Source organism: Anopheles marshallii, chromosome 3, assembly GCF_943734725.1.
Source record: "Anopheles marshallii chromosome 3, idAnoMarsDA_429_01, whole genome shotgun sequence".
Taxonomy (NCBI): Eukaryota; Metazoa; Arthropoda; class Insecta; order Diptera; family Culicidae; genus Anopheles; species Anopheles marshallii.
In genome coordinates this window covers 83,994,346-84,064,176 of record NC_071327.1, presented here as the reverse complement: position 1 = coordinate 84,064,176, position 69,831 = coordinate 83,994,346, and the positions used below count along the sequence as shown (strand labels likewise).

The window sequence follows — 69,831 nt, the reverse complement described above, 5'->3', positions numbered from 1 at the left end:
TGCCTAATTTGCACGATATAAGCATTCAATAATACTTGTGACCTTTTTTGCGATTTACGGTACTCTTTTCAGTTCATCTGGATCTTTTGATACAATCTCCACTTTGGGTCCCTCTGTGATTGGGTCATCAATTTTAGGATACACACATTAGGAACTTTATTAAGACGAGTACATGTCCCTAAAACCTTATTAGTTGAATGTTGATAAATGTGCATATATACGTAAAGTGCGCGGATACGTCTACCGTGGAAGAAAGGTCATAACAGGAAAACAATAAACATCTGTGCATGTACGGATCCCGGTAACTCATTGACAGTGAATTATACGGAATAATTATGGTTGCTCGCGGAATCTTGGAATGAGGGCCAGGAGGGCATCATTCAATGCTGCGCACATTCACTCGCGTTCACCGTTCCCAGCAAGGGCAACGCAACCGAACAATATGCCAGGCGGATTTGCGCACTGTATCAGCACAAAGCCGTCCGTGTTCGATTGTGTTGCACACTGGGATATATGCTCGTTTTATGAGACCAAATCGAGAGCTCATGAAGGAAATTTACAGTACATGCAAATTTTCACAGCTCTTGGATTTCGAATCACGAGCCCACACACGACCGAGCAACCCTTTCACCTTGAGACTAGCGGATGTTCGCGATCCTCGATATTTCCTAGGACTGTGTTCGAGAGAGGAATAAAGAAACAAGAATTCCACCATTACCACCCGGTTTACACCACCACCGAAAAGAGCTGACTGGTCCCTTACCTACTGTGCGCACTTCCGGGCGGGGTGTCGACGAAACCGCCCCCGCTAGCCGGTGGTCCTGAAACTGGTGTGCTGGGATTCGTGTTGCCACCGATGCCGGCCAAACAGATGGCACCACCCAGTGGCGAACAGGCTCGACGTTTCGATTTCCGAATCGATCGTTTCCGGAAAAGGTCCCTGCAAAATGAAACCAAAAAAAGGGCGGTTATCAAATTAAGCTTTCCATAACGGTACTCCTGACAAACAGTTCCAGGTTTTGGTATGTACCTTGATTTTTCCGGATTTTCCAATTTTAATCTTATCTGGGAGAGCAGTCCCACCAGCAACTCGTCCACATTGTGATTGATTCCGACGGATGTTTCGATGAATTTACAATCATACTGTGTTGCCATTGCTTTACCCTCTGTCGTTTGGAAGCGAAAGAAGAGTGAATTGAGCTATTCTCCCTAATGCAAGACCCGCGATCTTACCATCAGACGTCACCACACGGCACCGGGCCAGGTCTGCCTTGTTGGCCACCAGTATCACTGCCTTTTGGGCGATGTTTTCTGTCGTCCAAAGGATTTGCAGAACTCGCTCCGCTATAAGGAAAGTTTCCTTATCCGTCGACGAATATATCACACAATAACCGTGCGGGTCGTATGTAGACATGCAATTTTCGGGCTGTAAGATAGGATGGATTGCGGAAAGGAAACGGATGAACAAGAAGATCAATGACACTCAGGAGGTTCTTAGCTACTTACCGCCATTTCGTTATAACTATGGTCGATGAATGTCAGTTCGGATTCTTCTCCACTGAGAAGCACGGAAACCGTTTTTTCTCCCGAGTCATCATCTTGCGTAGGAATAGATCAAAAAGAAAGCAAAACTAGTTTCAGAATTTTGTGTGCAATCTTTCCAATGAGAAATCTCTGAATGTAACGAATTGGGCGCTAAAATGCAATAATCCTGTTTACAATATATTAAATTCCCGTTTGTCACGCCACAGCGCACTCTGCTACACTCAAACCTAAAGTGACAATGATGGAGCGAGTGGTTAGCTTTCATAAATAATTGCATTCACTAGCTGCAACAAAGTCGTCCATTGTGAAATGTTGAACAATTCTAGTGTTGCAGCTCTACCAGCAAGCATTAAATACAATAGTCTGACCTCGATGCTACGTACTATGATTCAGAATCGATGGAACGTGTTTCATTGTGGTTCAAGGTGATGAGGATAATAAAAACGGCTCAACAAAAAGGGTAGAGAGTACAGGTGTCGGCAATGGGCCTTTGAAGAAAGGACGATCCATTGCAGCTGACGCGCGTCCGTCATGAATGCACGGATGGATGGGTAGAAATTGTCACTGAGGCAATCAAGAGACAAGCGAAAATGCGAAAAGCACACCGCTAGGTCACCAGAAGTAGTGACCAATATTAAATCAGCACTCGCACCAAGGTACGCGTCACCGGTAATATCGGGCGGGCTGGTTACAGAATAAAGAAGGAAATTTAATTAAGTCCTTTGCCCCGGTGGAAGGTCGATTCGACGTCACTTCCATCTATGGCGGATGGTCGTCCTCCCGTATTGCGTTACGTGTAGTGGGTGGTCTTTCCTGCCAGGCTAAAGAGTGTGTCAGGCAGAGAGGAAATTGATTTTCTTCAACGGAAATTACGGGCTTTTGAGAAGCATATTGATACAAAGTAATTACTTTCATCTTGACAAACTACATTCATACTAGTGTATGTTATTTACGATCATACATCATGCATATTTGACAGGAAAGTATTGCAAACTTGTTAGCCCGAAAACAACTTCCACAATAGTGCTATTCTGTTCACATCAATCCAGAACAAGTGAATTGATGGCGTTGCCCTTTTCGAAAAGAACAAGCAAAATCAATTGCAACGTGTAATTCCATGATCGTGTTACTCTCTTTCTCCTTTGTTGGGGTCGACGTGGTCGTTACGATGGTTTTGGGCGGTTCCGGAAAATAACGTAACACGAGTGTGGGACCCATTATCCTCCGGAATATTGACGATTTGCAAGGTGCTGTTGACAGTTTCATTACGCCAAAAACCATTACGTACACATGTGCGACACGTCCTACCGCATCGCATGGTGTGAGAGGAACGTGGAACAGAGGAGTTGTCCGAAACATTTATGCAAACAAGTTGTTCCATTTGGAGGGAATCGTGTCACGGCAAGTAAGGTGCAGTGCATGCTATAATGGATAATCAATTATTTTAACTTCCCTCCTTTACAAAACTCGCACAGCGTGGTGTTTGGATACAATGTGCCACAGCATTGTACAGATTCAGATTAATTTATGTTTAAACATGCATTTTTGACAATAAATTCCTTTAATTAGACGCCGGTATCATAGACTATCTTTAGGCTATAAAATGATATCCCTTACCTATGCTAGTATCATATGCATGCAGGTATTCCGATGTCATGAACTGTGAAACTAATGAGCTTTTACCCACGGCCGGTCCACCCAGCATCAGCACCCTAGGAAACAAATCGATGAGCGTGAACGAAAATGTTATACACATATGCCTTAATGTTGTCCCCATCGACTTAAATGGTTCAATGCGCCTTACTTGTACGGTCCAGATGCCGGATTAGATGTACTGCTCTCTCGACTAGATGCCAAACTACACGTTGCTGACGTCCGAGCAGAACCAGCAACGGCTCCGGCGGCAGGAGTTAGATGTTCAGTACTGTAACAGTAATCAAATGAAAATAGGTCAAACTCAAGCGAAACTATCGTGCAGCATCGTTGTAGTTTAATTTTCGGTACTGGTGTGGTTAAGCGTAATAAGTTCATTAAAACTTCAACTACAGCAGCTTTTCTATGTGAAATGCGCTTTTCCAGATGTACGATTTAGGTCGTCACGGAAATGTAAGAAAATATGCTGCAAGCACGTGGTTGAGAGCTGGGAAAATGCAACGAATTACCTGGAATTGGAGCTGGCCACACTATTATTTGATTTGCTTCGTCTGCTTTTCAACGAATCACCCCGATTGACGACACCCTTGCCAGTAATGGAAAAATGCCTAAGTCTGTAGTATTCCTCTTCGACTCCTGTATTCGGCATGGAAGCCACTCTGGGAGAATATTTAAAATATGATTAATTTTTAAATTCAAGTTGTTGAAGCAATGACCGTGCGATTACCTCGAACGCTGCTGTGGTAGGCATAGTTGATTTGGACGGCCTGATGCTCTACTGCCGGGAGTTTTGACCGATTGAGATCGACTGTGATGGGGACTACCATATCTAGAAACAAAACCACAATAAAAACACACAACATTATTAGCAATAAACTAATTTTAAAATTATCACCCTCCCCAAAAAATAGGGTGGTCTGCGACTTAAGGGTTGATTTCTTCGAGCAACAGCATTGTTTATACGCATTGCTCTACTCCTTTGCTGGTATATCTCTTGGACCGTAAGCACTGAAGCAGCGGGTACAAACGCGCACTCGAATGTCGTGCACGGCTGGTGCGACTGCGCTGAAAATCGCAAATACCCAACGAGAGGAAAGAAATTATCTGCCTTTGCGTACATCAAATTAGTTCCTTGTTTGTGCGGCTGATTTGAGTATGTTTGAGCGATGTCGGGGTTTGTTATTCGTTAGTAAAATAGTTTAATTCCATCACTCTATCGAAAGTGATTCTAGTTTAGGTTGGTGAAGTTTGTTAGCGGCTCTTGTGATATACATCCTGGTGAAGGTGAAAGTGGTATCATACAGCTTTGTTCTGTGTGTAGCGATCCATTCACCCTTTCGGGCCAACTATAGTCGCGATTATTCAATTTCCTATGTGCAAATCGTTCTTCGCATTGCATTGCAAGCAAGTCCACATAATCTTTCGATTACACATCGTACAACTTGGTTTGCTAAAGCCCATTTGGTTCACATCCAGCTTTCACAATAACTACCCCCCACAGGCAAGACGAAAGCATCTATGACAGGTATGTGGAAAAAAATCGCACCATGCCGAAAGCATTCTTTTGTTCGTCCGTTACACCACCACCTTGCCATTTCCACAAAAACCACGAATCACAGCTGTAACTCAATGCCAGCCAAGTTAATGGCCCTTTTCCACTGCTGTGTGCGCGAGAGTATTTTGTGTGCATGGTGGTATGTTTGTGTCAGTGTGCGGAGTTGAACAGCAGTAGAGTTGGAGAAACATACGTAAATTGTTTGTTTGTTTATGTTTTGGTTCGTATTAAATGTCAAAACGATTGTGCGGTAGCGGCAAGGTGTACGGTGCGCAGTTCGCCGCAAGTCGCGCGTGACGAATGCAAAGACTGTAATCAGCTCAACTGACTGCGGACCACTATCCGAACGGGTGTTTATCAGCACGGTTTAATGAGATTTAATTATTTCTTCCGGCACAGGCACATCAGATTAGTGAGAGATCGGGTTCCCTCTAGGCAGTGCCCTTTCATCGGGAATGCTCACTTCGATCATCCGTTACAACTTGTCGTAGCAGCAGTCTTTTGCAACTGATACGGATCATCAATCGAGAACCGAAACAGATCGACGGACAGCTGAGAAAAAGCAGCAGTTATAATGACTTCACCGAAAAACAATACTTCCGGGCAGCAACCGACATCAACGGGAACCGCAACTGCGTCCGGTTCAACGGTAGCGATAGGAATCGATTTCGGCACCAGTTACTCCAGTGTGGGTATCTACCGAAATGGCAAGTTCGAAATCATCGCCAACGAGTGCGGTAATCATCGCATTCCGTCGGTGGTTGCGTTCACTGAGAAGGGTCGACTCGTGGGAGAAGAAGCGCTTGCACAGGCCGACATTGATCCGGCCAATTGTGTGATAGAGGTGAAGCGGATTCTGGGACGTCACAAAAAGAAAGGTGGTCTTCAAGTGCAGTTCAAAGGCGAGACAAAGTGCTACCATCCAGAGGAGATCTGTGGCATTATACTGGCCCATTTGCGTTCGATGGCCGAAAAGCAGCTTGGGGTACCGGTGACATGTGCTGTCATCGCCGTACCGGCCCAGTTTTCCGATGGACAACGTCAAGCCGTGCTGGATGCGGCCACTATCGCAGGATTGAGTGTGCTGCGATTAATTAACGAACCTACGGCCGCAGCCATTTCCATCGGAATAAACAAAAAACTTATCGGCGAACAGTACGTGCTGGTATGCTCGTTTGGCGGTGGATTTCTGGACGTTTCGATCGTGACCATTTACAACGGGGTGTTTCAAGTGAAAGCTAGCTCCGGCGATACGAGACTCGGAGGATCGGATATTGACAACCGGTTGGTGGAATATTTCGTGAAGGAACTGCAGGACAAACAATCGCTTGACATCACACGGGATGGTGTCGCAATGCGGAAGCTTCGGAAGGCTTGTGAACAGGCCAAACGCACACTTTCGTACACCAGCCAGGTGACGGTGGAGATCGATGATCTTCTCGACGGTCATAAACTTTGCTCGACGCTGACGAAAGACAACGTGGACGAGCAGTGCAAAGACCTGTTCGAACGTGTCATTCTGCATGTGGAAACTGCCTTGCGACGTGCCCGAAAGGACCGTTTTGCGGTACACGAAATTATGCTGGTGGGCGAGTCTTCGCGTATCCCACGGGTGCAGATAATGCTGAGCGAATTCTTCGATCGTCGATCGCTCAGTAGCTCGGTCAATTCTGATGAAGCGGTAGTTGTCGGCACGGCTATTGCCGCCGGCATACTTAGCGGGGACAGGTCGTGTGAAATTCAGGATCTACTCTGGTGGGATTTGGTGCCACGCTCCATCGGCATGATAGGCGAAGAGATTGATGGTGTCGAAGGAACCGAATCACCCCGTATACTGATCAGCCGCAATTCAACGCTTCCGCTGAAAGTACGCCATCGGGTGAAGAATTTTCGTGAAACGCATCGGCTATACGAGGGGGAAAGTGCCATTGTTAGTGATAACATTACGCTGGGTCAATTGCAGCTCGAGGGTAGCTTTGGCGAAGGGCTGCAAGACGTCGGTCTTTCATTTAATGTGGATCTTAACGGTGTGCTGCACGTGATGGTAGAAGGAAACATTGAACTGAAGGCCACCTTGGACAAGGGTCGGCTCGAGCGATACGAAATCGATCGTATCGTGTACGAACATAAACGCTTAAAACTCGAAATGGAACACGACCAGGAGGAAAAGGAACAACGCGAACGGAAGGAAATGAGTACGGGAGTGATTGACCGACAGGAAGAACTTGAAGTGGACGGCATAGCATTGGGCACCTGGGACCGGTTTAGCGAATGGCTACACTGCATTTGTGTTGTTACGTTCGATCTCGAGTTGGGGCAAGCGATGGAGCTTATCTACCCAAAGCACGTGACGTTGACGGAGCAGGAAAAGATGAACATATGCTATCTGGCCTTCCCCGATTCTAACTCGGGCTGTATGGGTGACTCTCAGTTTCACATCCGATTGCGTGTGTCTTCGGGCTCGGAGAACTCAACACTTCCCAAAGGACTGCAGGACTTTAATTGCCATTGCATGCCGGTACACCGTGCTGATCCGGGACATTTCTGGGGCTTCGTATACTTCCGCCAGATCAAGGATGCCACACTCAAGCGAGGCTATTTCCAGAAGAGTTTGGTTCTGCTGACACGCCTTCCGTTCGTCAATCTGTTCTACGAACTGTGCGGAGTGATTGCCCCTTCCTATTTCAGCACTGGTGAACCTACGCTGGAGGCCGTCTGTGACAGTGTTTGCAAGTGGCCGTCCCTGCTCGCCGACGAGCCCTTGCAACTACACCTGCTAGGCCATGTGTATGAAGTTGCCGTACCAAAGCAAAATGGTAAATACAGCACACTGGTACTGCCGGTCGATAGCCTTTATCCGGCCAACAAATCCAACGTCAATGGGCGCCACAATCAAACCCGCATCATATCATCCGTGCACGAGATCGATATCTTCCGCAGTTTGCAACTGTTTCTGCCTCACATTCATCTGCTCTGGGAGCTGGTGCTCACTGGAGAGCCGATCATCGTAACGGGCACCTCGCCGACCGACTGCGCACACATGGTGCAGTCACTCACTAGCCTTATCAGTCCGTTGGCGTACTGTGCTGAAAGCCGTCCCTACTTCACCATCCACGATACGGAGTTCAAAGAGTTCACACAGAACAAGAACGGCCATCCGTCGATCATACTCGGTGTGACCAATCCATTCTTCGCAAAAACGCTTCAACACTGGCCACATACGATACGTCTTCAGGATAGTGCTGAAGCGCAACTGCAACGGCAACGAACGGTGACACCTTCGACCGTTACCTCGACCAGCACTCAAAGCGGCACAGTTGGTCTGCCTGCCGATGGTTCCGCGACACTCTCCAGACTGTCGAAAATCAAACAAATAACTCACAAGTTGCTAGATTCCTCGCCCGGGCTCTACACCCAGTACAAACCGTTCGTGCAAAAGGACAAAGCGTTCATCAAGAAGATATTACTCGGCCTCAAGACAGACCGTCCGCTCTCCGTGCAATCGGCTCTTTTGAGGCGACATCTGCTCGAACTGACGCAAAGCTTCATGATTCCATTAGAAAGGTACATGGCCTCGCTAATGCCACTGCAAAAGGATATTTCGCCCTTCCGATCGGCGCCCCAACCGAATCCCTTCAAGCAGGAGGATTTCCTGGCCACGCTTGACGACTGTGGACCGCAGCTGACCTCCAGCTGCAAAGGTGATTGGGAGGGTTTGTATCGACGGTTTTTCAGCTCGCCCAACTTCAAGGGCTGGTACGATACGCGCTATTTCGAGCTCGAGCAAACGCTCCAGGTGCTGCACATGCAGACGCTCTCCGAGTCTAATCTGGCCGAGTGGGCGAAGGGTAAGCTGGAGGTAGAAATTGTTGACATGATCCTGCGATTGCGCCACAAGCTGACCCTCCTGCAGGGTAACAACAGTAGCGCTATGTCCGCACTGCCCGTGCAGCTGAATGTGCGGGACACGCGGGAACAGCTGTTGCGGCACATGGAAAACATGAAGAAAAGTCTTCCGGATGATTTGAAGCAAATTCTCGGCGACGCGTGATCGTGCTACACACACATAAAGTGCGTAAAAATAAAGCTAGGCAATATGCATAATCGAATGTTGCTTTTTTAACCCGTACGAAACGATTCCTTTTCTTATCGATGACGGATTTGAGGGATGTTCATGGAGATGTGTAACGCAGCCACGTAAGTTATAAATGTATTTAATTAACGTAACATGAGCATGCATCTCCATTCGGAAGTTGTAGCTTTTCTGCAGCCGATTACAAATTCAATTTAAATTTCAACCACTGCACCACATGGACACAGTTAGTTAAAGAGTTATTTTGCTTTCCGTCGCCACAAAGCAGCACAATAGCGATTGGGAACTACTCTCGTGCGACACAAAACGACAGGATGATGACACAAATGAGACTGTAGAGCTCGTTGTTTCCTCCGTCCGTCCTACTCGTACAGCGAATGGGTTTTTTTCCACCTTACCGATCAACTAAACGATACCCATAAAAAGGATGTACAGGGAACATAGGGAACAACGGGAGATGGTCAATAGACGTACAACACCGGACCGGTAGCGTAGTTTTTTGCCCTCCTCCGCACACCATGATACTGCCATTGTCCCGAAGGAGGCAACACCACTTTGGAGCGGCCGCATTCTTGGCAGTGGGCCAAATGGAAATATTTCAAATATTCCATAAAAGCAGAACGCTGAGTACGGGGAAGAGCTTATATTTAGTGGATGGTGCTACGACTTTAATAGCCCCTTTTTTTTGTTGCTCCCCACTGCTCCCGGCGTCGTCGCCGTGTGTTTGTTGGGTTTTCCCCCGTTCAATCCAGCACAAACACCGTGATGCGAAATAGGAATTTTTGAGTGAAAAATCAATATCCCGAAGCGGTCGATGCGAGGAAGCGGCCAACACTCCCGGTACAACACTGGGAAGACTGCGTCCAACAAGAAGTTTTTGTTTCTGGACGTTTTTAATAAATATTGCAATCGTAAATTTACTACCGCACACACCCGGCGTGACGTTTAAATGGCTTCACGGGAGTTTTTTTTTACTTTATTCGTGCTTTGCTCATTAACATAAACAGGAGCGCGCGCTTGGATAGGTAAATAGTTGCGCAAATTCCACGACGATCCGCTTTTGCCGCGTCCGGTGCTATCACGCACGAATTTTGCGGCTATCATCACGTTGCACATGCACAATCCAACTTTATGTCATTAAAAGTTTGCAATGAGCTAGGGAATGTGCGGATCGGGACACATTTTGTGTGACCTTCCTTCTGTGTGGCTGAGCCTAAGCTACAGACGTGTTCCTTTTTCATCATTTCTGCACGATTCCAAATACCTACGGTTTGTTAGATAAGAGTTATCATCGTAATTGGGCACTGGGAATCCTTTGACAGTTAGACTTAGGGCCTCGGTCCAATCTACAGATTTGGAGACGCACGAGAGTACTGTAATAAAGGGCAACCGGTACGAAACCAATTTTACTTTTCGTCATTGACGGAAGTATCAAAATAAACCCATGTCAACAAACAAAAAAGTCACGCCAAAGAGGAACGAGGGCACGTGGCGGAGGTAAGATTTTCTCCCCCCGTTGTTAGAAGTTGTACTTCCACGAATTCCACGGTTGCTGGTAAGAAAACGGTCTTTGTCAGCGACAAATTGCAAAGGCGGTTTCGTGAATGTGAACGGTACTGCTGGGAGTCCCATCCGTACCGAGCAGCAATGTCATCGATCGGTTGGGTATCTCCATGCGCTGTGAAATGAATAATGGCAACTTTATTCCAGCTCATTTGCTGACATGTGAAGGTGTACGAGCATTGTTGTTCGTGGACTTTGCTGACTGTGGAAAACCGAACCGATGGTATTGAGAAACTGTTGGGAAGCAATCCTGGAACGTTCCAGAAGTTGTCACAAACAAAACTTGTTACCACCCAAAACATGTAACTTATAGCGATGGATTGTATTAAAGACATTGCGAAGCGTTACCCTGTGCTAATAAGGCACGCATGTTCCCAGCCCTGTGCAACTTCTGTTTAGGTGAAGTAAGGTTTCAGTGCGGCTAGAATCGAGACGGCTCAAATGTTTAGATAATCACAAAATAAACGGAGAAGATGGTTTAATTTAGTACATCGTTTTTCACTTTCACTTTCACACGGCCCGGAATAGACATTCTGTACCTGCCCACCTGGCCCAGCGGTAGTTGTAGGTGGGGCGATCGTAATGGTCACGTAATTAATATGAACTCAGTAATGACCCGAAGAGCAAAGGAAGAAAGCACCTTTCCCACTGGCCTTGAACAACGAACGGTCGCGAACCACGTTGCCAATTAGTCCGAAAACGGGAAGAGATGATAAAACAAAAATGGTGGCAAATCGGTAAAAATACTTTGCCTGTGTTGTTGTGCAGCGCGCGGCTGTTTTGCAACTACACAGGACCATACCACCCACCGTCCCGTTGTGTTGATTCCGCGAATTAACAAATTCCCGTTGCTATTACCAGCCCGACACATGGCGATGACCACACGGTTCAAGCGGAAGTCACAAGACAGACTGGGGGGGAAAAAAACGAATCTCATCCGATCGGGGTCTTTGTTGAAACTAGCACGATATAGACACACACACACACACACACGCTTCTTTGTATGCTGTGGGCATGAAGACGGGAATTGAAATTCATGGTAAAATGTTTATTTATCGACATCCAGCATCATCGTGGGTGAGAGAGTCCGCGCCGTCGAAAGTCTTCGCGTGAGCATTGGTGGGAAATTCAATTTCTTTTGATGATCATACTGCACACATCTCCCGCTCCATTCTTGGGCCAATCGATCGAGATACAAATCGATCACGTACATGTCTTTTGTTGCCGATATTCGATGAAGTGTGTAGGAAGCAGCGCTCTTCCGTTTATATCACCGCGACGTGACCATGAAAAGCGATGCCGAAATTCATGTCGCAAGTCGTCAGCCCTTCTTTTCTTTATGGACGCAGTAACTGGATCGGTGGAAATTTAATCAACCATCGTATCACCGACCGTCTCGACATGATGAAATTTTTGACTTTGGTGGAAGCGCGATCGGTGATGTCCGGTCTCTCCCGGTTCCGGTAAACTATTTAATGAATATTACAGCGTCGAATGGTGTAAGTAATGAGGTTCTCTCGTTACGACTCAACAAGGAACGGCTCCTTGGCGGTTCCGAAGGGAAACTGCACGGACCGAGCCTTATGGGCGAAATATGCTTCATCGCCAATATTTTAACCACACATAATGCGGTTTGCGCACCGAACGATGCTTCAAAATATGCGGACCATTTTTGTAGCGCTAAATTAAGTTGCAAATGGTGTTTTGCTTTTGTTGTTACCACCGTAAAACGGCACGGGGACAGTACCAGCAACAAACGACCTACCTCATTTCGAAATCCTTAATTTCCTCCGTGGTGAGCGCATTGGTCACGTCCAGCAACTGTCGCATGTGTTCCTCTCGTTGCTGTTTTTTCCTTTGCGTCGACTGTACCTCACCTTTCGCGCCCTGTTCGCCGACGCTGATAAAGTCTCCTTCATTTTTCAGCAGAATCGTTTCGACGGATGTGTAGTCCAGACTGAGCGAGGGCTATATCAATGGTACATACAGAAAAAAACAGACAGAATTTAATGACAAAAAAAGACATCTCGAGGACACGAGGCTTAAATGGCAGCAATCACAATCAAAAAGCTAGCAAGGAAGAACGCTATTCAAACAATTCATTGGTGTTATTTGGCACACACACAAAAAAAGACGAGTATTAAGAGTTTTATAAAACCGAATACCATTCCGCAGAAATGTTTACCAAAGGTTGTCGATTTGCCGGCAACCTTTGATAATTTGGTGGTTTGAAGTGCGCATCTGAAACTAAATTACAACTGGAAGCAGACATCAATTCCCAAAAATTCCCAAATGGCACTTATTCATTTTTTTTATCAGCAATTAGTTGAAACCTAGCTCGATATCTAGCAAACCGTCTAATCAGCAGCCCGATTGTCAATGGTAACGGCATTAATTACTCGTAACCCTCGCGTACAAGTGCGGCCAAATAGCGGCTGATTTTTCAACACGCTCGTGTTGCTGCGTAAACGCTAATGAAAAGGATAATTTTCTGCACGAATTACGGGCTGTGATTTATTGCACACTTTCGTCGAAACATAGAGCGGACGCATGACTAACAGGACAATACTGGAAGCAACAGCCTAAGTGGACAATTCGTGGGTGTCTCTGCCACGCGAACGTGACTTTATCGAGCCGGGCTCATCTTACAGATCCCGCTCGTTGGCCGCTTTCGTTTGTTTGTGCTTTTCTTCCGACCCGGGTCATTACGTGTATTGTGTGCAGATATGGTGTGTCACACCTCTGCAAGTGGCCTTCTAAGAGAGGGTCGCGCCTGGAAAGCATCATCAAATAAAATTAATCAATGTCCTCAAGCGCCTCCTCCTATAAAACATCGTCACTCCATCGGTGACGCTCATGACGTGCGGGTGGAATAACCAGCGATGCTTCCATTGACCTGAACCAGTCCACGCAGCTTTCCACGAACAGCCGTTGCGTATGGGTGTACGAATGTCCCAAATGTGGCCTGATTAAAACAGGAAACTCTGTCGCCGGCTGATGCGACACGCCGCACATAGAGACGCATCATTCACAGCGAAGGGTGAGTCGTTTGCTCTTCGTGTACATTGATCGTTCGCACATGTTTAATGCTCTCGCAACTCATTCACTGCACGCCCACGTAATGTTGTAGTTGTGGCCCGTCTACTCGTCAACGTACGACGACGCGCGGCACTCTTAATGAAATCATCGCCACTCCAACGACGACACGACACCATTTCGTGAAAGGAAAAGATTCGACGAATTTGGGACCACCTCTAACCTTCACTCTGTACACAGGCGATACGGATCTAATGGAGCATTAGTGGAAGGCAGGCAACCATAGAGATAGAAGGTAAAAAACCAATCATGAAACTGGGTGACTGAAAACCATATGTCTCTTATGAATATGTAGGCAGTTGCTACGAGAGGGTGAAACCCTTTAGTACCCACTTATTACGCTTGCGGATCAGAGCAAAAACCAATTCGCAACGAAAACAGCTCTTCTAGGAAGTGAGCTCACTTCGGCTGTGCTGTTTATCCTCTTCTTTCGGCTTACGCTCTCGGATACTTCTCAGAAGGATGACTAATATTTTTAACCAATTTCCACTGTCACCGTGTGAACGGATGAACCTCAAATGACTCAGGCGTAATTTCGTGCGTGTCGTTTGTTGACAATAAACAAAAAACAAGCAACGAATAATGGGAAGCTGGATTGCGCTAGCTACAAGCCGACAAGCGATTTACTTTTGTTCCCAAACTACTCAACTCCTAAGTTCGCTTCCGAACAAGTGTTTTTAGTAGAAGATAATATCAATTTCGAGGAAACAGCCACGCAATCATGACAAATGTTTTTGGGCTAGAAAATGGTGGGCCAACGATCCACCCCTCAATGTTGTATCCACAACATCCATTCCAGCCTGTTGGATTGACACTAAATGGAGTGTTTGAAGTGGCTTAACTAATTTTAATTAAATTTATAAATTCATGATCCACGTAGAGCTGCTGTCCACATCCATAAAACTCAATTTATCCTGCAAACTTTGCTAGCATGCTGCATTCGTAATTTCTCTATGCACTTCGTCGGACATACTCTGTGGCTGATTTTAGCCATGCAGCTAGAAACCAACCATGGTCAGTGCACATGGTCTTTCCGGAAAGCATTGTGATGATAAAATGTAATCGAAATCCGTTCAACGCGGATTGCACTTTTTTACATTCCACTACACATTTTCAGCACTTTATGAGAGCAGAGCGCACAGCATATCCAAGAAACATGAATCCACCCCCGATTGCGGATCCGTAGATACGGGGATTGGGTCCTCCAAATGTCCTTCCATATCGACACGACTCCGCGCGTGCAATAGTACGCGACGTTACGAGCGACGTTATCAGGACCAGTTCCTTTTTTCCGATACGTGACGACGTTCGTGGGATTGCAGAGACACGACGATTGGACAAACGTCAAATAAAAACAAGTTAGAATCAAATTTCGAGTCCGACTGTGCTTCCACCATCGTTGCCAAAGAAGCGAATTCGATTATTGTCGATGATTGAAATAACACAAAAAGAAAAAAAGCTTTTGAGCCCACCGTTTGGGCCATGTTCGCGAAGGTGTCAGCCTTAGTGTTAAACAACAATCTGCGTACGTGAGATTGAATGTGAAATTTACGACCTGGTACGCTGGACTCGTGATAACCTTCGAGTTGTAAGAACTGCTAGCAGGAATTTGTTTTACCTTTCATTCTCAACTGAAAACATCAAGAACAAAGGGTGGAGGAAGTAGTTTCATGGAATTTTTGGAACAAAACACTACAATGACAAAAAGGAAATCCAAACAACGCGTAAATTACACCACCATTTAGCAGATAGCCATTATTTGTTTTTTTTTCAGATAAAACGTTTGTTTATATAGGTTTCGTTCGCCGGAAAAATGCCAGAAGCCGGTTCAAAGAACATTAAACAATACCCAACACAATGGCGTTGAGCAGTAACGTACTGATGTATCCACCTCATCGGTTTGGCTAACGAAACAACAACAAAACGTTGTCGGAAGGGAAATAATGCAATACGATAAAAATATACTGCTACTGATACAAAAAGGGCAGGCGTAAAATATAAAATTTCACATTAAAAATCTGAAGGCAATAGTACAACGAAGCAATTCTAATCACAGGAGCCATTTCGTTCGTGTTCCGGAAGTGGTGTTTTACATTAAACAACGCACGTACTACTCCGAGCGGTGTAGCTAATGACGCACAGGCCTCGCAAAGTAGCAGCCAACACGTGTCCAACAACCATAAACATTGGTGTGTGAGTGTGTATGTTGTTAGGAAATATCATCAATATCCTAATAATCATTAACGTCTGCGGTGCGAACGATTGTTTCGTTTTGCTAATAGCAACAAAAGATTACTTATAACTATACAAACCACACAACGCTGGTATGGAAAAGATACTTAAAAATTAAATAAAACGATTGGCCGTTAGCACATTACGCTGAAGCATTAGTTAAGAGATGTGCACTGCTGGGAAAAGCATTGGATGCCACCAAACGGTCATACCTTTTGGTCCAAAAATTTGGTCACTTTCTTAATTAAACGATTCATCTTGCGACGATACCGAAGTCGAGTTATACTCTATCACAAGGGCACCACCACCTCCCAGCTTCTTGTTCACCGTTTTCTCTAGTACGATTGGTAACTTTTATAGCGGTATTACAACAATCATTATCATTTCTGTGCACTGCTGTCGCAAAAGCTACAACTCGAACATTTGACGTTGTGGAAGATGTGCGTATTGCCGTCAGCCGATCGCCGGTTATCGTAAACAATTGCCAGAAGGCAAAACAAAATTTGAATCCTAGATGAGATAAACCAGCAGCCAGACACAGTAGTAACGACGGGGAGCGCTTAAAATAGCTCCTACAGAGTAACAACCGTTTCGCTGGAAGGCGTGAAATACTCTCTTCAAAGATCACTTCCAGCAACGATGTTCACGTACGATAAAACACACATGTGTCTAGTTGAACAAGGCAAAACACTCCCGAAAAATGTTTCACGCACGATACACAGAACACAGAAGACTGCAGTTTTCACACGTTACGAAGGATAACAGTTCAACTTTCACAACATACACAAAGACAACACGAATCTGGTAAAACTTGATTCTTCCTTATGCATTAATATCGCAAAAATGACACTCGTGCATGTGACAGAGAAAATGAGGACAGACAAAACTACGTACTTGCTGTACGACTATTGTCGCCCGCGGTTGTGTACAAACTGCTCCTTCCATCGGGTTTGGCGTAACATTTATAGCACCGGTGATCATTGCGCCTGTGCCAACGACTTCCATCGAACGGAGGCCACCACCACCAGAGGTCGCCACCGATGCCGGGGACGACGCACGCGCTTTGCCAGTTTCGCCGGTTGGTTCTACGCTTGATGAGACGGAAATTCCCGCAACGGAACAGCATGACGTTTCCGCGAAGTAGTCGACGCGTAAATCCGGAAGCGTGCCGCAGCCCAGGTGTTGTGTCGCTGCTGTCCCACCCGCAGACTTTGACGGCATCATGTCGAACTTGGTGGCGATCTGATCAAACTTGGACAGCCGTGGATGAGGGTGGCCAACCCCCGGACCGGACGCCGTGTGATCGTTGCGACGCTGTGGTGCAAATGCATCGGACGTGCTCGCCACTCGGTTGCGCTTCGAAGGTGTCGCATTGCGGTCAGTTGGGGTATCGCGGGTTTCTTGCTGCGACAAGTAAGCGTATTGCTGAAAGATCGAATAATGATCGCTGAAGATTTCTGCATCGAATAGTGCTTTGGATGGCGACTCGCCACAACCAACGACAGCACCAACGGTCCGATAGTCCTCGTCACTACGGCGCTCATGCTCGAACAGTAGCTCCTCTTCCACCGCGAAACATTCACGCTGGATGCGATCATAATCGATTGCTTCCCGATCGAATGGAAACATCGTTAAATCCGGATCGTAGTTTGGATTCTTGAACGGTTTACCCGATGCGCCGGCGGATGTGACTGCAGCTGTAGCTGCAGCAACTGCGCTTCCAGCCTGCTGTACGAGACGTTCCTTACGGGTTTTGAAACTGTTCATTAGACGCTTTGGCGTGGATGTGGACGATTGCGTTGGTTCCATCAGTTGCTTCGGAGGCTGTGCTATGTCCGGAACACGATCCTTTGCTGCCGTGGTGTTACTAATGATCTGTTCTTGGGCAGTTGCGGCATCAATCGTGTTTGGAGAATGGTCCGGTGTGTGTTCGACCGAGGCGGGTGGCATTTTTGGTGGCGGACGTCGCACTGGGTTTGGTGATTCATCGAAACTAAACATGGTTTCGTGAGTGCGCGCGAAAGAGGCAACATCGCCACGGCTAACACCTCCGCTATACGTTTTCGGCGAGATGGGTGGATCGAAAGGAAAGCGGGTTGCGTTTGACGAAACCGGCGCTGTGCGTGGTTGTTGCGCACGGTTTGAGGCTCCTGCGACGATTTTTGGCGATTCACGGGGCGAAAACATGGGAGATCTCGGTGACATATCTTCCAGTTCCTACAAAACATAGAAAACATACATTAAAAGTGATCGAATTGTTTGTTGTGCCAATTTATTGCCACAATAAAGTAAAACTAATTCTGCAAATCACTGGGCGTCTCCATTTACAAAAAAAAAATAACAAAACACCGGGCGCCTCCATTGAAATTACTTTCATCACAATTTTTAAACAATAAATACGTAAACCTTCATACGAAAGGTTTATCTGTATGCGATATGAAAAGATTGTTACTTTCTAAACCGGGAATGATTTGCAACTGACGGGTTGAACAAACAATACATTCACCAGCAAAGGTTGAAACAAGCACAAACCGTGTCATAATTTGATTTCATCAAAGCGATGTGCTGCCATCGTTAAACTGGACACAAACAAGCGCCCCCCACCACCCCGTTATATCATTTGAAGACTGGCTCAAGACAATTTCTCTAGCAGCGGCGCTATTGTAGTTCAAAGCGGACAACCTACACTCCAAAAACTCCCACTAATTAGCGCGCAATTTATTGTCCCCTCAAATAAACATCAAGCAGCTGCTGGCAAGTATTCGTGCGTTTTGCTGGAATAGATATAAACTCGGAGGGTTAGTCGGACCATTTTCCAGCCTGGTTGATTGTCCGAACAAGGTGGATGGACAGCGCGACAAGGTGGAGGATTTAAAACTCTGTCAACTACTGGCCAAGATAGACTCTCTACTGCTCGGACTCACAACGCCCTAAGCGAAACAGAGCTATACTCTGTTACACAAAGTCGTGCCGCAACGAATGTTGCTTGTGCGCAACGTGTATGAGAAGAGATTTATGACCGTTTTCACGGTTACAAAGGTAAAAGACCTTCCGCAAGACACCCGAATGAACAGGCCAGTCAGAATAAAACCAAAACCGGTGATGACTACAGATGTGTGGCGGGATCGCACCGAACGAACAAGTCGCAGGAAAAGATTAATTGCAATTGTGCCTTGTATGTCTCTCCTCCTTTCAGCATCATAGGAATTCTTATACCGCTCCGAGTGACATCATAAAAAAATAATTACTATCAAGATTCTCTCAAGATGTGCGGCGTGTGTCTACGGTTCGTCAGCGTACTTCCGGCTCGAGAGCCGTTACTGTTATTGCGACTGTGATGATCGCTAGTTTTACTGACCATTACGCTTATTAATATTAGCACTATTGCCATAATCCCCCCTTCCGCTAGAAACCACTTTTCATTTCGCACCATCACGTAAAACGGCCATTAATGGCAAAATGGTGCGTGAATCAATGTGGTAAACCCTGTTGGACATTGGCCCCAATATGTCTGCCGCGGTCTCAGCGGTTCTACCCCAATGGTGAGAAAGAAGCATCGTATGCAGTGTAGCAAAACGGCACTTTTGTCACGACCACGACGGCATATGGAGCCAAGAGTCAATAAAATCCATCCATCCGCTCGTATCCGCTCTCCCTTTTGCAAAGTCATTGGACTTTTCGCGTCGATGCATACCCCCGCGATAATGGGGGAATCGCGGGAAAAATGATGGAGGCAAAGCAGCGACTGCGTTCGTCGTCACTTTCCCTCCACTATCGAAGCGCACCCAACGCCTAACCATTACGCCAAAACGCACAAGCTAACTAGGGGCAACGGCTGACTTGCGATGACAGAGCAAATTGTTGTCCAAACACACGTCAGTGACAGGCGGACGACATCCAGCAGGGTCCAGGAAGCGTTTCCACGTCAACAGCGTCGCGCGCGAACGACTACAACGCGTGTGTGTGCGATTTGATCAACAATTCTGCGTGAGAGCGTAGCGCGTTTTCCAATAAATGTGTCTGTGCTCGTTGGCCAACGGCATGGGGTGGTTGTTGTTTTTGCGCTTTTCCCCACGCGGTCCGCTGCTGTCTCAGGCGTATGTTTTCTTTATTGTGATTCCGGCGATCGGCAAGCAACGATGGAGATCATTGTACGAAACAACGGCGACACTTTGAAAACCGTAGGCTGTTCGGCTACTTTAGGACTTTAGAATAGCATGCTCCTGTCATGTCCCAGAGAAGAAAAAACACACAAAGATAGATTAGTAAAACAGCATATAGAGCTGCAATTTATACAGCTTCATGCTCCTTCTAGACATTTATTTGCATACAAGGCAATAGACGGCAGGTGGTGAACTCTATGTACTTCCTCGACGATTACGGTGCGAAAAACTACGCTAGGCAAATTTTAGAGCAAGACATCCTTATTTTTCTACGGACAACCCGTACAATACACTATGCAGGCATTCTGCACGGCGTCAAATGCATGACCGGATGAAATCGTAACGGTTTCGCTCAGGTACACCCATCGACGAAATGTATGCAAAATTCCGTCTGCTTTCGCATTCGTGCACTTTCAAACAATGCTATGGTGTTGAAAGGAAAGGACTAAAGACTGAAATGAGAGTATCGTATCATGAAATGAGAAACACAGTATTACACTTTTTCTTTCCCACACAATTTTATTTTTTCCACATGTTCGTGTTGTGCAACTTTTACGCATATAAAATATTGCCTTGCGTGTGTGTTTCTGTTCCCGGGCAGCTTCTTCCGGCAGTGCCGCACGGCATGCGAATACGACGAACCAAACAAAGAGCATTATACAATAACAAAACAACATTTGTCTGCAGTCGTAATGAGACGAAGGGCAACGTTCAGAGGAGAATGGGGGAGAATGGGAACAGAAAAAAAACACACACATACACAAAAACAACACTCATATAGAGCATAAAACAAAGCATCACTCACTAAAATAAGCCCATAATGTCGCTTTTGCCAGCAACGTTACGACAGCAAAGGTAAACGCGTATGAGAAGTTAAACCATTAGCCTCCTTCCAGCGAGCAGATAGAAAAAAAAGGAAAAACACATATACGGGAAGGTAGGCAAGAAAAACAATAGCACAAACGGTAAAAATGCCGGACTCACCCTCCAGCCGGGACACTAAACTGCAAGAATGCAAAAAAGTGTACAAATGTGTGGCATGTCGTCCATTCCGTTCGGGGTCATTAGCGAGAAATGTTAATGGAGTAGCAAAACAACTTTAATGCCTAACGAATTCAAAGGTAAGCATCACACAAATGCTTTCAGGGCAGGCGGCCCCTCATGCTTATAAATGCTTATAGAACCGGTCAATGCGCCTGTTTTCGCTACAAGATTTTCAAAATTCTCATTCATAACTGAAGATCATCTCCCTATAGAAAATGGGCCAATAATAATTCTGGAAAAGATATTATTATCTGGCCTGACAGTGACAGTGCAAAAAGGACAGCAGTGCAAACTCTGACACATCTAATTACATTAATTAACAAAGGCATCGCCGGTCTCCATCCTGCATTAGATGGGAATCAGTCAACAAGGATTGATCCTGCACGCAAACCGGAAACAAAAAATCATAACAAACGACCCCGGCTGCTGGTGCTGTTGTTGTACACCCGGATGATATGCCACTTTGCTCTGAAGAGTAAACCCAAAGCTTCCTCTTGCCGTGCGGGATACAGGGGGGTGTGCGCTTTTATAAGAGTGCTCTGTGCTGCATGTCCTGCGCACTTTGCTGCAGGAGCAATGAAGGGGCGAACGATGGGACCCAGTGTGAGATGAAAATTAAATCAACCCCCTCAGGATCCGTACCGTTTATGGTATGGTCGCCGCAAGTATCTGCGTACTTTTTTTATTTCATTGTCCTTCCCATGGGCAGAATTTGTATGCCACTTGTTCTCTTTGTTTGAACCATTGGTATTGATATTAATGGCGAGAATTCTTCCTTTCTGCTATACAATCATATTTCTTCCTTCACAGCACCTTTTAATTAGGACACACTGTCCCCTTCCTGTCGTGTTCATGCCCAAGAATTCATCGACTCGTCAATTATGTTTTGTATCGGAAGAAATCGCTGAAGCCCGGCGTCTTCAGCAGGTACTATGCCTTAAAAAAGGAAGCACCTTTACTGAAAAATCATAGCGACACAGCGTGACAGATGGTGCACGGCCTCAACTCACGGTAAGTGGATTATTCAAGAGGGCGCATCTTCCTGCACCCCGAAACCCGAACGGTGACCCGGAGCCATCGTCCATCGGCATTGCGGATCCTCGCTCCTCTCACGTGAAGTGTGTTTTTGAGTGGCAGAATTTCGACTCGGCAAACATTTTACCGCTAAAATACGCTTTACTGAATATCGGATAGTGGTCGCGGGTGTCACCATCATCACCATCACCAGAAGATGGTCCATTGTCCTTCGTCAGCGGACGGGTGGGACGGAGGGGACACGGGCAATGGTTCTTAGCGGTAGCTCATTCTGCTTTTGACATTTTGATTCTATTTATTGCGGGGGCAAAGCAAGAAGCTGGATAAACGGGAAATAGTGAAGAAGCGCAGACATCTTGTTGATCATTGATGATGTTAGAAGAAAATGGGCGAATGGCCGGGAAAATGCTATGGAAATGAAGCATTTGCAAATAGCAAATCAAAGCATTTTCTAAGAAAAGCACGCTAAAGTATGTCTACCTTTGAAAGCACGGCTCACTGAAGCGGAGAATCCGGATATGCTTTGATAAACGATGATAAAGCACATCGCAAGTGTTTCGGCAAAGGGGAACACATCTGCCACGCTCTGGGCAAATCGGAAGACTGTTCTCCACCAAACAGCTTCCTCTATCGATTGTGCTCACATACATAAGGTATCTCGGAATTCAAGGGAAAAATAATGTTCCACCAACCAGAGCAACTTCACTGGATTTATATTAAAGGCAATTCCGGTCCTTAATATCATCAAAACAGACTTTCCGCTTTTTTAAATGGAGAGTTCACATCGAAGACCGCCGTGAGGATCGAACATCACGCTCGTACCAAGAACTCGTAACTCTCTAACGCTACGTGTTAAAACTAGTCTAATATGCGATTTTATAGACGACACACTTTCGTAGCTGATTACACCGAAGAAACGTGTCCGAGCCGCGAGTGCGAGAAATTGTTGAAGCAACAAATTCTATTTAATATGTGGCAATGATTCAAAAGCATACAACAAATCAATTCGCGTACCACTGCCGGGTTTTCCCCGTTCTCCTCCGGCCCTTTTCGCGCCTTTCCGGCGTGATTAACACGTGCCACAGTTTGATGCGTGTTGCGCTACTGTAGGTGCAATTTTTCAACTGTACATTACTGCTGTCGCCGTTTCTGATATGTTTACACAATAGTGAGATGAAAAATCGTGCCCCGATCGCCACATATCAATGGTTTTGCTGCTAAAAATAACACACAAACAGGCTAATTATAACATGCCCACAGAGTGACGCTAGCTATTAATAAGATCGCTACAAACATGCAACCAAACGCACACATGCACATACGCAGCGCGACTGGCAACTCGCGCGAGAAACGTGCCACACCTTAGCCAGTGCAGATTTGCATTCGGCCATGCAGTCGGGGCGTCATCGTCCGTCTATGCGTACCATCTTAGAAATCGTACTGTCAACAGCCTTTTCGGTGAAGGGCCCGCTGTACAGCACTCGGCAACAAACCCCCCCCCCCCCATCATCAGAGGGGTTGGGTGTCGATCAGGTCGCAGAATGAATGGGTGGTCGATGAGACCATTTCTCTAAGTTACTCAACAGTGCGCAAATGACGTCATTGACTGCGACTGTCTGGGCAGCCGAGCGCGGTCAGATGCAACGCCGGCTGGGGGGTGGGTGGTGCTGAGTGCTTTCTTTTCGGTACTTTAGAATTTAGGTTGCTGCGTTGCAGATTGCATACGATCGTCATGCGCTCACGTGCGTTGCGTTTGTGCGGAGCGAGAGCGTTTGGTTCGAGAACGGTAGGCGAAACTACGCAACAACAACGGGGGGAAAAAAAGCAAAACGCCACATCGCACACATTGTGAAGCACAAAACACGGATGTGGGATTCCTGAGTGGTTCGAACGCGAAGCGGACGTAACGAAATGCCACTAAAATATTGATCATAATTGCAATTTCAATATTTACCCACCACGGTCTTCCCTGGCGGTAGTTACCTAAGGAAGGGGGCGGCGGGTAGTCTCCCGCTACAAATTGAGATATTACGAGCTCGCGCGAGATTAACAGTCTATTCCCCGCACAATCGCGACCATTGAAAACCTGCCTAATGGGTAAGTGCAGTTCGACAGTTTGGGGTAATTGCCGAGGGTGTGTAGCACTGCATTCCATAGCGAGCGGCGTATGTATAAATGGCCACCGCCAGTAACCGGCTTCCGGGAACCAGCACCCACGCTTGCGAACCAATTGGTTTAAAAACAGCAATTGAACGTAGAAAAATCGGAATAATGTGGGTCGCACGGACAAACATAAGCGACCAGTACACAAGTTGTGCAATGGGTTTGCCGAATTTGTTTGCAATGTTAATAAGCCTTTCATACACAGTTTCAACTGCTGGTAATGAGAAAATATTAAAATGCGTTTCCGAAGGAAAGAGAATTTAGTTTGCTTAAAAAACATCCATTTTGTGACCTCAGAATTAGATCAGAAGCATGGCGGTACATGAACAGCCATACGGAAGGAACATTACAAACACTTACCTGATAACTGATCAGTAATGGGGTGTCCGGTCCATTAATGACGGTGATATTTTCATCCTCCTCATTGCCCGCAGTTTGGTTCAATGCGATAATGCTGGAGCTTTCGTCCTCGAGCGAGCTTAGCAATGGTTCGCTTTGTCCAGAAACATCACCTACGAAAAGAGGAACAAATTCGTTCGTTTATCTCTGCTGGAATAACAGAAATATGGTTGTTTTTGTGGTAATTTCTCTCTCACTAATCTCCACGTCGACATAATAACGGCAAGTTTTGATGGATATTATTATTTGTTGTGGTACTGTTTGCTATTGTTACAAAGGTAAAACAACCACAAATTTTAATCCAAACCAATTGAGACCGGAGAGTAATCGTACAGAGTTGTAAACAAAAGCGAGACAAACGATGTTGCATCCTTCGCAATTGGCGCAAAGAAAAACACAAAACAAAAACGAAAAACGCTACTTTTCTCTTTCGTTTTTTGTATTTTGGCTTCCGATACGATCTTGCATCACCATCCTACATCGCCTTTCGTTCGCAAGCGAAATATTTGTAAACATTACTTCCAACTGGCAACAACAAGATGCTGTGGCCTGTCTGGGGATTGGGTAAACATCTACGAAATTCGCTCATAAATTCTTATGCCAACTGAAGGGGTGAGGGAGAGAATGGAAAAGCTTGTCTTTATAAGGAAAAAATCGTTGTTTTGAAGTATTTGCGACGTAAATTCCGTTGCTAATATTGCATTGTGTGCGTTTTTCTTGTACACCGACTGTTTAATAAACAAATACGGAATGATCTACCTAAGAGTAGAGTTATGTAAATATTCTCAAACAAGCCTTTATTCCTCAACATCATTTTCCGATTATTATAATAGGAATGTTTGCAACACCTATGGCCTTGGTAGGAGGGCAATATCGCACGGTAAAATGGCCACAGGTTAGATGAAATAATGCATGAACCACTTTCGTACCTAGGTCTAGTGAATCGTTAGTCTCCGTGTCCGTAGTTGTCGTCACGTTGGTGATGTGCGTCGAGGCGGAATCGGTAGAGGTGTTAATAGTGGCTTCGGACGTTGTGGACGATCCCATGACGACTACCTTCGGCACGGTTGAAGAGCTGGCGGCTGCTGCAGCAACTGCCGTTGCCGTAGTTGCTGCCGCGGCCGCCGTTTTGGCCACTTTGCTTGCACGAGCCGTCTTGAAGTAGAGCCTCCGCAGGGCCGACGTTGGCGTGGACGTGTGTGAGTGGTTTGCTTGGGAGGGGTCCGGTTCGGGACTAGCGCGTGCCGTACTTGACCGCCCGTGGCCCTGGTGAGGTGTTGGTGACGTAGAGGATGACATCGTAGTCGTGGACAGTGCCATCGAGGAACTGGCGACAGCTTCTACGTTGGGGTTCGATGGCGTTGATGTGATGGAGGAAGCGGCAGAAGGTACGGTGTAGCTCGCCGTCAAGGGACCGCAGTGGACGCTTCCAATCGGCTGCTGCGGCTGGGAAACCGACACTGTCATGGCATCGGGGGGCACTGTAAATCAAATCGAAACGGGGAGAAAAGTTCTATGTAGTACAAGTTTGCCTAGCTGTATTGTATTGTATTGTTGCCTGATGCGGAGAGCAAAAGTAAAACATTTTTTAACTACGGATCGGTGGATGTTTATAACTTTTATCACCAGCTTCTTCTTCTTCTTCGTTGGCCCGCTCTTATTGTTGAGCACGTCGTGCTGACATGGCCTGGTCACTAATATGTTTCCAGGAGAACATATGTTTTATCACCAGCGTTTGACGCATTTCAACTTTACTGTTTTAACTTACTTTATAGTGGAAGTGTGATCGATTGCGGCTCATTCTTATCAGTGGTTCAGCATTCACTGTAGTACACCGAAGGTTGTGGATCAAACCAAATCTGGATTAGATGATTCTTCCCGAGAACTTGTTAGTCAGTTTTTTTGGTAATTCATGTGTTTAAAATTGAAGTTGTACACCAACATTCACCCTATAGAGTAACGGATTTTGACGAATATTTAAGCAGCAGTTTATAAACACCGATTTGCGAACGTTACGTTCGACTTTTCCGATATCGTAGGAAATCTTTATCAAAGTTGTTAGCGTCAAATTGAAGCTTGGACGATATTTGCCCCGAAACTGAACGCCTGAAGTTCATACAATAATGTTCCATTTTTACCCTTCTACTTTCCGAAGCAAAAATGTAGGAGTCCGTACAGTTCTGCAAAGTGTAACACAAGTTTGTACAAGCATGGTCACACTGTGTCCTACAAATGTCTGCCGCATGGGGTTGAACTTTGCCAATTTTTTTATCTGTTTTTGTTGGAGCTTTATTCTTCTTCGCGCGGAGAGGGCGTCTCATGGAACAATCAACCTTAAGTGCGTGTTCTAGGCGGAAGAACCAACTTTAAGAAGTACACCACAGCCAAAGAAAGTTCGTTTCCCTAGAGGGTAAAGGAAGCCGTTTACCTTGAACCAACAATTCCGACAACCGGAACCAAACACTGCGTGGTGTCGCGCGCGTGTTTTACCTTACGCTCCGACGGCGAAAGCTCTCTTACCTTTATTTTTCCGGGGCGTTGAAGGGGGTTGTGCCGGGGTGGGAGGTGGAGATCGGCAGTTATCTCGCTCTCGACGACATCGGAAGGGTGAGGAGGATCGTTCAACACTTTCAATCTGCAACAAAAAATGGAGAAAAGCAAAATTGAATGATAAACAAATCATCAAGGGTCAATGCGCAACAAATCACACTATTTACGTTTGGTTGCTTCTATTGAGATGTACCAGCGCGAATCAATACATTTGCATTAGATTAGAGGGACCCGTGTATACAGCAGGAGATGGATATTTAATATTGATACATTTGGGTGGTCAATAAATGCCGGCTATCACAATTGGGATATCCACAATAATATTACCGTGAACACTTATTTCCCCTAGCACACACAGCTGTGAAGCACAGCAGCTTATCTTGACAAGACTAACAAGAGAGAAGAAATTTAATTTATACTGAGTGCATGCCTTCCACTCGACATATCACCCCGGACAAGGTAAAGGAGAACACAAGTAGTTCGCTGATGCTATCAATGACAAACTGATAACTTTGCCTGTCATATTGCATTTCTACTGAAACGGAAAGGTTTTTTTCCTACTGGTACACAATGTACCATACTATCTTATCACCACTATCTTACTATCTGCATCAACACCAGAGGACAGTTTACAGTGCGCTCTGCCAATGTGTTGTCACTCCGAGTAATAAATCACACATAATTTTACCCTGATCTGAATACATCCTTATGCGCCGTATAAGAGGAATCCTTCTTGGTTACTAAAACTAAATTCGTTTCATTGTTTCTACTACTGCAAATTAATTAAAATAGGTTGATGAACATTATGATAGAAATTTCACCATCATGTATGATGCGGACATTTTACAGCCACAACAAGTTGTTACTCACTGTAGTAAGATATCGTCCACTTTCATGGCGATTGATAGTTTCTTGCATCCATGGATCTTCCAAGTTCGAATTCAGTGCACCGTAGCTTACTGACCCAGTCAAAGGTAGTAGGAACTAAGTCGCTTCCCACCCTTTCATAACGGACCCAACGTAAGCGGAACGAACAGAAGTACGAACGCAAAATCAATAAAAATGTTTAGTCCCAGTGCTGGTGGTGTTGGTTGTCGATCGGGTCGATTTTTACTATTAAATAAATCGTGCTTTTCAATTACCGACAAAGCTGTCCTGCTGATTCCAATTCTATTAATGATGATACAATTTAATACCCCTACGGTCGGAGGTAAGTTTCGACAACAAATGGACCGTATGACGGTTGTAACATTATGCTATGTGTGGGTTATTTCTCCATTGCGAATGTTTTCAAAACTCCGATCGGATAAAAAAACAATTCACCTTCACCAGCGTTACGGTGCTATGCCTGTGGATTAACACAAACTTCCGGCGATGTGAGGTGCGTGTCGGAGCCGCAAAGCGTCGAGGGACAGAGTGTAGTCACCTGCTCGAGAAAGTACTGCACCATCACTAGGCAGGAGCTGGTGGTATGTACTATTTGTTTAACATTAATTTAACATACAAATTGACGACGAATCGAGGGAGCTTTCATGATTTCCGAAGCGTGAAGAAAACAGACCAACTGAAGTACCTCGTCTGATTGTTCCGTCTTACTCAATCACACTTCAGTGCTGTTCACGGTAATCATCTCGTCCTACGACGCAAGTGTACACAGTTCAATGTTTATGGTTGTGTTGTTTTCATTCCTCCAATGTGAATTGTACGATTAGCCGATTGTACGAAGCAAGATACTTTGTCGGAAGTCTGAGTGTGGGCGTACCTATCATGGATCGAAGCCATATTCACTCGACGTCGCTTTTTTCATCTTCACATTCGCAGGATCCACCTGGCAAGCTGGTTACTTTCTTGAGAGGATGTGAGGAGAGCCCACTGGTTGGTATCACTACTTTTCGCGACATCATCGCGCATGATGGCGGTGCATATTCGCAGCCACTAATTGGGTGTCGAATTTCACGCATTTCTCCACACAGTATCTTGACGAAGTCATCGAAGATCCGACTTTCATCACTTACTATCGGTCTTGCACCACCGACCTGTGCAACGAAGGCGATGCCCTAGGTTCCTCCGGTTCCGCCCTGACCGGGCTCAACGAGGGAGCCTCCGATAATCTGCTCGTCCCCGGGTTGCCCAACAGCGGAGTAGTACCGATGGCAACGACATCTCCATTACTGCTGATCATTAAAATCGCATCACTGGTGCTATCGGCAACACGCATCATCGCGTAGAGCAGCGATCGCTCTTCGCCTGCGGAAAAAGGGACAACCGGCATGATATTAAAGAGCGTGGGTGAAGAATTGACGGATAAAAGTTCGATATTCATAATCTATTTTCCGTCGCGCTGGTGGGTGCCGGTGAAAGCGAATGAGCAAAGTTTACTTACTCGATGGAAGTTGTTAAATAAATAATGCTCTTCCTTTATGGTTTAAAAGATTTAGCCCCATACGGTTGTATTGTTTGCCTTAACCACAAAAAAGGAGGGTCTTTTTTGCTAATCGCAAAAGGACCACGGGGATCCTGTGGCAAAGCTAAAGACATTCTCGTCATTCGCAGGATTAAATGTATACCTTTTCTGTTTCCAAGCGTATGATGTTACGGAACTATACCCTGCGGTCATGCACAATGCGATTGGCCCCAATTTTACTAATTCCATTTTTAGCCCAAAAGGGACCCATCGGCTGGTTTGGAGGTATGAGATGTATGGCTGTGGAAAGCATGTCTACCCTGCACGGTGGTTGCCATTCAAGTTTATCGTACATCCACCCATATCCGGGACAAAACAAAAGGATCCTTTGGATAATGAAGGCCGTTCATGGTTGGTTCATGCAAAAACAAAAACAGCCATACAGCCGGCCTTATCCCGGGATAAATGCAATAGATGCAAATAAAGTGAAAGGTTTTTAGCAAGAAATGTAATGCTACCAATAATAGCAGCTGTCCTCCAGACCGTCACTTCAATCCTTCCATCCAAATGCGCATGTAAAATTCCTGCTCAAAATATTATAAAGAGATCGCATTATTCATATTGCTTAAATAGAATGAAAGGTGATCTCTTTCAGTCGCATTTCATCCTAATTTTGACGACTTTACGAATCAAATCTTGCTTTCAGTACAATAAATACTAAGCGTTTCGAACTAAGTATCAGTGAACGATGGATAATACCGGTGAAAGTAAGTGACAAATAGAGATGGAGATAGACGCCATTCGGCCGGTAGCATTGCAAACAAGCCTAAAAGCCACGAGACTCCACATCGCTCCGTTCTCAAAGTGTTTCGCGAGCTTTTCCGCCGGGAGTAGATCTATCTTTTGCATGAACACCATCAATCTACGAAAAAACCGAATTAGCGTCTAAAAGGGGACCCCACAACCACAAAGCGTGCGCCTTGGTATGGAGGAGAGGTGGGATGGAACTCATCGACAATACCGCAACAGCAGACACGATGATGTGTTCGTCGTGCCAGAGTGTTCAACAAACCGTTAAGAAGTCGTTAAGGACGAAGCGACAGTCGAACATTTTGGGGTGGTTGGCGCGGGGGCTAGTTAACTGGCACCCAGGGATCTGGGTTGGTTGGTTAAAACGGAAGACAAATATCGTCGTGGCAGGCACACCGGCCGAGCAGCCGCCATGGCAAGTGGCACAGTAAACGAGCTGTTACCACGCACGCAACTCTATTGCACGCCTCCGAAATGGGCGAAAACGGAAACGGATCGGGTGTCCGATTTCTATGACCGAACGAAAAGTGACACGCCAGAAAAACTGTCGCTTACTGTCACGTATTTAACAGGAGGGTGCGTGTCATGGGTCGTGGCTGATTCCTCCAAACCGCCGCCCCCAAAGACGAGAGGTTAATTATTAGCGGCCAAGCTTTGCGATAAAGTTTCCGAAATGATTTAGCAGGGCAATGTATCGAAAGGTTCGTGAGCAACAATGATATTGCTCAAACCTCGTTCCTTGAGAAATTTCGCCAGCAATTGAAGTTCCTTTCAGTTCATTCAAATGCAGTGTAATAGGAAAAGGATACACCATTCAGTGACTTCGTTTTCGACAACGTTTTGCTTCACAACTGAAAGAGTCCGGGGCTATCTATTGTTGGTTTTTACTACTTTCGGTTTTGTCCATCAATATCGCATTTTCATTGACCGCAATCGAACGTGCCAGCATAAGTGCGGGGTGTTGCTTTCTCCATGCATTCTAACATCCCTGTTACTCGACTGCCCAACGGTAAGTCTCGACCTCCAATTCAAATTCCCATTTCACACCGAAACAGATCAAGACGCTTGACTCCTTCTGAATGTTTTATTTTCCAGAAATCCAATTTCCTATCGTGACTACGAGAATTGTAGCTAACCCCTTTACTGATGCCTTTACTCAATCAAACGAATTTGGCACAGAAACATTCACAACCGTTCCCACCCAAAACCATGACACAAGGCAGGAACACTCTTATGAATACTGCTGTGAAAGCGGAGATATTGTGGAACGAAAAACAATCAACACATTTCGGCTCGATGCTATACGGCATAAGTTAATTCATACGAAACCCGACGCATTCTCGGGTAACTCATTCGCTTGTTAGGAATTCCGATGCAAAGACTACTGCAGACCTGGCGAAAGCGTTTCATCACAATGTAACAAAAGCGTCCAAAACCATATGAAAGAAAGGATAAATAATGAATCAAGGTCCTTTATACCATCAATCCTGCTCAGCTTATTTGAGGATGAAATCATTTGCTTTTGTTCGATCTAATGAGCTTATTTTCCAAGCAAACCCGGTCCGCCCATCCGCTACGGGAGCAGCAGCAGCAGCAGCAGCAGCCAGCAACATCCTTATTTTCCGCTCTATCAAATTATTCTTACACTTCCATGTACCATATCGTGTTCTGGGGATGTGGTTTTTTTTGCTTTTCTTCCTTACTCAAACTCTTGCTTTCCCCCCAACGTAAGACACGTAAGTTGTCGGATCGTTTCAGGAAGTCAGTACGGCAGCGGCACCCTGCTATGTACGCTTGTTCCGGTGGTTAATCCTTAAACGGATGAATTCTCTTATCGACCAATGTGTCATTTATATTCCCACCCGTGGGCGAAATGTTTCGACACGTCCAATATACGCGGCTCGGCGAGATCCACTCCAAACGAACCCGGACCTGCTAACGGTGTTCGTGCATGATTCGATTCGTGACGGACACCAGAACAACGCGATTCTAGGCTGCTGCTCTGGTTTGCTACAAGACGGGTAGGGATTGGCGATACAGATGACTTGCCGGTTTGGCGAGGAAAGGTTCATTTTCTCTCGAAGGGTTGTGGTCGAACGCGCTAACAAGACCCACAGGAAACGGTTTGCGTTTTCTCGTCCGTTCCATTTTTCCACTCAGCAAACGTGACCCCAATCCGGGCCGGTAAACCGATGGCAATGAAGCGGGTCTCGTACGATGCGCCTGTTTTTTTTTGGGGGAGCCATCGGGTAAATTTATGGTGTAATTTACCAGGTGCACCAGAACCAATTCGGGTATATCGGTTCCAGACTGCCCACGTACATAACGTTCCACTGTTCGGCGGTGTGCGGTTTAACTCCCGCCAAGAGGATAATGAAGATGATGATGATGATGATGGGGATCACAATGATGATGCCAAACTAGATAAGGTGTGATTAATTCATATCGGAACTCAACCAACGAAAACGAGCCGAGAAAAGATAGCCGGAAGCCCACGCCTTCTGCACGCCATTTTATGCAGGCTTCACAGCAGAAGGGTGCTGGAGTTTCGCTCCCCGAAGCTCGATCCCAAAACCCTTTGCGAAACACTCAACCGTTTAACCGTGTGTCCAACAAAGTGGCAATTTGTCCTATCAAGTAACACTCATTTTTCGCCACACTGTGTATAATTAGAACGCGCTTGGAGCGGTTACGGGCACTAAACATGCGAAATAGTTTGTTTGTCGACAGCTTTTCTCGCCCCCGGGAAGGAACATGCTCCGCCAGGTGAGAAACTACAACGCAGGGATTACCAAATCCCACACGCCGGTAGAAAACCCACCGGAGGAAAGTAAATCATACACATTCCACTTAATTTATTCCCAAAGGCAAGAAATTGTGGGGTCCTCGGACAACTTTGCACCGCGTGTCCCCAACAACAAGCCCATCCAGGGTAGGAGATGGCAATTATGGTAATTGGGAGTAAACCGTTTTGCTGTTTACTTGAGTGCACGTGCCGCAAGCAGCCCCGAGTCACAATAGGTACGGTCACTCTGTAACGTTCGCTCCAAATCAGTGACCTTAATAATCGCTAATATCATAAGCATGCCGACTTCTTGCAAAATTCATCACCTTATCATACTTTCTCCTGGTGTAGGGCTTTTCCCTTCTTCACTCATAACGGAGCATACACTTGTTGAGTCCGGTCGAAGCTTTTTGTTCAATTACGTGCTCCTAATTGGTCCATTAGTGTACAATAAAGTACATCCAGCATCTGATCTCTTAATGTACAATTCCAATGCACAGCATTCGATTAGTATACCGAAATTCATCAAATCCCTGTCACGGATAGAGATTTAGCTATGATTAATTATTCATACGCGTTTTTTTTTGCTTTCACTTTGGCATGTCTACCTTATCTAGGGGATGACCTCGGCCTTTTGCCGTTTTGCGTTCCCGACTAGCTACAGGTTGAGAGATAAAGAACAAGGGCTAGCACATTTTGTCCCACTTGTAGAATGCGCCGGATTGTGAATGGAATTTGTCTAGAATCACCTTACATTAATGTAATTCATGAAATTGCAAAATCAAGCAGCATCCATCGAATGCCCTTCTTTTATAAAACTTAAAATCAAACACCTTATCAAAAGTACTCTGCTGTAAGGGATCTGTCGCAAGCTTGAAACATGTCAAATGCCCCGTGCCCTCGTACAAAGCCATCCGCTTACGATACCAGTATACCCATTTTTTATTGGTTCTGTTATTTACGGTGACATTTTCCACAGCCAACCCATCTTCTGTGACACATTACATTTTTCGTACCGTCATCTCGACATCGACGAGTAGCAACACTGGTACTGGAATGGAGAGAACTTTCAAAGGGCTAGGCGATGTTTTGTTTTGCTCATCTCCCCACCTCTCAGGCTCTCGCCTAGTTAAAAATACATTAATTTTCATCTGCCATACAGTACGCGGCGGACGGCGACACATTCACCCAAACACGATGTTCACATGTAACGCCTGTTCTCCAAGCACCATTCCAAGGATAAGCCACAGCCACCGTTTGGTTCGTCATAGTAGAATGTCTGCTTTTAGGATCGTTTAGAAAAATCGATACCGACGGTTCGTTACTTAGACTGATGAGCTTATTCGAAGACTGATGTTGACTGAAAAGCGAAGAAACGATTTATGAATTCATATCAATTTCTCATTTAGATTCTGTTCTTTAATTCAATTCGGAGCACCACAGTACCAAAACCGTTTATCCGTAAATGGGCACACAACAGCACAGATTTCGGCACCACAAATAGGGTTTGAGCATGCGGAACATATTTTACGTGCTCTAAGAATTCTATTTCTCCAATTTAGAATTCTGATATAGCTAAGCTGGACAGAGAATAACAAATAATTTAGCAACCTTTAGATGTTACTTCCCCGGGTCACTAGAAGCTGGATGCCACACAGTGATGAACAATAATCTGGGTTGCTCTAATGGTCTTTGTGTGGCAAACGCCACAATCACGTCCTCTCTTCGGTGAACGAACCTTTATCGGATCAATTAGAAACAGTCGATTGATTTCATCAGACGCATTCGAGCATAATTTACTTTCTAGGGGAAAGCGTAAATAATGTGGAACGCGGACTATAACCACATCCTGTAATCTGAAGTACTTTTCATCAAATGGCCAAATGAGAGCAGACTGGGAGACATTGCCATGCAGGTCAGGAATAGACCTTTGAAAAAGTCACATTTGTCGCTCGCATTCTTGATAAAATCTGAAATGAAAGGGTTCGAAACATTACAGTGGTTATCATACCTTCGTTAATCAGCACAGGGAAGTTTTTCCCTGTTCTTGACGTCTCCTCAACAGGCACAAAAAAGCGTCTAAAACGAACAGCACGATTGCCCAACGCACAATGCTTTTCCAAAGTAAATACACCAGCATAGCTAATAGCTTATTGAACGCTCAGCTATTTCCATCAAACAACCAGATGAACGAAATATTGATGATATTTTTCAAACACTTCTTCGTCACTTCAAAAATTATGTACCATTCCTGTATCTTCCTAACCTCACTTTTTCGTTCACTTGTTCAACTCGGAAGGAAACACAGCCACTTTGTCTACAGGCTTTGAATTTGAATTTCGATCGATCCGAGCGTATGCATCTAAATCCTGCTATATTCTATACCAATAGCGCACTAAATTAAAAGTTTTACTTATAAAAACTTTATTTAACAATAAAAAAATAATTCAACTTTGACTGCGCCAGCCGCGCGCGACGCTAGCTGTCAACTGACTGACAGAAAGTGAAAAAGGGGTGGGGGTTATTGAAAAAGGGGTGGGACAGATTTATCTATCGATGTGACATTTCTTTTGCACAGAAAGATCGTTTTCTTTTGAAAGCGAGTTGCAGTAGTCGTGTCGTCTAGGAAACTGCCCTGAAACGACCCAATCGCTTTGGAATGATTTCGAATTGAGAGTATTGTATCATTGGCATTTGGACGGCACGGTGGCTAAGAGGGTTTTTCGACCTTTATTAGCGGAAATTTTCGTAAAGTAAAGATTGTGCAGTGTAAAGTACGGTTAGATTCAAAAAAGTGCTTAAAAACAATCGAGTGCTTTCAAATGTGGCGCATTAAGAAGGAAGATAGCATGGCCAGCTCGAAGGGCAAGGGGCAAATAAGTGGTGACGGTCCCGAGCCTCGCAGCAAGGTGCAGGTAAACGTTTCAGCGCATTGTAGTTACGGCAAATTACACAACAGCTGGTGCTTAATATCGTTTTCCTCCCGTGGTTTTAGCTAAATTTGGCAGCAAAACCTTTTCAGTTACCGTGGCGTCGAGCAAATGCAGCAGCTCCATCCAACTCACAGGGCGACAGCAATGATAACAATAATAGTAACAAAATCCAAGAAATTGCTTACATTGGTCCGACCTATCTTCCCGTTAATACGCGCGTGTGGAACTCGATCTCATCCTACTCGCTGGAAGATATCGCTCGGAAGACTCCTCCGGCTAGACCTGTACAAAGCCAGATCATAAATGTGTTCCCTAGCAAAGGTCCAACCGCAACAGGATCTACAGGATGTTTAAAATCTACGTTTCAGAATCCGGCTACACAGGCTACACAATTTCCTTTTGGACCAATTCTGCTGGACAATGGTGTCATACAGCTGCGTTTGCGAGATTCGATTACGTAAGTTTCCTCCTATATCAAAGTCTTTGTAAGGTAGAATGGTCATGGTATTTATACTCAAAAACAACATTTTACACAGAGTGGACATGACGGCGGATGGCTCAGTGAAGGTTGTCAATGGCAAACATAATATTGCAATAGCTATTTCTAGTGATACGTTGGCTACTGCGATGCATCATCCAAATGGAATCATATTTCAAAACGGCGCACGGGTCGATATAGCCGCGGTGGATGCACGCCGTAAATATCCGTACATGTGAGTATACATCATCATGTATTGACAATACGCGTGGTGTTAAAACCAAAGTGTAACAATTGCTGCTCTCTTTGTATGTTGTACCGAAATGTAGTCGCTTTGCTAAAATGTGGCATAAAGGAATCAGTTTGACAAGCGCAAGATACGCTCTGATTTATCTGGTGGATTCGGCTGGCACACGAACAACGTCCGATATGATTAGCATGGATATGGAAGCGGATTATGTAAACCAGGTTTTCTTCAAGTAAGCAGCTTCTCTCTGTAGTGTTCGTTTGAGATTTGTTGTTTTAACTATCTGATTGCTTCGGGGTTTCCTGCCTCGGATTACCATTGTAGTGGCGTTGTACCTGCTGCCCATAACTACGTAGACCAATGGCAAATCATCCAGAACTCGAGCTACCAGCTCGGCCAAGAGGGTAGCCTGCAGTTTCAGGTAAATGGGTTCCGTATCACCCAGAGTGGTGATGGGTTGGTGAAAATATATCGCCCCAACAGCCGCTGCTCTATCCGTACCAGCCCAACCAACGGTTGTGCGACAGTCACAACTAATTCCATCCACTGCACCGCTTCACTGGGAACATCCTCGCATCTGTTTGTTCGGTAGGACTTTTTATGCTCTTCACCTCATTGCGTTGCTCAAACAATCCGGTACAAACACTAACACTAATCTTTCCCATTATATCCTACACAGACGTGAAGAACGTCGGATGCACTTTGACGGGTCTACGTTCATCGTGCGCAATGCTGGCCATTCCGCTGGTTTTGACGAGCTTGATCGATTACGCGTTTACTGAAGAGGAAATGTAGGCACCTATCGTCAACCTTTATGAAGCTCTCCTCATCAAAGGATGCTGCCGTGCGGATGGGTGGCTGTTTTTAGTATGTATCGTATCCTCGTTACTGCTTCATACTGGCACGTAATCCTAACCGAGTTTGTGGCGAGCAAATTGAATTCCGTTGTTTCGAATTAGTCTAGTTAAATTTCAATTATTCATTATTTCTGCATTACCCTGCCATTAGGAAATGTGTACGGACATTGAGAATGCATGTCATTTGCTAATAAAACTAAATTCTCTTTAACGTGGTCGTGTGTTTTAACGGTGGTAATACTTACATGTTCGGAACTGGAAGGGTTAGGGAGTGGGCCCGACCTACGAAGACGGGCTAGAGCACTCCTGAGACCTTCCGTACTGCTATGTTTGACCCCCCGTTCAAAAATATAACAACCGCACAGGAACAGCTTGAAAGTCTATGTTACGTTGCCACACTGTTACCGCTGATACAGTCGTCGATTGTAGTTTCTGCTTCCTTTTGCCCTGTGGTGATATGGTTAACCAGTGCCAATCTCCGGCTCGCTTCGACTCCACACCGAGCTTCTCAGCACACTCATTGACACTCTTGCACACAATTATGTACCACTTTGGGTTATATTTATAAATATTGCTTTTGATTGCACTTGCTGCGTGAACCATATAGCACATCAGATTTGAGCGAACACAATACACTTGCACTCACGTTACATATGCCTGTTAGCAAACGGTAATTGCGCTTCACCACTGTACACCACCGCATACTGCAAAACAACACACACAACCTAAAACCTAACAATCGTACACTGTAGAGTATATGAGACTAACGATAGCATAAGCATTCCTACACATAACTGGAAAACATGGGGCAGCGGAATACCGTGGAAGAACTCTAGTGTGTCAGATCACAATCAATGGAACACAGGTTTAAATCCTTCACCTAGCGTTGTATTTATCGCTGGATGCTGTTGACATTTGTGGGATTGATTGAACGAGCGGATGATGTGAACTGACTGGCTCAATAGTCTGTCTGACTGATTAATGAAAAAACCGTGAGAATGGATTCTTCTTTGAAGATGAAAGTGAAATGACCAAAACATATGAAATGGTAGTCGAAAAGCACCAGCTTACATTTAGGGTTAGATAAATGTTGGAAATTCATAATTGGCGAGTTCTTCTTGTGATACACATAAAAAGGTCAATTAAAACAACGTAAGGTAACCTACCCACACAAGCTGCTCTGTTTGAGCTAAAGGGAAATCTGCCTCATACGAAAAAATGAAAAAGTAAACGCGAATTGAAGAAACTTTTGAGGAAAAAGCAAACACTGCCCATACACTTCAATGAATGGTAGGGTTGCGATGACGTAGTGACGAGCGCTGAAATAGCGTACTGGTAGATAAACACGGCCATGAGAAAGATAGGTCGGTTTGTTCAGCGAAGGACAGAAAACCAACCCACGGAGTAATGAGCTACCAGAACGTGTGTTGGAATGAAAATAGTGGCAACCGATGTTGTAACTGAAAGAATGACCTACTGAAAGTGTGTTTAGATTCTCATACACCGGTTGCAGTAACAGGGTCCCATTCCTTAGCTCCATAGGACAAGGACACGAAAGTTCGCCACAGGAAGCGAAAAGGTGATTAATGAATGCTCTACCACCTTGCCCTCGATACCGAGAAAAAGCAAAATTATGCTAGGAATTGTGCAAGTTCTGAACCATAGCTCGCCTTTGAAAAAACTTGTATCGTAACGGGCCGGAATTCACCTGGAAGAAATTTTGTATGTTTGTAAAAAAAAAGAGTTTTTGATCGTAATAAGTTCATTCCAAATTTGATGTGTAAAACCAGGCCGTTTTTAGATTCGTTCATTTCTTTTAATGTTATTGCTAAGAATGATCAATTGCAATTTACCAATCGCATTGCAAAATTTGAAAACTAGCTACAAAAACTGCTTTGGTGTTGCCGAACGGCAAGAAACACGAAAAGACACATAGACTTCAACGAAATAGAGGCACATAGACTTCCAGGAAAACTAAAGCTGCATGTACCATATAGCTTAGCATAACTAACTTTGGAGCAGATATGGTCGAAATTTTGCGCTATGAATTACATATTCAATCTACTGTTTTGCAAAGGCGAAGAAGAAGATTCCTATTGCAGGTAGTAAAAATAAAAGACCTATAAAGACATTTCTCATAATTTACATCCAGGAACACATCGATCCTTGTAAAACACCGAAACATTACATTGTCACAGCATTTCCGTTCCGTGGCAGTTTCGTGGGAACTTTGGTAAATTCTACAGTGATATTCTATCCACCCGAAACCGCATCGTCCGCTCTTGCTTCTCAGGTTTCCATTAAATGGCGCGCGCGTCAGTTAAGCTCCAGTCCTGCAAAGTGTTGCGAGCTATAAGACAGACACAGTAATTGCGCCAAGAGCCAATTACAGGAATCTGTAAGCGTTTCCACTGTCTGCTCTCATCTTTTCCGCACTATTGCCGTCGCTATGGTGACGGAGGCGGATCGTGTCGTAAATTTCAATTACACAACTCTTGCCCCCGTGCTCCAACTTAACCACGTACTTTGAACGTTGAAGTTTGGTACTTGCCGCTCCTGGCCGTATCCCGAAGAGGGTACGGTCACTCAGCCTCCTTTTGAACCCTCTTCAAAAGCATGTCGGAAATTTCAGACCTACTTTTACTCGCACACTACCATGCACACGCGGAGAGACTTCCGTCGACGGAGGACATTGTATGCGTTGATTTTACAGTGATTTTAGCAGAAAAACCTTTCAACTTGCGGCATTTGCGTCCTGTACATTTTGTCCTGGTCACCTTTTTAGGGAGTTTCGGTTCGAAAAATATTTAAATCCAAAAAGGTAAAAGGTCATTCGGGGCAGATTTCGTTACGCTTCCGCTTGCCGCCAAAGTAAAACAGGATTTGTGGAGTGTTATTTCACTTTTCTTTACACTTTGATTAAGTTAGAAGAAGTAAAAAAAAACTGACGGTCGCTGCCACGACGCTCTGTGTTTACAAAGCGCTACCTTCCTCAGTACGAGTAACACCAACATGCGAAACGTTTTGACTTTCTCTTTCTTACGATTGCATGTTTGTAATCTACTGAAGTTCGGTACATTATAAAATGATAAAGTTTTTACATGTTCTGCCATTATAGAACGGAAGGCCACGCCAAGTTACCTTTTAGCTTTTTCGGCTTACGATAAAAAAAAACACGATTCCTATTGATGTCAGGGGAATCTCGATGGTCCTTGTCAATAGACAAACAATACCATTCTCCCTCCTAATCCACAACCACCTGTCCGTTCGCTTTAATAGTCCGCTCTATTGACAGATATGTCGCACTCAGACATTTCACTTAACCGAGAAGCGGAGATGCGGAAAGTAAAATGACATGGGCGCGCGCGAGCATCGAAGCGAAACACGGCTAACTTGACCGCTTGTGCTCCCAAACGCTGCAAAACTTCAGTCTCTGCAGATTTTTCCCATCCCACACAGATATAGTTTGCTGTAAGTACACACGGTGAAAGTTGATTCATTCGAATCTCTGCTGCCAGTAGCTTGCTATGAAGCAACTGTGTTAATGGATATATGATGCTGGTTGCATAGCTTGGCATTCAGGGATAAGCAACGGGGGGAACTTTAATTTGTTATGGAGCTAAAATTCTTTAGACTTTGTTAGAACAATAAACTTTCAGGAATGTTCTTTGCAACCTGGATCTTCTCCTGAGTGTGTGTTTCTTTGTTGAAAAAGCGACGAGAATTTTCAAAGACTTAAAGCGTTTGAAACTTTGCGGTATTGTTTTAAGCCGATTTGAGTAGAATGATTATTTGAACCAATCTCGCTAATATTGCATAAAAAGCATTTACACAATTTATATTTCATTCTGTGATTTTGTTTGCGGTGGCTTGGTTTATGGTCTGTGAAGGGAATTCACCCACCCTAGTCTACCGTCTACTTGACGAGGATCCACTTCATATTGTGTTTGCGTTGTTTTAAAGTGGTTTGCTGGGTTTACAACTTCTCAACTCATCATCCGTGCTCATGTTTCACTCATTACGATATCTGCTACGCTTTTTCTTCCATTTGGCACTTACTCCTTGCAATCATCATCGTTCGGTGCTTTCACGGGGAAGTCCGTCAAAATTCACTGCACTCAAAAAGTGTTACCAAGTTCTGGTAGCACATAATTGAAATTTGATGGAGATTGCATTGCAGCTTTTCCTTCATTTTCTGATAATCATTTCCTTCATTCGAAGATATTCGTATTGTACAAACAACAGTTTGAGAAATCCACCGCTCGGCGCACACACACACACACAGGTTTTGTACGGTTCGCCTTTTAGATCCGGAAATTAAAATCCACTCTCTGCGTTCCTTCTGCTGTTGTTGCTTGCTCTGCCGTTGAAATTAGGACATGGACAGCGACGCACCAATGGCCAAGGCATAATAGGAGTAAAAAAAAGACACAAATTCATAACGCGAAATACGCAAGGGTTTTTTTCCCCTTACTTCTGGATAATAATATGTTCTACCACGTGGTTCGGGATGGTTTCACACTACGCTATACCCAATAATCAATAAACACAGGCACAACTCGACAACGACGTTGAATGACGACGTCGTCATCGCCTCCATCGTCCACCGAACGGCTAAGAGTTGCCGGAGGATTCCCGCAGCAAACCTTTACATTATTGAACACTTTATAAACCGATGTCTGTTTGAAGTCAGCGCGATGTGTCAGCCCTCGGTCGAATGGACAAGTGGTGCAACGACCGAAAATCCACGAAAAGCTGAGGAAAACAGTGCGCTTTTCCTATCAGCACGTTGTTATCACAATGCAGTCGAACGTAACATAATCTAGCAGCCAGCTGTTGTGCCGTACGTGTCTGAGTGGATGAGAGAACTCAAGTTTATCGATTGAAACACACTGCTTAAGAAACCTGTCCAGCAATGGGACGCATTGGCTCGCTTAGTCTCGTACAAATCCCATCTCCCAGTCCGAATTCGGTCGTACGAAACACCACGGAAAGTCAGCGTGCCGCGATTCTGGAAACGGGCCATCGAGCAATGGAGGAAAACGTTTCGAATTCCGTTCTGCTTTCACCATTCTTGCTGCACACCTTGACGGTGGTCACTCGTTAGTTTTCATTTTTCAAGAACATGAGACTGTGCGGTTAAACTGTGTCTAATTGTTTTCACAACACACATTTCTTAATCTACGCTGTGCGACAAACGCTCGTTGAGTTCCTTTCATTTTTAGCCTAACGCTTCGAAGGGATGAGAAAATGGGGTTTTCCTCCGAAACGCGGTACACACACAAACAAATCGAAACAACAAAAAAGAACCCACTAAAACTTCCCCAACCTTTATCGTCGAACTCTAACGCACGCTAAATACAGAGCACCCACGGCGACGTTTCGTTTAAAATTGAGCTTTTTCGTCCTCGAGTCGGTACTTTTATTCGTTCGTTTTAATGTTCGGCTCGGCCGGAAATTCCGAGATGCAGCAACTTTCGATGCGGGCTCCAACTTCCTGCCGAGAGAGTGCGCGCGACCATACCCCCCATGCCTGCTGGCTTATAAACAATACATTATCTCCCTGCGAGAAGCTCTCGTACACCGTGGAAAGCATGTGTTTGAGTGAGCACGAGGAAAACTCCCGAACTCGCTGCAGAGAGTGTGAGCACGAAACTGAACCGAGGAAAATGCGCACCACGTGAGGAAAGTTGCTCTCTGTTTACGTGTCGAAGTACAACAGAAAATGAGCACAGACACGAACTATGCTCTTCGCTAGCGAACTCCAATGATCCCGCAGCACAAAACATGACCACTCCACGGAGATTAAAATCATAAACAATTTTTAAGCTGTCACGACGCTCTTGCTCCCCATCCACAACCGTCGATTGGGACTCGTAAATCAGCACCACGCCACCAACAACAATGCCTTCCAATAAAGGCAATTTATCGGATTGCTTCACAATACCCGCAGCCGAAAAGGGTACGATAAAATCCTAACCATGCAGATTTCTAATAACCCTACGCGCTTATGTTTACCAGCCTTTGTCCGTCCCCTGGCGCATAAAAAAAAACTATCTTATCAACCAGATTGCCGAATTGAACAGGGGTACAACTTATGCTATTGCGATAAGCCCGTCACAACAGCCCGGGCATTCGTCACCAGGAACGTCAGGGGACGGTGCTATTTAACTTAAGACTTTTTTTTGTTTCCCACGAATCGAGATAACGGGCGACTGAGCCGGGTGGTTCGAGCGAGTTGTGCATCAGTAACATTCAATCTGTCGTCCGTGCACAGTGCGGAGGCTTATTTATTGTCAGTAAAAGAAGCATGTAAGTGAGCCTTTTTAGTTCCACGCAGCGTTAGCGCCACTCATTTGTCTATTTTAGGAAGATTCTTGCGTCCATATTTACGCTAGAACTGCTGTGGTGCGTCCTGGGTCCCGGCATAGGAATAGGAGTGTACTTTCTCACGTACTGGAACTGGAACAGTCTTCCCAGTGGAGTTACCCAGGCCGATGATGTTAGTATGCGTAACAGTGTAAGATTATTGGAACCGAACTTCAACTGCATTACGCCGCATTTTCAGAACCAATCGGCTGATGAACGCTTCGTCGCGGAACGAGCTCTATTTGATCTGGACTCGTTAACTAGCCGTGGACCACGTGTTGCTGGAAGCGAAACTAATGAACGATTTGTGGTTGATTTGCTGTGCGGTGTTATTGAAGATATCGCTCGCGAGGCGCTTCCCGAATATGAAATTTCGTACGACGTACAACGAGTCGGTGGCAGCTACTTCTTGGACTACGATGACTATCCCATCACCAGTTACTACCGTAACGTGCAGAATATCGTCGTTTCCGTTGCGCGTCGCAGCTCGTTCAGTGGCAAGTATCTACTGCTGAATGCGCACTTTGACAGTGCCGTGACGAGCCCGGGAGCCGGCGACGATGGTACGATGGTTGTTGTGATGCTGGAGCTGATGCGCCAGTTGACTCAGAACGCCAATCCGTCCTCCATGCAGCATGGTGTACTGTTTCTGCTAAATGGATGCGAGGAGAACACTATGCAAGGTGCGCATGGGTTCGTTAGCGGACACCCGCTAGCGCAATCGGTTGCAGCCTTCATCAACCTGGATGTGGCTGCCAACAGTGGGCGGGAGATCATGTTCCAGTCAGGTCCAAACTATCCTTTCCTCATGGCTTACTATCGCGATTACGTGCGGCGTCCGTATGCAAACACGCTGGGCGAAGAAGTGTTCCAGATGGGGTTGGTTCCGTCCTTCACCGATTACGAAACCCTTTCGAAGCAGGGCGGTTGGCCTGGTCTGGATTTTGCCTTGTCCTCATACGGATATCTCTACCATACAGCGCTGGACGCTCGGGAAACCATATCCGCCGGAACTTTGCAACACATTGGAGACAATCTGTTAGGGCTCGTGCGTGCCCTCAGCAATGCTGACGAACTCCGCAACATACAGGAGCATCGCGAAGGGACGGCCGTATTTTTCGACTTTATGCATCTCTTCCTAGTCTACTACACCGAAACGACCGCCCTGATTATTAACAACCTGCTGGGGGTACTCTCGTTGGCGCTCATTGTTGGTACGCTTTTCATGTTCGTGCGTAAGGATGGTGCGGTCGGAACTAATGTGCTGTTCGAGGCCGGTATGGCACTTATCGTGCAGACACTGTCCATCGTGGTCGGGGCTGGATGTTCGGTGCTGATAGCCGTCATATTCGATGCATGCGGTCGATCGATGAGCTGGTTCTCGTCCACCTGGTTGCTGTTCGGGTTGTACTTTGTACCGTGCATCGCTGGCCTCACCCTTGGGCCATGTGTGTACGTTCATTTTCGAAAAATTGTAAGTTGTTTCGAAACGCTTCGCGTTCGATGAAACCATTGTAAAGCCATTTCTTCTACCAATAGCCTTTCCTGCACGATCAAGGCCGAGTTATCCTATTCCTTCATGCGCAACACTGCATCTACGCTGTGCTGCTGATAACGCTTTCGATCGGTGGTATTCGATCTGCATTTGTGCTGCTCTTTCCTGTCATCTTTTACTGCGCAACGACGATCATCAATATGATCGTACGGTTTCGGTTAAACGTCTGGATCTATGTGCATCTCGTCGGCCAGCTGATACCGATGATTTATTTCTGCTCTCTCACGGTGACACTGTTTGCCGTGTTCGTTCCAATGACCGGCCGGAGTGATAATCGTTCTAATCCGGATCTTCAAATGGGTCTATTTTCTGCGCTCCTGACACTGCTGTTAGTTGGTTTACTAACTCCATTCGTAGTGCTTTTCCGGCGGAAGCTGTACGTGTTCGGTACTATGTTGCTATTTTTCCTTGTTACGGCTATTGTGGCGGCAACTCCAGAGGGCTTCCCGTTCAGGGAGAACACTTCACCTCAGAGATATTATATATTTGTAAGTAGCTATGAATGTTGCTAGTGTGATATACGCTAAACAACCATTTGTCTATTGATGGTAGCACCAGCAGCGAAATTTCTTCTGGCCAAACGGTACACTGCGTGACTCGGGTGCGATCTACTACCTTCATCCACAAGATCGCCATACGCCGGACCTACTGCAGTCGGAAGTTCCAGAATGGGCAAGGGCCAATACGCTTGGGGATGAGTGCGAACATGAGCTTTACTGTGGTGTTCCATTCTACATCAACCGTTACCATCGACAATCCGAGAAAAGCTATTGGCTACCGGCCTTGGAACCCCCAGTCTTTCCCGAAGCGGTTGTATTTCAATTCCTATCCCGAGAATCACCAGCTCCGGAACGACATAGATTGTACTTCAGCGTGCAGGGCCCCAGCCACATGAGCCTGTACGTATCGCCCCTGGTCGGACGAAAGCTGGTGGGATGGAGTTTCGGCGACCAAATTCCTCCGAGCGGGAAGCGTTGGAAAGACCAAGACGTATACTTCGTGAACATTTTCTCCGGTTCGTTAGATTTATCTCCCGTTACTTTCTACATCGAAATTGAACAGCAGCCAACCTACCAAGGATCAGATGGTTCCCTGTTCCACCTCTCAGTTGTCGCTCAGTATATGCATCACGATACTGTGTACCGTGCACGTGAATTTCAAACTTTGCTAGACAAAATGCCCAAATACGCACACACCGTCGCCTACCCAGGATATCTGGAGAGTTGGATTTTCTAGCGTTAATAAATCACTTCGAAACGCCACACATGCTTCTAGAGAAGCCTCTAGATGAAGATATTTATTTGGAATGATCAGCGGGTTGTCGGACGAAATAGCCCCACGGAACAGATCCGGTGTAATGATCTGCAGGACCACGGTATACTCTCATTTCTACGCGTCCAGGAACGTGTTTGTATGCAATTCGTTGGGAGTGTTCGTGCGGTACGGCGGATGTTATCCAACGAATTGATAGCAACAACACGATTAGCGTCTGTAATTGATTAAAGATGTAGAAAAGTAAACTTGTACACAATAAATTATACACTGCGGCTTACCATCAATCGGTGTAATGTAAGTTCCATCTTGCTGGGTGGCGTGTTCGTAAGACAATAGCTCTTAAACTACAGCTAAGCCCGCATTTTAAAGGGAACAAAACAACGGAATTCATCGCTTTGCCGTTGCGTAACGGTTTGCAAGACGTAACGCCTACGACGTTTTCATCAGCTGAACTAATTCTTCTGGCGGTGAAAATTCACGCTTCAATTGTCACGAGTAGCAAAGCCACAAAAAGACTGTTTCGATGCTTGAATGGTTGGGGTGGGCCTTTTACGTTATACAACGCGTTTTGATAAAAAAAAAACAACAAACAAATTCAATCAAATCGAACTATTCAACAGCTTTATTTTAATAGAATCTTTATGACGTGCCAACCTGTAAATGCTAAAGTTGATCAGAAAATTTTGCTAATAAGATGAGCCGGATAAGCAACGACATGCGCATAAAGAGGAAATAGGTTGATAAATTGTCCGAATTCGGACGTACGATACTGCTCATGGTGCATGTACTGTGCCACTACGTTCAAGTAAAAGTTCCAACCCGCCTCCGAAGCTTTGCTTGCCGAGCCTTGCACCGTAATATGAAACTCGTAAGGCCGATCGTCGATTCCGTGAACGAAATTAATGTAATGCACATCCTGTCCATTCCACGACAATCCGCTGCGAGGAATGTCCTGACTGAAGCTCCAGTTCACCAGCTTTACTCCTCTTACCGGTGAAACGTAAAAGCTCATATGATCCGTCCCTTTCACGGTGAATAAGAACGTAGTCGTATTAAGGTTGGCATCGTACTGGTTGCCAACGTGCTTCAGGTCGATTGTTTCCGGGAGGGTAAATGCGGAGCCTTGTATCCACAGTCCATTTTCGCGCTGGTTGTGCTGCGTGTTTTGATAGAATGGTATTCCACAGTATAGCTCCTTTTCGCACTGATCACCCAACGGTACAGCGTTGGCTTCAAATTCCAGCGCCACCTCTCGTATGAGGTCCCCTGTGTAACGGTCCTGCGGGTGAACGTAGAATCCACCCTCGAGCCGTCTAAGTGTGCCGTTCTGGTGATAGAATTCGCGTGTACAATGCTGGAAAAAGGAACCAATTTGCGTAAAATCATCCTACGAACTTGAAAGTATAGAAATATATACTTACGTAGATATAAAAGCGCTCGGGCGAAGTGTGGGCTCGAAATGGAAATCCGGCAGAGGTCACCATAACGATGATTGAAACAACGAAGAAAACGCCAATCAGCGCAATGAAGAGGTATCCTTTGCGTGCTAACACAACCAGCGGGGTCAAGAAACCCGTCACCAGCAAGCCCACTAGCACCGCAAACAGGGCGATCAGTAGTTCCGGATTGGCATCCGCATTTCCGCGTCCCTGCATCGGGATGAAGGTGGCGAACGCCGTCAGCGACACGGAGCTAAAGTATGCAATCGGTGCAATTTGTCCTATCAGATGCACATATATCCAGTACTTGGATGCATGTTTGACGAACACCTGTAAGGATGCATTCACCAACGTTGTAACGGTATAGAACAAGATGGCCATTGTGAATAGGTAGCCCGAGCGGATACTCATAGCAGTCAGTACGATCAGTATCACCACGTACAGGACGCAAGTAGCATTGAGTAGCAATTGGACACGTGCAAGCAGCGATAGATGATCCTGTTGAGATGTAGTAAATTGTATTGCTTTGGCCTCGGGTTTCGTAAACTACGAGGAATACTTACATTTTTGACAAAATGAACATACAACACTGGACCGGTGCATGTTGCAATTAGGAATGGACAAATGTACAGCCCAAAGATCAACCACGTCTGGGTGAACCAACTCATTGTCGAATCGACGGCATTTAAAATGACGGCAAGCAGCAAAGACAAGCCTACGCCGACAATGATTGATAACAGGACGACACCCAAGCTCCGAAGACCTTGTAGTAGCAACTGCCAAATTGTTAATTCCGTGCTACGCGACATCAACCATAAGGATAGGCTGATGGCCGATAAAGCAATAGCGGATAGGCCAATATTAAGTAAGATCGAGGCCCACAATGGATAGTACACGAGGAACCAGTTGAGAAAATCGAAGAACACCGCCTTGGAGCCCTCATGCTCACGGATGTCGTACAGTTCCTCTGCATTGGCTAACGCTCTGGCGAGGGCCAGCACATTGTCACCGGTATGTTGTAACGTTGTATTGGGTATGGTTGTGTACACATCGTACGCTGTATGATAAAGATAACCCCACGTGCTGTGTGCGAAATCCATGCCGGGGATTTTCCCGTACTTCGAATACACGTAGTAATCCGTTTCCGACGGAACCAGATCGGCCTGGAACAGTTCCTCCGCCACAGCCGTACAATAAGGGTGTGGAACGAAATCGCGATAATACTATTGTTTGTGGGAAATGATAAAATAGCAGCGGATTGCAGCTGCGATTAGATGGAGAGAGGTTGTGTTCTCGTTGGAGATGGCAATTGTTTGCTTACTTTCATGAGGAATGAATATTTCGGTCCAGCTTGAAACATGATGTCACGCCCTCCGTTTGCCGCAACATCCATGTTGATGAACGTACGCACCTTCCCAAACCAGCGATGATGTGCCACAAATGCATGCGATCCTTGCAGGGTGTTCTCCTCACATCCATTAAACACAAACACTAAACCATGATCGTACGGGTGTGGACTTTGCGACAGTTTTCTCAACACCTCCAGCATGATGACACTCATCGTACCATCGTCCCCGCCTCCAGGGCTCTGCGGGACGCTGTCAAAGTGCGAGCTAAGCATGAGGTAGTTTTCGGGATCCTTGCTCTGTGATGGTATTATACGAGTGACCACATTCTGGATGCCTTGATATACACTCGTTTGTGGGTACTTCTCGTAGTCTAGAAACATATCACCATAGGCCTGCTGAACCTCCACCTCAACTTTATGAGCCGGGTTTGCTTCGGCTGCGATTTCATTGATAACGCGTAGCAAGAACTGGACGGTGATAATTTCGTTGGTGTAGCTGCCAGCCACCCGTGGTCCAACATTGCTCATCTCAAACAGGTATTGCTTGGCCACTTCTGCTATGAAACGGTCCGGATGCGTGGGTTCATCCGCTCGTCGAAGTGCTAGTGGCATTGACACCCAATTCCAGTAGACGAGCAGATAAACTCCGACGACTGCACCGGTAAGACCAACTAACCACCAAGTGGAAAATTTGTCTTGATGGTTGGAGCGTTTTTCATCGGTGAGCGGAGACCTTCCATAAGGTAAATTAAGTGTATAAAGATTGCGTTCACCAGTTTACACTCCGGAAAACAAAAGTGACACTTACAAGCTGTGGATCTCCGCCTGATTTTGTGTTTCTTCCATGGCTGTTCAGTACGGTAGGTTAAGGCAAACTGTTGACAAGCCATTCGCTTGTGGCAAGCTACAATCGGTTTAATCGTTATCATATCTCTTGAGCAATCTTTAATAGTCCCCATGGGGGTTCGTATCGGAATACACCGTTCCGTTTCGATAAAGAATTAGTCCCGCTGGTCTATTGAATAGGTATCAGGGGTCGATTAAGTTCACCTGTGATTAAGATAAGGTGAGTTACGAGTGAAAGAAAAAAAATACATCTTTCAGCCTAATAACACAACAAAGGTTAAAATTGATCATTGACCATATGTTTAAGGGGTTTTAAATAACATACTGCAGCGAACATTGATCAAAGGATGAACTATTGAAGTGACCATCTAGTTGACATTGAAATTTCTATTACATTTCATTTATTGTTTCGTCCCCGTAACATATACCAGAAACTGCCGATTAAAGACTTTCAAACCTGAGGTCAACATGGCGGAACCCGACCCAGATCGCCATCTGAAGAAAGTATTGAATGTGATCGGTGTGAGTACGAAAATTGGCAATGTGGTACAGTTGGTCAAACGCAGGCGCGGGAGTCCACCGAAGATAACGGAGGAGCAAGAAATTCAGCAACGACTTGAGAAATCCAAAGAGGCTCGCTCCGAGCGTCTCAACATCTTGGCCACCAAACATCGACACGTGCTAGAGGTGGGTGCTTACATTTTGGCCGAAGATCAGGACTATGTTGCTGAGTGTGTTGCGGATCGAATGGCCGATGTGATGCTGCTGGATAGCTTCTTCGAGCCAGAAGGGGTGAAAGCGTTGTTACTGTTTTACGGAACGTGCGCTCCACCAGGGATGGACACGGGAAGATACAATGCAAAGATGAAACAGTTCTCCAATCAAGCTTGGGTTACTGATGGTCGTAGTGGCAAAGTGACGGTATCTTGTGTAGGTGTGACTCGGCACAGTAACACCAAACCCATTGAAGCCAAAGGTCTTAGCGATGTAAGTAACGACCTGCCGTACCAGTTGTGTATAGACTGGGAAATGACACAAAAAACGATGTATCTTTGCAGGAAATCTTATTCACCTACATCACAATACCTTCGGGAAGTTCAATTGTCCACTGCCTGGTGTCGATCTTGGAGAAAGTTCTTAAACCTGCCACCGATCAGATCCGCGACTATGGCCATTGCAATGATGTTCAAAAGAGCAACTTCAAGTACGGCGTGAACCGGTTTATTAACTTCCTTAAAAGTACAGAAAAGGATATTTCGCATCGCATCGTATTTGATGTGGATCGTGATTTGTACCTGGGGTTTCTGTTGACTGCAACACAGGTGAAAGAAACGGCCCGCGATCAGGAAAAGATGGTTCGTGTTGAGCAAATTTTCAGTAGATGGATGGAGCAAGTACAGCATGCACTAACACAGGGTGATCAGATCGAACGATCGCCCCATTATGCGGGGCCGCTGGTGGAGCTTGAATATTGGCGTAGCATATTGACGCGCTACACCTCAATCAGTGAATTTAGCGAGAGCAAAGTTTTTTTACACTTTTTAGAATCTTTGAAAATTTCTCGCGGCAAGTTGGTAAAAATTTGGGAAGGCTTAGCAGCAAAACTGTCCATCAAATTGATCGAGTCCCGGGATAACGTGCGTTTCATCAGCTCTATCGAACGGTTTTGGGATCCCTTGTACCGGTGTGAGCCACAGGAAGCAACTCGCAGCATTCCGAGCCTGCTGGAAGTAATTCGCCACGTATACAAATCGTCCATGTATTACAACACGTCGGATCGAATAACGGGGCTGCTGACAAAGATTGCGAATCAGATCATCATCAACTGCCGGCTGTTTCTAACTGACCGTGGAACGATTCGAATATATCAGCAGCCGAAGAAGGTGCTGATCAATAAAATCACCATTTGCCACAATCTGGACGCTGTATTCCGAGACAGCTATAGTCAAACGGTACAGAAAATGACAAACAGTCCCATCGAAACGCCTTGGGAATGCTCTCAGGTGTTTATTTTCGGAAAGTTAAACCACTTCAAGCTACGCTTAGCCCGAATACTGAAAGTCATGGAGATTTATCTGAAGTACGAAATTATCGATCAGGTGGCCATTCATGGAACAGAAGTTTTCTCGGGCCGAATTAGAGCCGCGTACGAAACGCTCACATCGAAACCGCATGACCCGCTGATTTATACCGAGCATCAGTTCGATGCCGACTACGAATGCTATCTGAAAGAGGTGGAAATAGCTGAATTGGGCCTTCAAAAGTATCTTAAGAATCAACTAATCAACGAGCGTACCGTCGACAGTAGCCTTCTGATCTTGAAGAGATTCGAGAAACTACAACTCGATTGTTTGTGCATCGATAGACGCTATCTGGATGTCGCAGTGATGCTGGAAAATGAAATTTTTCAGCTAAAGGATATCTACAACGAGAATCGGGCAAATCCACCCGTTCCATACGGAGTTCCGGAGACTGTCGGGCGTATCATGTGGGCTCGTGCACTGTTTCGTCAAATGGATGTACCGCTTGCGTTATTGAAGAATCGGTCGTGTGTCTTGAATCACCGGAAGGCGCAACTCTGCATCAAATATTACAACTATCTGTGTGAAGTGTTGATTCACTATGAACTGCTGCATCACAAGGCATGGATGATTTTTGCAGAGAAAGCTAGAACTAAACTGTCCACACCGGTATACCGTAAGCGCACTTCAGATAACTGGTTGGAGCTTAACTTCCATCCTTGGATCAAGCAAGTGATCAGAGAAACGGAAGTCGTCCTGAAGCTTGGTTTGAACGCGCCAGACTACACAATTGTGCTAGTACAAAACAAACAGGAAATTGATCTACGCTTTGAGAGAGCCAAGCATCTACTGAAGCAGAACAACGAGCTTCGTTTAGCCATACCACCGATATTTTTACCTTTGATGAGAACAATGTTGGTGAAGCTGGACAAAGTGTTCTTGCCCGGATTGTGCGTCATTACATGGGAATCCTTGAACATTGACAAATATATGGACGACATTGAAAGCACATTGGTGGAAACAGAACAGTTCTACAAGGAAGTTCATGATATTTGGCAGGCTCGCATAGAAGACACGCTGAATTCCTTCGAAAGCACTAGCCTACTAACGCTCCCTGCTTATGCAGTGGATCCGGATGAATTCTACGACAAGAACATTCGATACCGGCAATCGGTGCAAGTTCACCTGGAAAAGAAGTCGCAGGCTATGGAAGGTGCAGTTATAGAATTAATCAATAAATTTGTTCGAAAAATCGAGGTTCCCAATACGGATGATCGTGGTCATCGAAGATATCAGCTTCCACTGGGTGAAATCAATGATGAAAATAGGCGCAACGAAGAACAACTCCCCACGGACAAGTTTGATTGGATTCGCTTCGACAAGCTATATAAAACACCTGCTAATCCGACTCCAGAAGCACATTTGGAAGCACTTTTCCAGGACTATGAAGCGCTCAACTATGACGTTAGTACGCTGCACATTGACTGCATGGAGTTGTTTGCGTATTTTAATAACCGAATCTTAAACGTATACGTACGTATGGTGAAGAATTCATTGGAAAAATTACGCAGTAGGCTCGAGCTGGTACGGCTACAGTTAAACAAGGCAGCTGTCTTAAGCGAGATCCATCCACTCATCGTTACCGCAATGCAACTTCAAGCAGATTGCTGCGACATAAAACCGTCGCTGGAGGATATACAGTTTGCGTTTGAGAGAGTTGTGCTGAATGTGATAGAAACGTTCTACGCCATTTCGACCTGGGGCCGTCAAGCAAAGTCCACCGAGAGAAAAACGCGGCGCCCAGTGCTAGCTGAGCAACGCGCTGAACGAGATTGGTACAAGCTCATTTCTGAGCACAAAGAGGTGACAAGAATGATGCATGAATTTGATGGAGGAATGTTCCTATTGAAACCTGACATAAACCACGTGCTGAAGCAGGTCTACAACCGTTACGAGTACTTTTGGAAACAAAATTTGTTCGAAGCCTTAATTACGGAAAAGCCGGAACTATTTGAAATGATCAAAGAAGATCTTGCATCCGTCACGTACAGTAGGCACATTGGACCGATCGTCATCAAATTAGACTCTGTTGTTGAGCTTGTGCTTCGGCGACTCTTCGCTTTCTATGACCACCGGATCGGAGAGATAGTTAACTTTATCACCAAACAAGATGAAACTCTCAAACGCACACTGACCGATTTAGACGATATTCGGTTGGCAATGGACTGTTTGCAAACGGTTAAGGATAACTTTTTCTTCATTGACGTCGATCTAACGTTCATCGAGCAAACTTACCGAACACTGGCCGATTTTGAACAGCTGGCGATAACCCAGGAACAGGTGGACATCGTGTACGGTATTCGCGACACATTCAAAGCGATGATGAAATTGGTGGAAAAGGTCGAAAACGACATCATTTCCCTGCAGGTACCGCTGCAACGAGAGCTTGCTGCTGGAGTGGCAAAGTTCAACGAAGAAATTACCGGGTTTGATCAAGAATTTGAAACGAATGGCCCGATGGAGGAAGGCATACCTGCAAAAGAAGCTAGCGATCGGTTGCTCATGTTTCAGGGACGGTTTGATGAGCTTTGGCGCAAGTTCGAAATGTACGCGAACGGTGAAGCGTTCTTGGGGCTGAAGGTGAACGACTATCCGGTGCTGCACAAGCGAAAGAAGGAATTCAATCTGCTCAACAAACTTTATTCATTGTACCTGCAAGTGATGAAAAGCATTGATCAGTACTACGAAACCCCATGGCAAGACGTAAACATAGAGCACATCAATGCAGAATTAACCGACTTCCAGAACCGCTGCCGAAAGCTTCCGAAAGCCATGAAAGATTGGCCCGCTTACATTGAGTTGAAGATGAAGATCGATGATTTCAACAATAGTTGTCCACTGCTGGAGCTTATGTGCAATGAAGCGATGAAAGACCGGCACTGGGAAAAGTTAGAACAAATGCTGAGTTGTAAATTTGATGTTACATCACCCACGTTTACTCTTGGCCACATCATGGAGGCACCGCTGCTCAAGTTCTCGGATGACATTGAAGACACGTGCATTGGTGCCGTGAAGGAGAATGACATCGATACCAAGCTGCGGACGGTGGTCGCCGAGTGGTCTACTGTCAACTTGCAGTTTTCTGCGTTTAAAACTCGTGGTGAACTGCTCATAAAACCGGCCGAAACTGTTGAGATCATATCGATGTTGGAGGATAGTATCATGATCGTCAACTCATTGGCATCAAATCGTTTCAACGCACACTTCAAGAAGGATATTATGATGTGGTTGCACAAGTTGGTGAACACTGGAGAAATTCTTGAGAAATGGTTGCAAGTGCAGAACCTGTGGATATACCTGGAGGCGGTATTCGTCGGTGGAGATATTTCTAAACAGTTGCCGCAGGATGCTAAACGTTTTGCAGGGATCGATAAGAGTTGGGTGCGTATAATGTTTCGCGCCCGAGATAATCCCAACGTAGTTCAGTGCTGTACGGGTGAAGATGTCATGTCATACACTTTAACTTCCTTGCTGGAACAGCTAGAGACTTGCCAGAAGTCCCTTACTGGATACCTCGAATCAAAGCGACTCTTATTCCCACGGTTTTTCTTTATCTCCGATCCTGTATTGCTGGAAATTCTTGGTCAAAGCTCCGATCCTACTTCCATTCAAGCACATCTATTAAGCATTTTCGACGCAGTCGCTAAGGTGGAGTTTGATGAAAAAACGTTCGGTAAAATCGTAGCGCTCTATTCCGATAACGGGGAACGTGTACCCTTGGCTAATCCTGTGTTTTGTACCGGCGGAGTAGAGATGTGGCTCGGTAGTCTGCTAGGTGAAATGCAAGATACCATCCGGACGATATTAGCGCAGATGGCACACTGCCTTGCTAGTACTGATTTCAACTTTATCGTCGGATTCCAAGAGTTCTGCGGACAAGCGGGGCTCGTAGGCGTACAACTGTTGTGGACAAACGAAGCTGAGATAGCATTGAGCAGATGTCGGACGGACAAAGCTATAATGCGTGTAACGAACAATAAATTCCTAAATCTCCTAAACAGTCTCATCGAACTGACGGTGAAAGATTTGACGAAACTGGAACGCATTCGGTTCGAAACAATGGTTACTATACACGTACATCAACGCGACATTTTCGACGATTTGGTGCGTTTCCGTATTCGAACTGCCTTGGATTTCGAGTGGCAAAAACAGGCTCGGTTTTACTACATCGAAGAAACGGATGACGTAATCGTGAAGATAACGGATGTCGATTTCATCTATCAAAACGAATATCTTGGAGTAACGGAGCGCTTGGCCATCACACCGCTCACTGATCGATGCTACATCACGCTTGCCCAAGCAATCGGTATGTCGATGGGCGGAGCACCAGCTGGTCCTGCAGGTACAGGTAAAACAGAAACCACCAAGGATATGGGTCGCGCACTAGGAAAGCTGGTGGTGGTCTTCAATTGCTCGGATCAGATGGATTTCCGTGGCCTGGGTCGTATTTACAAAGGTCTGGCTCAATCTGGTTCCTGGGGTTGTTTTGATGAGTTCAATCGTATCGAGCTTCCAGTTTTGTCGGTAGCGGCGCAGCAAATCCAGTAAGTGATAGCCATCTACAAAAAAGTGAAAGATGCATTAACACAATTTCCCTTTCCTCTCGTACAGTATCGTGCTTACCGCCAGAAAGGAAAAGAAAACTTCCTTTTTGTTTAGTGACGGCGACACAGTTTCATTGAATCCAGAATTCGGCCTCTTCATTACTATGAATCCCGGATATGCAGGACGACAGGAGCTACCAGAGAACTTGAAAATCATGTTTCGCTCTGTGGCAATGATGGTGCCTGACCGACAGATTATCATGCGTGTCAAACTGGCCAGCTGCGGTTTCAAGGACAATGTCATACTTGCTCGAAAGTTCTTCACGCTGTACAAACTTTGCGAGGAACAGCTCTCGAAGCAGGTGCATTACGATTTCGGCTTGCGGAACATTCTTTCTGTGCTGAGAACGCTAGGTGCGCAGAAACGAGCGAATCCTACCGACACAGAAGAAACTATCGTAATGCGCGTTTTACGTGATATGAATGTGTCGAAGCTTGTTGATGAGGATGAACCGCTGTTTATTTCACTAATTGAGGATCTATTCCCAGGCATCAAACTCAGCACCTCTAGTTATAGAGAACTGCAGAAAGCCATAGCTAATAGTGCCGAGTCTCTAGGGCTGATGAACCACCCCGAGTGGAATTTGAAAGTAATCCAACTGTATGAAACGTCACTTGTGCGACACGGTCTCATGACACTGGGACCTACTGGAGCGGGCAAGACGCAGTGCATACAGACACTGCTAAAGAGTTTTACCGAGCTTGGTGCGCCACACAAGGAGATTCGAATGAATCCGAAGGCGATCACGGCTCCTCAGATGTTTGGCAGACTCGATGTGGCCACAAATGATTGGACGGATGGAATCTTTTCGACCTTGTGGCGCCGAACGCTGAAGGTAAAGAAAACGGACTTTGTGTGGCTTGTACTAGATGGTCCAGTCGATGCGGTATGGATTGAGAATTTGAACTCCGTGCTAGACGATAACAAAACACTAACCCTGGCAAACGGTGATCGTATCACGATGGCTCCGAACGCAAAGCTCGTCTTTGAACCAGACAACGTAGACAACGCGTCACCAGCTACCGTGAGCCGTATGGGCATGGTATTTATGAGTGCGTCCGTCATGAAGTGGGAACCAATTTTGAATGGTTGGCTGAAAACTAAACCAGCAGTACAGAGCGACTTATTGCAGCGTTTGTTCCTAAAAATTTATAACGACTTGCATGAATTCGTCCAAACGAAACTTAAAGCTAAAATGAAGATACTAGAAGCAATCTACATTCGGCAGTGCTGTGATCTTCTGGAAGGATTACTGGCCCCGCAGAATGAAAACGAAACCGCAGCTGACTTTACCGATGCTCATGTGGAGCGGCTGTTTTTGTTTGCGTTGATGTGGTCTTTAGGTGCTGTACTTGAGCTGGAGGATCGCGAGACAATGGGAGAGTTTATAGCAAAGCACCCTTCCAAAATGAGTGAGTATACTAAATGCGGTACAAACACATTCATCTGACGATCTCATTTACTCCTTTGCACTGTAATACAGAATGGCCAAAACTACAACCGGGAGAAACCATTTTCGAATACGTCGTATCAGCAGAGGGTAATTGGCAGCACTGGAATGATCGTGTAGAGGAGTACATCTACCCTAGCGACAGTGTACCGGAGTTCGCTAGTATCTTAGTACCAAACGTAGACAATGTGCGCACTTCGTTCCTTATCGACTTGGTTGCCAGGCAAAGTAAGGCGGTTCTGTTGATTGGTGAACAAGGCACTGGAAAAACCGTCATGATCAAAGGCTATATGTTGCAGTACGATCCCGAGTACCATCTGTCGAAAAGCTTTAACTTTTCTTCCGCTACAACGCCAAACATGTTTCAACGTATCATCGAATCGTACGTGGAGAAACGCGTTGGTACAACCTATGGTCCACCGCAACAGCGCAAGATGTCCATCTTTATCGACGATGTCAACATGCCGATCGTTAACGAGTGGGGTGACCAAGTAACGAACGAGATCGTCCGTCAGCTGATGGAGAATCGTGGCTTTTATTCGTTGGACAAACCAGGGGATTTCTTAACAGTGCTGGACATTCAAATGCTGGCCGCAATGATACATCCAGGTGGGGGTAGAAACGATATACCGCCTCGGCTAAAGCGTCAGTTTTGCATTTTTAACTGTGCGATTCCAAGTAACAAATCGATGGATAAAATATTCGGTGTGCTGGGTGAAGGTTACTTTTGTGACACACGGTTCAATGATGTGCTGGTACGGTTTGTTCCTCGGCTTGTGCCATTAACTCGCAAAATATGGCAGGCAACAAAGGTAAAGATGCTTCCGACACCGGCCAAATTCCATTACGTATTCAACCTGCGAGATCTCTCTCGGATATGGGAAGGCATGCTAAAAGTCAAATCTGAACAGTGCGAAACCATCCAAACTGCCATTAACGTAAGTGTGTGTACATGCAACAGGTGCATAGTTCCCAAATTTAACAAAAAAATTGTTTGATTCCGTATCTTATTGTAGCTCTGGAGGCATGAATGCACACGAGTGATAGCGGATCGATTCACCAATTTTGAGGATCGTACATGGTTTGTGGATCATTTGCGATCGACAGCTGAACAGGAGCTTGGGCCAGACTTTGTACACTATCAAGAAGAAGAACAGTTCTTCGTTGACTTTTTGCGAGATGCGCCGGAGCCAACGGGTGAAGAGGGGGATGATGTCAGCTTAGAACCGCCCAAACTTTATGAAGAAATGCCTGGTTTCGATGAAACGACGGCCCGAGTTAAAATGTTCCTCGAACAGTACAACGAACAGATACGAGGAGCTACAATGGACTTGGTTTTCTTCCGTGACGCCTTAATTCATTTGATGATCATCGCGCGTATTATAGGTACTCCGCGCGGTAATGCACTATTGGTTGGTGTAGGCGGCTCGGGAAAGCAGAGCTTAACTCGTCTGGCATCTTTCATTGCGGGGTACAAGTTTTACCAAATCACTCTGACTAGAGCATACAATGTGAATAACCTTATGGAAGATCTCAAGTATCTGTATCGTGTGTCCGGAGTTGAAGGCCAAGGAATAACATTCATTTTCACCGATAATGACATCAAGGACGAAGGTTTCTTGGAGTACATTAACAACGTGCTCAGCTCGGGTGAGATTGCCAATCTTTTCCCGAAGGACGAAATCGATCAAATCACGAACGAACTTATACCGGTAATGAAGAAAGTCGATCCCAAGCGCATTCCTACGCAGGATAATCTGTACGATTTCTTCATATCCCGAGCTCGGGCCAACCTGCATATCGTCCTCTGTTTCTCGCCAGTCGGAGAAAAGTTCCGTAACCGATCACTCAAGTTTCCCGGTCTCATCTCAGGCTGTACTATTGATTGGTTCCAACGATGGCCGGAGGATGCGCTTATCGCAGTGTCGACGCATTTCCTGCGCGACTATAATATCGTCTGCACGGCTGACGTAAAGCTGCGCTTGATCGAAATCATGGCATTCGTTCAGAACCGTGTGGCAGAGGTATGCATCGAATATTTTGAACGATTCCGTCGACAAGCACACGTAACGCCCAAATCGTTCCTTTCGTTCTTGGAAGGTTACAAGGTGATCTATAGGCAAAAGCACGAATATATTGCCGTTCTGGCAGGGCGTATGCAAACCGGCCTGGTAAAGCTTATTGAGGCAGCCGAGTCCGTCGATGTGCTGCGCATAGAACTGGAAGAAAAAGAGAAAGATATTGTGATCGCCACTAAAGCGGCGGAAGTGGTATTAGCCTCCGTCACAGAGTCCCAGCGTGCGGCCGAGGTGGTAAAAGCCGATGTACTGGTGGTAAAAAACAAAGCCGACGTACTGGTAGAGCAAATCCAAGCAGATACACTGGTCGCAGAGGATAAACTTGAGGCTGCGAGACCGGCATTAGAACAAGCCGAGGCGGCCTTAAAAACTGTAACGGGTGCTGATATTGCGACGGTACGGAAGCTCGGTAAACCACCATACTTGATCACATTGATCATGGACGTGGTACTGATATTGTTTGGAAGAAGGATGGCCCCTGTGAAACCGGACGAAGAACGCCAGTTTATGTTAGCCTCTTGGGAACAGTCGCTGAAGGTAATGGCCGACACTGGCTTTCTGGGAAAAATTGTTCGTTATCAAGCAGATCTCATCAACGCGGAAACCGTCGATCTGATGATGCCGTACTTCAACTACCATCTATACACGTTTGAAGCGGCCAAGGCAGCGTGCGGAAATGTGGCCGGCTTGCTGAAGTGGACTGTTGCCATGGCTGACTTCTACGACGTAAATAAGGATGTTTTACCGCTCAAGGCCAACTTGGCTCGACAACAGAAGAAACTTGATATTGCCATGGCGGAGAAGGGTGCCGCAGAAGCACTGTTGAAAGCGAAGGAGGAGGAGCTGGCCGTAGTACAGCAAATGTTTGACGAGGCAATGGCAAAGAAAAAAGCCGTGCTGGATGATGCGAAACAATGTCAAGACAAGATGGATGCGGCTTCCGCATTGATAGATGGATTAGCTGATGAGCGAGTTCGCTGGACAGAGCAATTGGAACAATTTAAAGATGAAACCGAACGACTTGTTGGTGACGTGCTAATTCTAACCGGGTTTCTTTCATACACCGGACCGTTCAATCAAGAGTACCGCACAGTACTACAGACAAGTTGGCAAAGCGAACTTAGCAAACGTAGAATTCCAGTATCCCGAAGTATCAACATCACGGAAAATCTCACCGATCCTGCAACCATCGGCGAGTGGAACTTGCAAGGGTTGCCGAATGATGAGCTATCCATTCAGAATGGTATCATAGTGACGAAAGCAGCCCGTTACCCGTTGCTTATAGATCCACAATCGCAAGGAAAAATGTGGATTAAGAACAAGGAAAACGACTTCGGGCTAGTGGTGACTTCGCTGAATCACAAGTATTTTCGAAATCATATCGAAGACTGTGTTTCGCTTGGTTATCCGATGCTGATAGAGGACATTGGTGAAGAACTCGACCCCGTACTCGACAATGTGTTAGAGAAAAACTTCATCAAAATGGGCAACACGTTCAAGGTGAAGGTAGGCGACAAGGAGGTTGATGTGAATGATTCGTTCCGCATGTACATGACCACAAAGCTACCGAACCCGCTCTACACGCCCGAAGTCTCGGCACGAACATCCATAATTGATTTCACCGTTACGATGCGAGGACTCGAGGATCAACTGTTGGGACGAGTGATTCTTACGGAGAAACGTGAGCTAGAGTCAGAACGAACCAATTTGATCAAAGATGTCACCGCAAATCGTCGTAAAATGCAAGAGTTGGAAGCCAATCTGTTACACAAACTTTCCACCACGCAAGGTAGTCTGGTAGACGATGTAACAGTTATAGGCGTGCTGAATACGAGCAAAACCACTTCGATTGAGGTGCGTGAGAAGTTAAAGATCGCCCGGGAAACAGAGATCAAAATCAATCGAGCCCGAGAAGAGTATCGACCGGTAGCTGCGCGAGGCAGCGTATTGTATTTCCTTATATGCAGTATGACCATGGTGAACAACATGTATCAGACGTCGCTCGTACAGTTTCTGGAACGGTTTGATATATCCATGTCACGCTCGGATCGACATCCGGTACCAACTAAACGCATCAACAACATCATTGAGTACCTCACATACGATATCTTCCGGTATGTGTGCCGTGGACTGTACGAAGTACACAAATATCTTTTCGTCCTTCTTATGGCACTGAACATTGATCTCGATCGGAAGACCGTAACCCATGCGGAGTTCCAAACGTTCATCAAGGGAGGAGCTGCATTGGACATTAATACTTGTCCGGAGAAACCATTCAAGTGGATAGCCGACGTGACTTGGTTGAATTTGGTGCAACTCTCCAAACTCGATCATTTCGGTGCAATTCTCGATAGCATACGAAGCAACGAGAAGGGTTGGAAAGCGTGGTTCTCGAAAGAATCACCTGAAGAGGAGCTGTTACCACCGGAGGGAGGTTATCAATCGATGGATGCTTTCCGACGTTTACTGCTCATCCGAGCCTGGTGTCCAGACAGAACACTCTTTCAAAGTCGACGATATCTTGGCATGTCCCTTGGCGAACGTTTTGCCGATCCAGTTATCATTAATTACGATGCACTTCTCGAAGAGAGTCGTCCTCTGACGCCTTTGGTTTGCTTTTTGTCCATGGGTTCCGATCCGACACCTAGCATTGAAAATTTGGCCAAAAAGAATGGTTTCAAGTGCCGCTCGATTTCTATGGGTCAGGGACAAGAAGTTCATGCACGCAAGCTTGTCGGCAGCTCGCTAGAGGAAGGCTCATGGGTCCTGCTGCAGAACTGCCATCTTGGATTGGAGTACATGAACGAGCTGATGCTGCAGATGTTGGAACTGGAACGAGCAGGTCCTACAGCGTATCATGAAAATTTCCGTACATGGATGACGACCGAACCACATCCAGAGTTCCCGATTACATTTCTACAGATGGCGTTGAAGTTCACCAACGAGCCACCGTCCGGAGTGAAGGCCGGATTGAAGCGGACCTATGCGTCGATGTCGTTGGAGATGTTTGAGTACAGTGATTCTCCGCTCTACGTGCCGCTGATATATGGCATATCGTTTCTCCATACGGTTGTACAAGAACGACGAAAGTTTGGGCCCCTGGGATGGAACATTCCGTATGAATTCAATTCTGCCGATTGGCTTGCAAGCTGCATGTTCGTACAGAATCATCTGGATGCACTAGACACTAAGGTGGGTCGCGTAAGCTGGAAAACGATGCGTTACATGTTAGGCGAGGTGCAGTACGGTGGACGCGTTACCGATGACTACGACAAGCGGCTGCTCAACACCTTCGCCCGCGTCTGGTTTTCAGATGCAATGTTTGAGGAAACGTTCCGCTTTTTCCGTGAGTATCGTATTATGCGTTTCAAAACTATCGAGGAATACCTTGAAGCGATCGATAACATGCCGCTCGTCGATCCTCCGCAAGTGTATGGATTGCACTCCAACGCAGACATTACATACCAGAGCAATACAACTAAGGAAATTTTAGACACGATCCTATCCATTCAACCAAAAGGTAAGACTTCGTATGGGGGGGTTAGTTCTGCGAAACGATCTTCAGTAGGTTTAATTTCTTTCCGCAGAATCATCTGGCGGTGGTGGTGAAACGCGCGAAGTAACTGTTGCAAGGATGGTGCATGACATGTTGGGCAAAGTTCCTCCTCCGTACGACCCGTATGCAGTAAAGGAACGGTTACGCATCATGGGCCATCAAGAGTCGATGAATATCTTCTTGCGCCAAGAAATTGATCGCATTCAGCGCATCTTACTGCTCGTTCGTCAAACGCTGGACGACCTACTGTTAGCCATCGATGGAGTGATCATAATGAACGAACAGCTTCGGGATGCGCTCGACAACATCTACGATGCCCGTGTACCGACCGTCTGGAAGCGGGGTAGCTGGACATCGGCTTCGCTTGGTTTCTGGTTCACCGAAATGATCGAGAGAAACACTCAATTCCATAGCTGGTGTTTCCGCAAACGACCCAACATGTTCTGGATGACGGGATTCTTCAACCCGCAGGGATTTTTAACCGCCATGCGTCAGGAAGTGGCACGAGCCCACAAGGGTTGGGCGTTGGATATGATAACCCTGCATAATGACGTTACTCAGATGCTAACCGAGGAGTGCAAAGTAACACCACCGGAAGGAGTTTATGTTTACGGTCTGTACATAGATGGAGCTGGGTGGGACAAACGGTTCATCCGTCTGCAGGAAGCTACGAATAAGGTTCTGTACTCACCCATGCCAGTCATACATGTTTATGCCATCAACTCCACGGCACCGAAAGATCCAAAGTTGTACGAGGTAAAGTTTCATTTGTTCTGCCCGTTATGATTACAATTTGCATACGTTTAACTGAACTATATTCCCCTTCTGCAGTGTCCAGTCTACAAGAAGGCCAATCGAACTGACCTTAATTACATTACGCCGCTCTGGTTGCAAACAGCTAAACCACCGGAGCATTGGGTTCTTCGTGGTGTCGCTCTTTTGTGTGATATCAAGTAACCAGGACACTGCCCACTAACGCTATCGGAAAACTAGTAAATGCGAACACATGTATATTGGTCAACGGAACATTACAACTTCAAAATTTCCACACGAACTCAAAAATTAACACTGATAAATTATGTACGGAACACTCGATAATTAAAAACTAGATTCATAAAACGTTTCCACCGCTAGGAATAATTGTAAAATTGGCTTTGTTTTTATTTTGAATAGTATCTGCTCTTCGAAGATCCCACAAAATGTAGTTAGTAGTTTTTGTCCAGAGTTCATGATTATTTGTAACAATGTGCGATCCGTTGTTGATGGTGCTGAATGCCAATGGGACCACAGATGGTCCAGCCTTGACGTTTGACGTTTATCGCATCGTGAGCATTTGAAACGACCGTTATCGGAGTTGAAGTTACATTTTCGTAAAAAAAAAAGTGCAACGGAATTTCAATTTGGTTATTGCGCCCATTCATTACGCAAAAAGAGTAACTTAAATTACAAACTCGAAAATGATTTATGATGATGAAAAGGGATTAAAGTATAAATGTTTCAATAACAGAACGATTCTTCAAATGCAATACTGTTCCAAATAGTCGTGACGAATGTTTGTCGATGTTGATGTCGAGTAAATTAACCAAAATACTCAACTTCAACACTGAATATGTTGGAATATGTTCGGGAAAATGTCTTGCTCTTAGCTAGTGGTGGCGAAAAACGGTTTCACTTTCTGATACCATAGACAACCGTAGTTGGTCCACGTTTGGCACCACACCTAGCATGCAACGTTTAACCCTGATTTGAACTTCAATGAAGCCACATAAAAATGAAAATTAAATATAACGACGTATAGTGATTTTCAATAAAACTCAGTTCCTAGTATATGACTCTTTGTTTGAGTGAATGGATTTCTACTCTACTGGAATGAGATTTGAGATTTACGGTGAAATAGTTTACAACGTGATGCAGTAACGTATTGTATAGCTAACGGAAGTACGGCTTGCGGAAATTGCCTTAACACTCGTCATTGCGTCGCCAGATAGGGAATACGAAAAAGGAAAGGAAAGCAATCCGGCGCTCACCATCTGTTTGTGGAACGAACGGACTGGATTACACTAGTGGTTCCCGTGGTGTAACAGACTTGGTACAACGTTTGCTTGCAACGTTACATAGTAAATAACATATCCGAATCGATTGTCTTGATAATAGCGGTCGTAACATATGAACATTATGATAACATATGAAAAACTAACTCACTTATATAATTAAAGTTGTTTAAGCTAAGTTGTTGTACGGTAGAGGTTCACTCCTCAAAGAATTTCTAATCGTCCAATAAAGCTTCCATATGTTCAGGTAGATCGGATGACGATCGCGATATTTCCGAACCGTCCGGGTGCGAGTGAGATTCCAACTATTACACGCACACACCTGTTGACTGTTCCAAAAAAGGGGTTTAACAGGGAGGAAGTTCGATGGTCGCTGAACTTGAAACTGTTGTTGCTTGACACGCACAGCTCCCGCGGGAGTGAACAAACCATAGATTTTCATGCGCTGTACAGTAAGGTAAGTATTACAATTTTATTCATCACCATTCTAAGAACCACGCTCTATCTGTGACAATTTCAGTGTCGAGAAACGCGTGAACCAGTGCTACAGCTCTTTCTAATGCAAATAATACAATTCCATGCCGGTTGGTAATAAATTATGCAAACAGTGTGGACCAAATAACACACCAGACAACATCCCCTTTTACAGAACTCCCATCCGGGGTAACGAAACAATGGGGGTTCATTTGGTCTTACCCATGCATGGCAAGATCGAACTCGCGTTAGTGCAGCTTTTGGTAGATTCCTACGCATGTCATGCCAACGTTCTGCATAATATCGGACATTACTTAAATTACTCTGGCGAACAGAGACCAATGAACGGTACCTTTGCTAGAACCCATACTAGAAAACCCCGAAGGTCGTTCGATTCGCGGCACATTACAGTGAAAGGCACGGTTCGTTGTTCGTGGAAAGACCGCAGCACTTATGAGAGAGGCTGAGGTATGCAAAGAGAGTTGGAATGGCAGAACCTTCTCAAACAAGCACGCATGCGAGATAGGCCACGAAAGCCACCCTTTCGCCACCCGATAACGGTAAACGGAAGTAGCAAGAAGCAGTAGCGGAATGAAGATGACGAAAGAAAATAAAGGTCCGCTGAAGTCCATCTCGTTCTTCCCTTTGGGAGCCCAAAAAGAGGGGATGAAAAACATTGACGCAGCGCAAAGGTCCGATGTATCCAGTCAGTAGCTTTGTCAGTCTTTCTTAACCTCTTCAACCTTTGCGTTTAATTTCCTAAACATGGAAAATGGTGGCTTGCATTTCATATTGCGAGGTTTGTGTCTTATTTCCGTTTGTTTAGTTTGACGTAAATTACTTTCATCGATCGCTAATAAGAACGATCTCCGAGCGATGATCTTGGAATGGAACCAATTGAGAAACACTGGATCGCTACTTCCACATTTTACTTCCCTCCGGGAGCCGCGCACAGTGTTCGGATTTTCATTTGCCAAGACGACGGCATGCAGTGAACAACGCATTCGTATGATTTTTCCATTGCTGATGGACATACCGGTGCAATTGCTCACGTGAGGCTGAGAAACACGCCACGGTGTATTGGGAAACTGGCAGTATTCGAGCGAACAAAAAAAAAAAAAAAACAGTGAGAGCGCTGAGCTGCGTGGAAGTTGTGAGATTCGACGCAAAGAATATTACTTCTACGGTTAGTTTTGCTGTGTGTGGAAGCTCCATTTTCACCCCGTGGAGTTACGGGTGCATATTCTTTTCGTTCGCTGTATGTATGTGTGCGCGGTTCGAATGGTTTTCATCCCCCTACTGCTGCGAGTGCAGTTGTGGTTGTGCATGAGTTTATGTGGGTAAGCAGGCGGTGTGCGGTCAAGTGAAACAGCGTACAGGTAGCCCAGAGGTTCGCCACCTAAACCCCCATTCTTCTCGCCTGCTGTTGTAACGGTTCATAGCCGCCGTTAAAGCGAGAAAGCGACCGAACGCGCGTGTGTGAGAGCGGGAGAGAGCAGCTGAGAAGCCCACGAAGGTCGGACCAGCGGCAGGTTGTTGCGCCGTTAGTGAATTCGTCGCGCGGAAAACCGCTTCTGGCAGTGGAAAACGACGCGTGGAAACGACCCTTGTTATTCGCGACAGCGTCCACGTACGCAAGTGAGAGCCGCATCGACCGTGCAGCAAATTGGCTGATCAATCCCGTGTGTACCTTGATCCGTGATCCGAGATATAGTGCGTGCGACAGAAATCGTACCGTTTTTTTCGCCTCTTTAATCTGTTCCGATCTAGTGGGTTGTTCACTGTCAGTGGGCTGTCAAACACGCTGGAGATAAGAAAAAAAAAACGGAATACCTTCTCATTACGCCGCGCATCGCAATTTCCCGGAGACAATTGACCGTGCTCGCCGCCGTTACCGCCGTCTCGTGTAGCAACGTTCCATGTGGGCAAAGTATAGTTTCTGGCCATTTTCGATCGCTGGTATGTTGGTTTGTTATCTGTGCGCTTCCTGCTTTATCGGCATTCCGTCAAACGCATCGGCCGTTGTTGTAAAGTGTCACACACAGCATATGGTGGTCGTTTGTTTTACCCTCTAATTTTCTACGGTGCTACGGTGTATACAGATGTACAGGAGTGTACGCGCTTATCAGCGCACGGTACGGTGGGGGCACCCGATAAGAAAACTTCCCAAACGGCAAGACTAAACACAGAGAGAGAGAGAGAGAGTGGGCAAGTGTGTGCCACTGCAACCAGTGTACTCTGCACGATCGTAGCAGACAGATCGGAAAAGTGCCCTTGGTTGTCGGTCCAAAGAAAATTTCTGTGGACTGTTTTGGCGACTTTTGCTGGAGCATGAGTAGGTGACTGCATGTAGTTAGTGTAGTGTTGATTATTTACGGTGAATTTACCTTAACACGCGCACTGTACATGATGAAGGGAGTGGGCCGGCTGCTGTGCCAAACGACACCTGAGTTCCGTTTCTTGCGCCGTGGCAAATATTTGCGAAAGCGAAACGCAAATTGCTCATGTTTGCATTGGCGGGGCCCAAATAAAATTTTGTTCATATACTTTAGATAATACCATGTTGCGTGTGTGTTGTTTGTGTGTGTGTGTGTTTGTATATGATATATCAGTATCCCAGTATCGTCGAGTGCTCTACAATTTCTTCTATCTCTTTTCATTTTTTCTCTTTTTTAATATCCCTTCACATCCTGGACTTTCCCGTTTTTTTTACATTACTCCCCTTGTTCCAATTTTGGTGACTTCCCACTGACATGTAGCCTACTACCTTAACAACAAGATTTAGTACAAGAATTACGCGGGACCAAAATCCCTGGCCCACTGCATAGAAGCAGTAGCAATAAAGTGCCAGCCCCAACTTACAACTCCTATCGACTGGAGTCGCGTGTATTATCCCCGGGTGGTTATGTTTGGCAACTGTTTTTACAATTAATTCCTTCCCTGGCTGTTTGATCTGTTTGATCTTCCCGGTTCCGGACTTTTCGTAAAAAACAAAATTCACCCTCCCATCTCCTTCCCGAGTTTTGTAACGGGGTTGCGCCTGATCTAAGGCAGTGTGACAACCTTCCTGAGTGTAAAGTGCCACTAGAAAATAACTGC

General features: G+C 45.6%; 8 protein-coding genes across 8 annotated transcripts in view; 6 read left to right on the top strand and 2 right to left on the bottom strand.

Annotated features, from left to right (window-relative positions):
* Nucleotides 1-556: 556 nt before the first annotated feature.
* LOC128715638 (serine-rich adhesin for platelets) lies at nt 557-27,170 on the bottom strand. The gene is made up of 14 exons (XM_053810549.1): nt 27,062-27,170; nt 25,471-26,022; nt 24,503-24,654; nt 16,632-17,954; nt 12,175-12,377; nt 3,926-4,027; nt 3,708-3,857; nt 3,350-3,469; nt 3,163-3,257; nt 1,507-1,598; nt 1,234-1,426; nt 1,031-1,166; nt 764-940; nt 557-674 (listed from the first exon to the last, which is right to left on the bottom strand). Exons 2-14 carry the CDS (start codon nt 26,006-26,008, stop codon nt 557-559), a joined length of 3,399 nt encoding a protein of 1,132 aa, XP_053666524.1. The 5' UTR covers nt 26,009-26,022; nt 27,062-27,170.
* On the top strand, nt 5,328-8,804 carry LOC128715637 (protein DENND6A). The gene has a single exon (XM_053810548.1). It carries the CDS (start codon nt 5,328-5,330, stop codon nt 8,802-8,804), a length of 3,477 nt encoding a protein of 1,158 aa, XP_053666523.1.
* Nucleotides 27,171-28,153: 983 nt separating the features above from the next.
* LOC128714711 (uncharacterized) lies at nt 28,154-29,319 on the top strand. The gene is made up of 4 exons (XM_053809589.1): nt 28,154-28,301; nt 28,424-28,560; nt 28,913-28,966; nt 29,065-29,319. Exons 1-4 carry the CDS (start codon nt 28,154-28,156, stop codon nt 29,317-29,319), a joined length of 594 nt encoding a protein of 197 aa, XP_053665564.1.
* Nucleotides 29,320-35,912: 6,593 nt separating this feature from the next.
* LOC128713479 (uncharacterized) lies at nt 35,913-37,530 on the top strand. The gene is made up of 6 exons (XM_053808339.1): nt 35,913-35,999; nt 36,086-36,480; nt 36,560-36,736; nt 36,831-36,980; nt 37,073-37,336; nt 37,428-37,530. The coding sequence occupies exons 1-6, from the start codon at nt 35,913-35,915 to the stop codon at nt 37,528-37,530; spliced, it is 1,176 nt and encodes a 391-aa protein (XP_053664314.1).
* Nucleotides 37,531-42,855: 5,325 nt separating this feature from the next.
* LOC128713288 (endoplasmic reticulum metallopeptidase 1-like) lies at nt 42,856-47,032 on the top strand. The gene is made up of 6 exons (XM_053808149.1): nt 42,856-42,878; nt 43,975-44,107; nt 44,174-45,448; nt 45,514-46,017; nt 46,082-46,746; nt 46,822-47,032. Exons 1-6 carry the CDS (start codon nt 42,856-42,858, stop codon nt 47,030-47,032), a joined length of 2,811 nt encoding a protein of 936 aa, XP_053664124.1.
* Nucleotides 47,033-47,477: 445 nt separating this feature from the next.
* Nucleotides 47,478-50,437, bottom strand: LOC128714909 (endoplasmic reticulum metallopeptidase 1-like). Its single transcript, XM_053809788.1, has 5 exons — nt 50,400-50,437; nt 49,565-50,324; nt 48,807-49,466; nt 48,226-48,741; nt 47,478-48,158 (listed from the first exon to the last, which is right to left on the bottom strand). Exons 1-5 carry the CDS (start codon nt 50,435-50,437, stop codon nt 47,478-47,480), a joined length of 2,655 nt encoding a protein of 884 aa, XP_053665763.1.
* A 468-nt stretch (nt 50,438-50,905) lies between these two features.
* LOC128715766 (dynein axonemal heavy chain 8) lies at nt 50,906-65,164 on the top strand. The gene is made up of 7 exons (XM_053810680.1): nt 50,906-51,424; nt 51,496-57,062; nt 57,130-58,535; nt 58,607-59,511; nt 59,590-64,171; nt 64,239-64,963; nt 65,039-65,164. Exons 1-7 carry the CDS (start codon nt 50,906-50,908, stop codon nt 65,162-65,164), a joined length of 13,830 nt encoding a protein of 4,609 aa, XP_053666655.1.
* Nucleotides 65,165-68,651: 3,487 nt separating this feature from the next.
* The window catches only part of LOC128711103 (PDZ domain-containing protein GIPC3), a 9,603-nt gene continuing 8,423 nt past the window's right edge, over nt 68,652-69,831 (top strand). Inside the window, exon 1 of the mRNA XM_053805968.1 lies at nt 68,652-68,691. Within this exon, the coding sequence (XP_053661943.1) occupies nt 68,652-68,691 (40 nt within the window). The remainder of the gene's footprint in view (nt 68,692-69,831) is intronic.

Coding starts and splice junctions, on each gene's coding strand:
- LOC128714711 (XM_053809589.1), top strand. CDS start 28,154: ATGTTTAGTCCCAGTGCTGGTGGTGTTGGTTGTCGATCGGGTCGATTT. Junction 28,302..28,423: donor TAATACCCCTACGGTCGGAG/GTAAGTTTCGAC, acceptor CACCTTCACCAG/CGTTACGGTGCTATGCCTGT. Junction 28,561..28,912: donor TCACTAGGCAGGAGCTGGTG/GTATGTACTATT, acceptor TCACATTCGCAG/GATCCACCTGGCAAGCTGGT.
- LOC128713288 (XM_053808149.1), top strand. CDS start 42,856: ATGGGGTTTTCCTCCGAAACGCG. Junction 42,879..43,974: donor GGGTTTTCCTCCGAAACGCG/GTACACACACAA, acceptor TGTCTATTTTAG/GAAGATTCTTGCGTCCATAT. Junction 46,018..46,081: donor CTCAGAGATATTATATATTT/GTAAGTAGCTAT, acceptor TATTGATGGTAG/CACCAGCAGCGAAATTTCTT.
- LOC128713479 (XM_053808339.1), top strand. CDS start 35,913: ATGTGGCGCATTAAGAAGGAAGATAGCATGGCCAGCTCGAAGGGCAAG. Junction 36,000..36,085: donor GTCCCGAGCCTCGCAGCAAG/GTGCAGGTAAAC, acceptor CCGTGGTTTTAG/CTAAATTTGGCAGCAAAACC. Junction 36,737..36,830: donor CGCCGTAAATATCCGTACAT/GTGAGTATACAT, acceptor ACCGAAATGTAG/TCGCTTTGCTAAAATGTGGC.
- LOC128715638 (XM_053810549.1), bottom strand. CDS start 26,008: ATGACAGTGTCGGTTTCCCAGCCGCAGCAGCCGATTGGAAGCGTCCAC. Junction 12,378..16,631: donor CGACAATAGTCGTACAGCAA/GTACGTAGTTTT, acceptor CCATTGATATAG/CCCTCGCTCAGTCTGGACTA. Junction 1,427..1,506: donor ATAGTTATAACGAAATGGCG/GTAAGTAGCTAA, acceptor CCTATCTTACAG/CCCGAAAATTGCATGTCTAC.
- LOC128715766 (XM_053810680.1), top strand. CDS start 50,906: ATGGCGGAACCCGACCCAGATCGCCATCTGAAGAAAGTATTGAATGTG. Junction 57,063..57,129: donor GTAGCGGCGCAGCAAATCCA/GTAAGTGATAGC, acceptor CCTCTCGTACAG/TATCGTGCTTACCGCCAGAA. Junction 59,512..59,589: donor CCATCCAAACTGCCATTAAC/GTAAGTGTGTGT, acceptor ATCTTATTGTAG/CTCTGGAGGCATGAATGCAC.
- LOC128714909 (XM_053809788.1), bottom strand. CDS start 50,437: ATGGAAGAAACACAAAATCAGGCGGAGATCCACAGCTT. Junction 49,467..49,564: donor AATATTCATTCCTCATGAAA/GTAAGCAAACAA, acceptor CACAAACAATAG/TATTATCGCGATTTCGTTCC. Junction 48,159..48,225: donor CCGAGCGCTTTTATATCTAC/GTAAGTATATAT, acceptor TCCTTTTTCCAG/CATTGTACACGCGAATTCTA.
- LOC128715637 (XM_053810548.1), top strand. CDS start 5,328: ATGACTTCACCGAAAAACAATACTTCCGGGCAGCAACCGACATCAACG.